We start from the raw sequence: 64740 nt of genomic DNA, 5'->3' as shown, positions 1-64740 counted from the left end.
AAGTCGTAAATTCCCCGGGTATGTATTTTATAAATGATTTACGAATTACACATGCAAATGTTCATGCGCGCTAAAACGATAATTTACAAAAATGTTGATAGTTGAAATATATCGTCGATTACTAAATCCTGATTCTCCGCTTCCTCCTGTCTCCTCTCCTCTCCGCTGCACCCGTTATTTCTCTCTTTTTTTCCTTGCTCGTATACACTATCATCCGCTCTCTATCACCCTCTCACCGGTTGCAGCACCGCGCACACGCAAGTGTGAGACTGCACATGCAATTGCATCTCGATGACCGTACCTGCCGGTGATTTAACGACTTGTCACCCACTTTATCAATTTACCGCCGCTGGAGACCTCGGCTTTACGCACGTAAACTGGCCATCCAGTGTGTACTTATAGTTTCTACCCACCGTGCACAGTATATCGAGTTAAGTAATGATTCTGTCTTCAGCACCGACTGCCGAACGGTTGCCTTACGCATTACTCACCAACAATACGGAATCGAACTTGTCGTATTACGACACTTTGCCTTTGCTTCGTCCGACAATATTTATTCATATATTTGTTAAATTTATGGGGTTAACCTTGTTTACGAACAAAATGGAATATGATATGAATCGTACGTACACCGGTACACCGGTTCTTGGGATATTCCATAGGAATATACATACATGTATATGTACTACGGAGATATCCTTTCGACAGTAACAGAGTTTATATTTTCGAAAGATTACTTTATTTCCAAACTTTATACAAAATTTCTTTTCTTATTTTTACGAGAAATTATGGCCTCGCAGTTTGACGGAATAAAATCTGGGAGACTAGGGAAATTTTGCAGGAGTACGTTAAAGGGAAGAATCAGTATGGTCTCGAAAAATAGTGTTTGGATGAAGAGCGAAGATAAGAACGGGACGATGCTTTCAGAGATCGCGCGGTACATGTGTATGTATGTACATAATTGTCCAGCCATATGCTCGGTCAAAGCTTGGTTAGCGAAACGTTCGGTGCCCACCGACCAAGTTGAAGCTTCGTCTCGATCGTGCATTATCATCCTGTTAATTAGAATATTTAAATTCCGGGCGTCATGTGCTCGCTCGATGTTCTCGCGTTGGTAGATATTTTGGTAGCGACGCGACGCTACGCGACGCGTCTATTTGAACCGGGATGACCGTCGCGCGAGCACGCGCTTTCACCCACGGAAATTGCGAGGGTAGCGCTGAGAAAACTGTTGGCTAAACATTCGGTGGTTATCACGATCGGACGACGATAATTCATTAACTTAATGCGGTCAGATCAGATACAGTGCATAAGTGTTGCCGGTCGTAGAGAAACGACGCGTGTTTCGATAATTCCAGAACTAGCAGAATGAATTATTTTTTTGTTACACGCGATACACGTGACAACGGGCACGCTCGCGTCGTGCAGGAAATCCGAGGTGACTCAAGAGATCGTTACCGACGATAAACATAGGAAAGAGTAATACGTATTTACGCATAATTAAGAACAAGTCTTGTTCTCGTACGATTGCAATACGATTGGCGATACGATTTTTCCGATTTTTCCGATTTTTCCGATTTTTCCGATTTTTCCGCGTCGAACCAAACGAACGCAACTATTATTTCTGTAGGTATGGTGTATGTACATAGGTGTGGTATTAGAATCTCGTATTGGAATCATCGATGAGGCTCGACAATGATTTGTCATCGGATGGGTAACGATGCAAGCGACAAATCTCTCTCGTCTGGCACATCGATGAGCGCCGATAATATACGATACTTGATAATGATGGCCTACCATCGATTATATCGTATATTAGCACGCACAGCTGCATGTGTCGCGTATCGTCCCGAAACGGGTGTGCAATTTAAATATTCGATCAACGATCAAGATCACGACACGCTATGGTTCTCCGTCGCTTCTAAATTTCATAATTTATCGTATCGTGAACGATGCGTTGCGGCAGCTATTACACTATACATATACATACATAGCTGGATTTATTGGTGAAATTTTATTACGCTATCCAATTATGTTGAATGTAATTAAAATTCTGATGGAAAGAAAGAAAAGGAAATGGGTTTACGAGACTCCTCCATCGTATCGTTACTCGAAAGCGCGAACGTATTAAAGAGATCTGTTTCTGAAATAATGCCAATAGCCTGGATACATGTGCTGATAGGTTGAGAGGCTGCGCCGGCGCGGCGGAGCCATCGGTCGAGTTTCGAGGGGCGAGATGATCGGTTGCGAGTAATTTTCAAGACCGTGTTCGACATTACGCTTCATTTTAACGAACATCCTACATATATCGTGGAAATAGGTGGACGAATCTCGTTAATTTTTTCGGCACGCACGCGTTTACGCGAGTAGCTGTTCGCGCCGTAGCGCGATTACGGCTCGTGCTTCCTTAAATTTTTGTTTCTCGTTCCACGTCCTGTCGCGGCGCGGCGCGGTGCGGCGCGGCAGCCCGATGGACTGGTTTCGTCTTAATCTTCTTCGAGGAATCTCCGCAGCGCGGGAAGAGAAAGATCGTTAACGCGATGCCAGGGGAATGCCGCGACCAAACGATATTTCGTACGGCCGATTACGCGCTATGAGTCGCACGTTACGAGCTACCTAATTGTCGCGTCGTTAGTTGCGTGCGCGTGTTGCTCGATCGATCCTCCGAATTAATTATGTACTATGAAAAACTGATGAATTTCTTTTAGTCTTCGAATGTAATTCTGACCGAATTTATTTACTTATAAAGCTGAGAAATCTCGAGCGTAACCAATCGGGTTACGCAACTTTTTCCCCTTGCGATCCTCGATTACCGGTGGTGAGTTTCCGGTAAAGCGGAATTACAAACAAATAATGTCGAGTGCGACGATCAACTACATTGTTTAAGACAGGTTCAACATCCAGTTGGACGAGGGGCGCTTAAAAAGGCACAGGCTTCCGTGCTTGGGTTTGCAAAGTTTAACGGAGGTATAATGCGTGCTGTTAGTACACGCACGCACGCACGCACGCACGCACGCACGCACGCACGCATCGGTCGGTCAACAACTAAAACTCGCGCGAGCGTGCGACAAGGTAAGAGAGAAAAAGAAAGAGGTAGAGGAAGAAGCAGAGTGAGGGAGCAAAAGAACGAGAAGGACGTTGAAAGTGAAACGAAGGCGTACGATCGTGAAAGGGGGGAGGGGAGGGAGAAGAAGGCCGGAAGTGGGAGCAATTAACGATATAAGTGGTTCGCTGGTCTCGGAACAAGATAACATCGGCTAACTTGAGTCTAGCTCCTTTTCTTCCGACCATTCGATGGGAAGATAGTAAGCTCGAAAGAGGCAGGTGCCTTTTGGACACATTATACGCTCTTACTCGCCTCGATTCTCATTTTTTCTTTTTTCCTTCCTTGTAGTCGCACCTTTCGCTTCCCCATTCTTTCGTTCGTCTCGTTTCTTTCGCTTCGTTACGAGCAAAACGATTTTCGGCCTCGCGATCAACGACGTCGAATACAGAATACAGAATAACTTTGTTTCTTGGTACCGATAATAACGGGCAGACGACACGACCGGTTATTTAATATTAATTAGGCGCCGCGGCGAAACAACAGTTCGGTTCTTGGTAAACTCCAGTAGCTACGCAACTATGTAATCGGTCAATGGCACGATAATTGTTGATCTTGTTGTTTACCCAACGATATCGTCGTCGTTCACGGATAAAAATTATACCGAGCGTATATGTACTTATAACTGGGATCGTTTTGAGGAATGGATTCAACATTGGAAGATAGAAAAGAAGGGTCAAAGTTGACTCGCTTGGTGCGACGATGGCTTCGATGATCGTAAGTGGGTACATATGTATAATCAAAAGGTTTAAGTAAATATGTATATTTGACTAATTCGGTTGCGCTGAAGAGCGCGTCGGGTAAGGGAAATTTTCAGCAGGAACGATAAAACAGGATGCGGGGGCAGTATACACGCGTACTTTTGTTCCGGTGGATTCTCCTTTGTCGCCAGTTTCAGGATGCAGAAGCCCGGTAAAAGCACGATTTGACCGTGGGTTAACCACATCCTCCCGGCCCAGTCGCTTCTTCGGTTTCCATCGGGCGTGCACCTTCGGGAAACGAACCTTTCGCGTGGAACCTGAACGCGAAAAAATGAAACTGTGATTTCCTACCGCTTTCAGCTAATAAGCGCATCCGTTCCACGGCCACGAACTGCAATTATGCAAAGCGCGCGGTGGCTCCTTGAACATTTTACGAGCTGTACGTTAAAGAACGCGATATTATTTAACGTGTTGCATTCAGTTCTGTCCCACGGCAACGATGCTCGTCCGCGCGCCGGCAAAACTTCCGTAGAAAGTAAGGAAAGGAAAATTAACGTACGCTTTTTATCGATCGCAAGACTCGAAATAGAACTAAAATTCTCCAAAACAATCCATCAATTCGATTAAAAAATGTATAGGTGTAGTAATTGAAAATTATTCCTCGCGACGGTGTTCCTTTATTTGTTATTTCAAAATAAACTTTCAACGTTCCCTGTTCGAAGGTTCGTTTTTAATGTATGTATGTGTCTACTATACGTCGTGAAATGTCTACTGTTCGTAAGTACACGTGTAACGTAACGAACGATGAAAAGCTTGACGGAGGAACGATCGAGAACGGGTCGCAATCGCGATTCGCGTTCACGTAACCCGATACTATAGTTTTCGTTTGTAAATATGGTGTATATGTTGGAAAAGTAAAATAACGAAGGGAGAGATGAGATCGGTGGGAAAAATCGTTAACACGGTGGTGCCAGTGGTCGACCGCTAATGGGGACCGAAATTAATTTCACGTAATTGGGGATACACGCCGGGAATGCGCCGCGTTGTCCTGGCTACCCGTTTTACCCTAATAGGAATAAAATAAGCCCTTGCGCAGCAGTTAGCGCTCACGCTGGCTCCTACATAATTGCAGACCGTTGGCTGACCAACGCCGGAAATAAGCAAACGCGATTAAGCCCTGAGCACGCCTGTCACGCTTCTCGGGTTTTACCTTCGACGACGCGAACGAGGCCTTTTCAAATTATGTACACCGGTGCGCCGAAATTCAACGGATAATACAGTCCAGACACTCACTCTGCTGTCGTTTCGTAATATGTAATCGTAGAAAAATGTTGGGTTATCCGCTGCTATAGGAATATATCGGTCGAGAGAAATAAATTTACTCCGACACTTTTTCGTCCGAGAGTACAGTCTGGCAATTTCACGTGAGTACGTTATTTACGTTTGCCGGTGATTTTTCGATCGCGTCTATCGTACCAACGAACGGCTAACAAACCTATTGAAAAAAATAAGAGAAAAGAAGAAGGCCACTAAATTTAGTATAATATATTTTCCATATAATAATTCTCGCTATACAGACATTATTTTACAAAGCATGATTTATACTATGTATGTACTTGTTGTTGCATTACCTGACGTACGATACCGTGGGACGCTCGCGCGTCCCAACAGATTTACGTAAACGCGCGCCTCGCTCGTCCGAGCGACTCCTCCCTCTCCTCTTTCCCCTCTTTAATCGCTCCGCAACATTTGTATTTTCCATCGTACAGTCTAATATTTATATATTCATAATACTGGTATTTCTTCGCCGAACGCGCAGCGTCGTGTCCGCACCGTCGAACGAATAACGCGAACGAAAAACAAAGGATATTTCGAAACATCGAGACGATCGAGTCGTTTAAACACGCTCTCCGCGTTCCTCTACGTATATGTATTGGGATCTGGCAAATACTTGAAAATTTCTCCCGTCATCGCGGTTGGCATCGGCTTACGTTTCAGAAACGTTCCGTGTCGTGGCGGCTTCTAACTGCGCGTACGGTTTACGCGCGCGGCTATTTACAAATTTCTCGTTTAAACGCGAATTCGTCGCCGTCTCGTCGCGTCGCGTCGCGTCGCGTCGCGTCGTAGCAAATCGAGCGTATGTATCGAGCCGGAATCGTATATACAACCGGTGTATTTAAATTGTAATTCGTAAAATTGTCGCGTCGATGTTAATTAGCCAATTAGTTTTTTCGTCGTCGAGGTAGCGTACGGCGGCGAGCAAAGTGCCGGTTTCGCCGCGGAACACGAGAACCGCTCGATTATTTGAATACTTTGAGAGACCACGTCCCACCGACCTCCCTCCCTCCTCTTCCGGGACTCGAGAGTCTCCCCTCCTTTCGCTTCTTTTCCAATCTTTTTTCCCCCGTCCGATTGCGTGTAATTTCGTGTCATTTCAGATTTCTTCCCCCGCAGCCAGGTCCCCTCTAATGTCATATTAATTGTAGATTCGCGTTCGTGCGCGATTGGCTCGCTTCCTGGCGCGACTATAACCGTCCTCGATGGTGGGTCTAGCCGGCTCTGTAACCTGTACTTTATCTGCCCCCTTCGTGGACGAGCGAACACTTTTTATTTACACCGTGAAATATAATACTTTAGCCAGTTACTGCTACATTTCGTTCGGCGAATTTTTATTACCGATAGGAAGTCGCTCGTTTTTACGTTTGTGCAGGCACACGATTGGCAGTCGATATCAAATCACGACACATCTGCTCGAGTTCTCTTTTTAGTTATGTAGTTTTTGGTTATGGACGACTCTGCGATAGCGATAGAAACGTCTATTAATCGTGCATAGGATCGATCAAATTCGTTTATTTTTCTTTTACCGATTTATCGAACGATCGCATCGACTAGGCATATTGTTTCGTCGCTTGGTTAAAAAAAAAACGTGCGAATCGTGAATTTTTTTTATTAATCGTACGACGCTTGTTCCGCGCAGCACTCTCGTCTCACACTTTTTGCGTTTAAACTTACAACAAGTTGGGATAATCGAGCAAGCGTTTAGCTCGTGTGGAATTCGAGCGGCGCGGCGCGGCGCGGCGCGGCACAGCGTTGCAGTTGAATCGACCAGAAATGTGTCTGCATACGTCCTCGAGTAAGTGCAGAGTAGCGGGAAACAGGGTAATTGCTCGAGGAAGCATCTGCTGGCTGAAATTACGAGATAACATTATGGTTCGCAAATCGCTAGTTTCGTTCGTTAAACTAGTTAATTCCTGTTCGCATCTCGGTGCCAATAGACATTCGATTATCCGTTTCGTAGCTGCATTATTACGAAATACTCCGCCAAGGTGTTGTTGAACGTTTCGTTGCTCCAAAGTTTCTGCTTGTTGCAGAATTAGTTGGAACGGTCGTTCGAAGAAATCGATCGATCCTCGACGATGTCGATGCTGTTGCGTCTCGCAGATCCCCACCCTCGGTGTATCGAAATTTCCCCGATCTGTTCTGCCCTAGATGTCGTGTATACTCTCCTCGTCGCTGTCCGCCCTTATGCTTTGAGGGCTGTCCTCCCCCCTCCGCATGGGCGATCTGTCGCAACTGTTGCTCCTGTCCCTTTGTCTGGTTGCTCTGCTTAAATTTTCCCTCTCCCTTCCCTCGATCGTATCGGGGCTGTCTCTATAAAAGTTGGCCAAATTGGAAGTTAGCGAGCCGACGGTGTTGCTCGGTCCCGCCTGGATCATCGTCGATGGATAGAGTCTGTCGTCTTTGCGCATAGGCGATCTCTCCCTAAACACGGGACTCTTGCTCCTGTCCCTCTGTCTCGGTGGTCTATTCGCGTTCTCTCTTTCCCGTCCATCCGTCACTTCCGGACTCTCTCTGTAATAGGTGGTCAAATTCGACAAGCTGGGACTGACGGTGAGCGTTCCGAGGTTATTACTCGAACCTGGTTGGACCATCGCCGGCGCGTACAGTCTCTCCTCCTTTCGTAACGGCGACCTGTCTCCCGGCGCGGGACTTTTGCTTCTGTCCCTTTGCCTGCTCGATCTCTCCATACTTTCTCTGTCCCTGCCGTCGGCTATCTGTAGACTATCTCTGTAGTAGTTGCTAAGATTCGACAAGCTGGAACTCGCCGTGAGGGATCCTAGGGGATTGCTGGGTCCTGCAAGAATCATCGTCGGTGGGTATAGTCTGTAAGGAAGCGGCTTCTGCAAGGTCACGGCCGCCGAGGCTTGCTGGTAAAAGAGTCCATTGGTTGGTAAGACGTGCGCACTGGGATACGGCCAATATCGTCCTGCCGCGGCGTGCGCAGGAACCGCTGCCGCCGCCGCCGCCGCCGCGCTGCTTCCGTATAGCTGTTGGAATGCCGCCACCGCGAAATTGTTCTCCGCCATTATCTCTAAGTTCACCACGGTCTGTCTCTTCCACTTTGTTCTGCAAATAGAGTAGAAGGAGACTCGTTAGTCGCGCGATTATTCCTTACGAGACTAAAATGTGATACGGACAGAATTATACATATATTGGAAGCTACACATTTAACGCCTTTTTTTACTTTTTATCAACCATCCCACACTAACCGATTAAATCTTTAATATAACAAGTTACCGTTCGAATCGTACATATATTCAAGATACTTTTGGGCCAACTAAAACACACTCGTAATTTTCCACTCTTTCCTTTAATGCTCCCTTTCGGACGGCTCTCTTTCTCTCCCACTCGCTGATCGTCATAGACCCCACCCCAATCTCTGTTCGCGTATGTAAATCTCGATCTGGGACAATTACGCTAAAACGGGCTGGCGTGCCGGCAAGTGGTTACGTCGGCCACACTGTTGGGGGGCTTATTATACTAACAAATAGCCCGTAGAGTTTCACTGCCTAATCATCGCGTATCATGCCACGCGCGCGAGTTCCTGCGCCGCACCTGCGAACTCGAAGGCACCCTTAGACGCGCTACCGATACATACATATATCGTTTGGGGCTTTGATATCGACCAATGTCAGAGACCACCAAGTCACCAAGGAAGGTGTAAATTCATCGAGGGTGAAAAAACAATCAACGATCACACAACGAATCATTTCTGTGTGTGTGTGTGCGCGCGCGCACGTCCGTCGATCGTAAATCAATGCGAGACCTCGAAGAGGATCAAGATCGTATGGAAAATTTAAGGAATAGATTCGTTTGATCGCGTTTACCAATAAGGAAACGTATTCTACGATCAGTGGAGAAAATGCCAAGGTATGAAAATTTTGGAATCTACAAGTGCGCGCGATTCTTTTTTTATGGAAATAGAAGCTGAACGGAAAGAAAATGAAACGTGTGTGAAAAACTTGTACCAAGATAACGATGCGTATTCCAATTGGATCAATTACGGAACACGTTTTGCATCGTGTGTAATTATTAAAGAGCGGAGAGGATAATTACATACAGTGTTGTGTGTCCGAGGCGACACGCGTTGATTTAGCTTTCTCCGCTCGAGTTACAGTGCATCGCGAGTTTCTTATCATCGTAAACGCCTCCACGGGTAATAAATTGGCCCAAAACACATTGCAGATCCATTTGAAAAGAAACAATTTAATCGATAAAATAATAATATCTTATAATAGTTTACTAGTAATTAGAAAAATTCCATTAAAACAATAAAATTATTACTAACCGAGCCTGTCGTCGAACATCGCGATTACTCTCGACGATAAATCAACTCGTCGTTCCGTTGCCCTCTCGATTAAAAAGTTCACTATTCGACTCGTCGCGGAACTCGAGGCGGTAATTAACGAGCACCGCCAACTACGGGGACATTCGTTACGTTTTTCCATAAAAACCGGCAGTGCGAGATAAAAATTAAAAAGAAAAAAAGGAAACGACTAGCTGTTATACCTGTTCGAAACGAGGCCGTGAATTTTACGGGATGTTGGTGGAGGGACGAGGAACGGGGTGAAAAGAGGGATGTAAAGTTCGTTGTCAGGGTAATTAATAATCAGGAGATCCGCGGCTGGCAACGGACAAAGCGACTCTAACGGATATGCAGCTCGCACGGAAAATTCGACAATTAATATATTTCGTGGGGTGAATATCCCCTTTCCCTCCCCCTCCCCCTACCCCTACCCCTACCCCATCTCCTGTCGTGTGTACTACCCCTATCGAGCTTGATTCTCTTTCTCTACTAGCAGTGTGTATGATCGAATATGTGGGCCATTCTATCTATACATGTATGTATGTATATCTCACTCGCTCTATTTATCTCGACATGCCCCTGATCTCGGGCTTTTGTGATCGTCGACGATAGAGAGGGGAGACAACAGTAAAATCGTTCATGAATTTTAAACAGGGGCCTGTGAATCGAGCTACGATCATTTGTCATTTTTCCACTGCCACGGCGAAGAAAACGAGACGAGCAGTGCACGGTTGCAAGAGAGCGACGAGAGATGGATGGATCGTGTACCGAGAAGAGAAACAACGGTTTGGAAACGAGAAAGAGACGGGACGAAGGAAGAGGAAACCACTCGTACGATTATATGATGAGTAATGTTTTATAATACCCACACCGTTGGCTAGGGGTGGCCGGTCATTTTCGAGTGCAGCCACTCTAAAACACCCTTAATTGCCGTGCCAGCTCTTTGTATCGGCATTGAATAATCCTAAGAGGAAGAGAGAGAGAGAGAGAGAGAGAGAGGGCAGGATCGAGGGTCGGAAGTGGGTACGAAAAGAGCAAGAATCATTGATTTATCGTTCTCGAGAGGTTCCCGGGGGTTACCTCGAGATCTTGCCCGAATACAACAACGAAGGGTAGAAACGGGGATACGTTTGGAGGGGGAAGGAGTGTTAAGAAAGTGTAACGATCCCCCTTCTATCGAGTTTAACGATCGTCAACTTTCCAAGACACGGGAAAAGGGTTATTCAACCGATGGATGACTCTGGGTTTGATCGCGTATCGAAAAAGTCACCAGGACGTTATATTCTTTCTTACATGTAAAGCGAAAATATTAAGTAATACATCTTACTAAAATAAAGTATATATGAGTTTATAAAAGTAACGTTCACGAATGGATTTAGGTAAATTGAACATTTACGTTGTTCTTTGAACGTATCTATGCGCGATCGATTTATTTATTTCACTTTTCTAGTCAGGGAACGAAACGTTCATTTTCTGATAACTTTCGGTCAAGTATGATCAGCATCTATGTAGGTATACATACGTGTACATACATATACATATGTATTTAAAGACGCAAATTAAGGAAAGAATTTATTTAAATTAACGGTAGATAAAAAGTTACGCGACCGATGCGTGGTCGAAAGGTGGAGAACAGGACCGAGGGAGAGAGTTAATGCATTTATAATAGTGGTTGGGGCTGGTCGGTGGTTTTGCGGTTACAAGCCTGCGCGACACTAATGCATCCAAGCTGCCGGCTCGGTTTGCGATAATAATGGCGACGAACAGAGAATGGATCGGAGAATAGGGCGACATATTTTTAAATTATTAGTTGCTTGGCTGACTACTACGGAACACATGTTCCTCGGAATACACGTATACTGTACGCGTATCCGCGTGCGTGTGTGAATACTACCTGTACCTATTCCTGTCTGTATGAATTCTGTTCACCGTGTGTTGTACGTCGTAGGATTAATATTAGAAACGGGTCGAATCCTTCGAAATACAGCTGTACTATAAACAGACCGATGTAACGAAGGAAGAAGAAAAATAGAAAAAAGGGTTTAGCCAGATACTATCGATTGTTCGTACTCGTATGGAGCGTTTACGTAATAATTTTAATTTATTTAAAACGATGGATAATTTTTCATTAAAAATACAAAGGGTTAAATAGCAATGTTTGTTGCACGAGGTGGGGTTTCTCGAACGATACTACCATGTTGTTTAACATTACTGTACGGTAAAGTGAAGCGGAATATTGTTGGGCACGGATAGACCAACAAATGCGCATGCAAATACATCGTTAATCCGCCCTCTCCCTCCGTTATCGCCGGCCAGTCGATTAGCCTCGTTTTTCTAGCTTATTCGCGAAATTCCTCGACCGCGTGTACTTGAAATCATACACGAAATCGCACCGTCCGAGCTACAGAGGTTTCGTGACACAAATTTTTCCTCGATCATGCCGAGGGGAACGCTGCGACGCGCCAAAGAAAAAGACTGTGCTCGAAAGGAGCGCGTTTGACTAGCCGAGAAATCAAGACTATCCGTTATAAAGCGGTTTTAATGGAGGCGTGGGAAGCTCACGTGTTCTTCCGGCTGGCGTCGAGAAGCCTCGAGGAACAACGGAGCTGGGATTCTCACGATTGCGATGTATCACGACGTGTTAGTGATGTCGCCACGGCGTGTTACGGCGCCTGACTGCTACATCAGAAAAAGGAGAAAAAAACACCACTGTTTCTTTTCTGCATTTCTCTCCGTGTTTCTTTACTCGGCACCGCGGCAACATTTGCACCTAATTTACTGTTTCAATGGAAATGTTTTTACCGCGTGCGTCTCTAATTAACAAATCGCCTCGCAGGCGTTTGCTCGCGTTTACGATTCCACGAAACAGACTTCGATTCAGCGCGTCGCGTAATTGCTATATTTACGACTACTTTCTCTTCGAGTGCGACCCGTGTGCGCTCGAAATATGTATTGTTCGCCAATTATTGTACTTTCATAATTAACGGTACAGATATTACAACGACGTGGCAGAAATATCGAGAACAAAGCGAAAAATACCATAAATTGAAAAATAATCGCTTCGATTTCCAACCAATTTCATCGATCTCTTCTTATAAATTAACTCGTTAAAACCACCCCGTGACTGCTACGATATTTTACCTACCCGTTCGTTCCTCGTAACGTATCGTAGTTGGGAATCGTGTAACGTTCCGTGGAATCCCGACGAGCCATTGGACGAAATATAAATTCTACTGTCGCTGGTTCGACGATAACCAGACCTAACCCTCCTAGCATTTGAAAAGTACGCGAAAACTGGACCTCCCCAGTTTCTTCTATCGCGGGTGGAATTTCTTGTATTTTACAATATTAGATACGCATGCCTGGTGGAGCTGCGCAAGGAAACAATATTGGTCCGTTGACTTTAATTTGCTAGAACAAAGGGTCGAGGTCGCGATTCCAACTAATTGCAGAACTATGGCTTCCGCGGGTAGACGGTGGCGATAAATCCAGCACGGAAGCATAAATCCACGGTGCCCGAAGGGGGATAAGCCTCGATGCGCATTGCGAATTACATAAACGAGCAGCGCGGCTCACGCGTCTCGCGCGGCTCGCGCGTCTCGCGCGGCGTTTCATTAGAATACAACTTTTCGAACGAGACGTTCAAGATCGAAAGCGGGAACCGTAAGCGTGCGTGCATATCTAGAATACAGTGTTCGTTGCGAATCCCTCCGACTCACGACCGTGTACTTACGTAATTAGCCGATAAGTAGGGACGAAGACTCGCGTCGCGCTAGTAACTCAACCAGTTCTAATGACTTCTAAACGGCCCTCGCTCGGGGCATCCACCGATTTCGCGGAAAATACGAAAAACGCAACGTCTTAAAGACCGTTTCGAGAACGGTCCGCATACTGGTCGAACCAAGCATTCGTAACGGCCACTCTGCTATCTGTTTGTTTCGTCGATCTTGCTCGGTGGACTTTCGTTGTGTTTCGCAGCTTGTTGCGCGTCAACATCACGGTGTTTCGCATAGCACGGTCGATAGAGAGAAATTTTTAGAAAATCTTGTCGATTTGCTCGATACCCGCGATAAAGTTGCAAACTCGACGTTTAATAGCCGCGAAACACAACGAACCGCCAACGATACGACACGATTCGGATTCGGATTCGATATGATTCGCGTCGAGAAGATCATCGAGGTCCATAATATGTGGCGGTGGCCTCGCCGCGAAGAAAGGACACGAAATCCGTCGTCGTGGCGCCCAAGGTGTGGTCGGCGCCTCCGCGAAAAGGCGCCGAGTCACCGCGGCAACGCGTACGAAGCAACAAAACTTTAAACGGGCACTTAAGAAGTCAGCCGACAGAAGCGTCACTAATTTTCCCATGTTTTTGCAGCCTCTTAGCAGCCTTTCGTTCTTTCATCAAAACCGACGATAATCATGGCACGCGCACCTCTTTGCCGTTGTCCCTCCGTTCCTCTCTAATTAATACATTTCTCAGAGCAAAAATATTATCGGCCCTTTGTAAAACATGAAATACCTATCCAGTGTTCAACTACTGTTATTGATACTAGAACCGGGAGAAGTAACGTTTTTTTCGTAAAAATAAGTTAATCTTAACTACTTAAAAATTCCTCTAACATTGCGCTACGTAACGTGCATGATAATTTTGAAATATTGGTAACGCGGAGGCGAGAAAGTTGTCGGATTAACGCGGAAAACGTAACGAATTGGTTAGCCAAAACGTAAAATAGCAGTCACGTAATTAGATTTTTTTAAATGGAACGACCGCCGAAACGCAGGTAGTTCAGACTACGAATTCAGATTGCGACCGCTGACAGCGTCGACGTCTGTCATTAAGCCGTTGGCTTGCCTCGTAATTGACAGTCTAATGGCACGGTCTTAGAGTCCATGGTCTGCCCTCTCCGTCTCGCTCCATTTCGTTCGCCGCCATACGTGGCGCATCACGAGCCCGTGAGATCCTCGTTAACGATTCGCTTTCTTTGAATCCGAACGACCGCTTGTTCGAGTTAAACTATTTAGACGGCCAAGAAGTCGTGGAGTCACGAATCGTGGTTCTTCCTGCGCTAATCACCCTTCAAAGACTGCCGCGGTGGCGGTGGTGGTGGTGGTGGTGGTGGTGGTGGTGGTGGTGGTGGTGGTGGTGGTGGTGGCGGCGGCTGCGGCAGCGGCGGCGACTCAGAGAATACAATCTCGATACGGAAAATTATTTCATTAGAAAGAAATCGCACTTTGACCAGCGACCGCTTTCGCTCTTGACCATTCGCGTAAGTATAATACTTTCTCCTAGACGCGCAGAACCTGGACCCGCTGCTATGCTTGCTTCCCAACTCTTTAAATATTCTTTTGAACTTTATATTTTCCGTGAGCGTAGAATCCAGTCTTTGAGTACGGGCGAACAACGATACGAGCTTGATAAATTTGTCGTCCAAAGGATATTTCAATGCGTACGGATTAACATGCAAGCAGTTTCCGATTTAATGTAATTCAATCAAGTTTTGATTAGAAATTCTAATTATACCGTTCAAGATGCCGTTGGACGGTATACGGGAGTCGTTAACGCGTTCGAAGCACCTTGGACAAAATAGTTCTCACGAGAAGTAACATTCTTGGAAGCTTCTCGCTTTGCACGATCGAGCGTGGCAAACTGATTTCGAAAGATAACGCAAAGTCAGCGATTCGAATTTTCCACGGTGGAACCAAAACACTGGATCCTCGTGACTAACGAGCACGGTCGTCGAGGGAAAATTCGAGGATCGAGAGGTATCGACAGGCGCCACCAAATGACTCGGTGAAAAGCTCTGAGGGTAGAAAGAACTCCTCCGAGGATTCGAAAATGGATTTTATGCCGCCTTCTCTTGCAGAGCTGATACAATTCACAATGCGTCGCACCGAGGTCACTTGAAGTAACCAAGTACTAAAACCCTATCTAAATAAGTTAAATCGAGGAAGTCCGCGTCGCGTCGTCGCGTCGTCGCGTCGTCGCGTCGTATCGCACGCGGACAATCCGATTTCGTTCGCACGAGAAGCGACAAGTTCGATTTTCGTGAAATAATCGAACGTGGTCGGTGTTTGTATAAAAAAACAAAGGCTCTCCAAGAGGTCTTGAGTTTTTTTAAGGATCGTTCACGCTACCGCGATTATCTTTGGCCGCGCGAAGCCGAGCAAAAGGGGCGCATGACTCTTGAGATGTTTGAACGAAAATCGTAGGGACCGGTGATCCTTGCGTTTAACCACGTAAACAGCGCCTTTGTTGGCCGCCGCGATTTCCATTTACGGATTTTATACGCCTGGTCACGAAAGAAGGTTTGCGACGCGCCGAGACGCGTCGGTACGCCTCTCGTTCGGTAGCACCGCGACGACGAGCATCTTGGATCGACAGGCACAAAGTAACGAAAATGTCGACCCGCCGATCGATCAGCTTCTTCGCCGACTTCTTATCTCGTCTTTCACCCATTTACAAAGTCAATTTACCGTTCTCTATTCAACCTTTTTTTCATCTAGTGCACGTCTGAGCCGGGCGTGCGTCGTATAATCGTGATTCGCACGTTTCTTTGTGCACCGCGACAACCTTCTCCAAGGGATCTCGAAAACGAACGCTTACTAAATGACCAGAACAATGTCTACTTCTTCTACCAATTTCTTCCTTTTTCTGAACTTGAACCCCTCTCCTAACCGCGGCAACGTATACCAATACGGAATATTAATGGAATCACGTACTCTAACGAGACTACATGTACGTACATAATAAGATTGGGACAATGTATTGAATTTAGAAGAGTCGCGCGATCAAGTAAACGTTCGGGATCCAGTCACGAAGCAGCCAAAATTAACTACATATTTCTAACCGATTATTCTAGTCGTAGACGACGCGTATCATGGATGTCGCGTATTTTGATCCTACCTTCTGTTCTGGTACCATGTCTTAACCTGAGTGTCGGTCAGTTGTAGCTTCGCTGCCAGCTCCATCCTGTCTTGCACGCTTAGATACTTCTGTCGCTCGAAACTCTTCTCGAGAGTTTGGAGCTGATGATCCGTGAAAGCTGTGCGCGCCTTTCGTTGTTTCTTACTCTGCGCCGAGCTTAGCGCGTTGGACGAGGAACTTTTCGGGTCGTCCTCTTTGCCCCCTGAAAATCCGTTAACACACTCGCTTAAATCTCGCTGAAAATTAAATGGTTTGTTGCTTAATTACTACGCTGGAAATATTTGGGGAAATCGTGGCTATTTGCTTTTCTGATTCTAGCCGTTTAATGGTCACGGCACCATCCATTCGCGACTACGGTGCGACGTAAAAAAAGTAAATCGGCCGAGTCGTATAGGTGAAGAAATTACATTCGGATACGCGATTCGTGGATGGGATTAAATTCGCAGAACTCGTAGGATTTATTAGCGGACGGGTTGTAGATCGGTCGGAGGTCAATAAATGCTTCGGCGATGGTAAACACAGAGATTGTCCGGCGACGGGAAGCTTCGGGGACGTAGTTGGTCGGAGAGGAGGCTTTATTGCACCCTGCAGGGGAAGTAATCGATTCCGCGCGGTACACTCGGGTTTTTGCTGGTCGCCGCGTGGCAATCGCTGCCGCCTCTCCATCGGCAGAGATCCTTTTGTTCTCTGTCGGGGTCCGCGCAGCCGAGAGCCGATTGGCTGCTATCCGCGGATTCGACCACGCAGCCGCGACGAGACGCCGCGAATTATCTCCCCGGCTCGCCGCCACCTACCAAGAGGGTGGGATTCACTGAGAAACCCGATCGACGCATCGGCACCTTGCGCTTCTTCCCAATTGGTACGCACACACGCATTCGCCCCGGCATTAAATTCGATTCACGCGCGCAAATCACTCTGAAGAGCCCTTGTTCGTCCCTCTGGAAACTCGTTAACGTTGTTCGTTTCTATCTTTGCTGGTTGTCAAAGGTGGCTCGTAGAAACGCAATTTGGCTCTGGATCAGAGTTACGTAACACAGGCTCGCGCTTCTAGCAATTTCGAAATATTTATTTTTTTTTCTCGTTAAAATTACCTCTCTTGTCGTTGTACGACAACAGATGGCTCGAGTGAAAATTTCAAAGAGCCTAGGATGTATGGGGTAAACGATGCGGGAATTCGACTGGAGAAAGTACTTATGTACCTAAGTACATAGGTATCGGTTGGTGAAAAATTCCAAGATCGTTCGACAGGGCCGTACCGACCAAGTATGTATGTAGTTCGTCGAGGGACCGATCAGGCGAACAACTCTCTCGGGACGATGCTCTGCGAGCTTCTAAAAGTATCTAAAGAGCTGTTGTCGCGAGCTCATCGATTGGAACGGTCGTGGATGGCGCGCGGAGGCAAGAGCAAGGTGGCTGGGGAGCAAGATGTAGAAAGACGAGGGAGCGAGAAAGAGGAGTAACGACTGGGGGGGTGGGAATGCACAGAGAGATAGGAGCGGTAGAGAGGGAAAAGCAGGATAGCAGAGAGCCAGTGGATTGAGTTAACTCGAACGAAAGCGCGGCTCTTAGCCTCCGTTTGATCGGCCAGATTCGCTCGAACGGATCCAGGACTCGTCCGCCATGTTGGCAAAGATGGCCGACAATCCCTCAGGAAAGGCACGAGGGGGAATTCCATCGTAGACACCGGCGGCCTCACTCGAGGTCGAGTCACCAATGGGAGAGGGAGGACGAGGGAGTGGGAGTGGAAGAGGGGGCGCGATGGGAACGGAGGTTGGAAAACTAAATTTACTATGTGATACACTTAGAGCTCCGGGTCTCAACCGAAGCAACTTCTCTTTTTTAGACACTTCCAAGACGTTGGACTGAAACTTTTTCACCTCCTCCCTGGCATCTCCACCCGCAGAGAGTTTCAAGTAACTGGAGAACCATCGCGAAACAGAGTCGTCTGCTCTCGTCTTCTTCGTTTTCTTCCTCTTCTTTCCGCGGAAAAGTACCTTTTCTACGTTTCTTCCACCGCTTACTCCCACAGCACGTACCTTCTTCCAAGGTTTATTCGTCTGCTCGCATGTCTTTACGAGTCTATTCCTCGCTTTGTACGTTTCACTTTGCCTCCATGGGTAATGGGACCCGATGCTCTCAAGGCTAGTGGAACAGCTATGTGTGTGTGTGTGTGTGTGTGTGTGTGTGTGCAGGAAAACGTTTTAACTTTGATTAGAATATTTCGCCTCTTTCGAATCGATCATTAGTTTTATTCGATTAGAAACGTTTTCTCTGGTCAAGCATAGTACATACCTAGCTCTGGGAGAATTTCAACTTGTACGCTTATTTAGGTTTCTTCTCATTTCATCCGATAGTAGCTGTAGTATTTTCTTTCTTTCGAGTTTACTACCAGTTTACTCTATACGATGCCTCGAGTTTTATCCACTGTTTCTTCGAATCGTCCAGACTTTTGAACAAACATCGTATATCTTAGCATTGCCTATGCAACATATGCAATGCTTGGGTGAAATTTATCGTACTTGCGAAATAAGTTTCTCGAGAAAATGTACGAATGATTCGTAACACTCGAGGCTCAAAATGAAAACACGACGAAACGTACGTATGTAAGAGAAGGACATACATTCGCACAATTTTCTCACGCTGCTAAGTTGAACCGTAACGTGTAAGTGCTTTGTTTTCTAAATACATACTTGTTCTTCAGAATTTGAACGAATTCGTCCAACGTTTGGTGATTACGCGACATCTTTGTTATTTTAATTACTGTCGTACGAGCAATCGTTACAATAAACATCAGAAATAGGATGCCACACCGGATGCACGACGTGTATTAGCCAATGAAAATTCTCGTGTTTCGAGTACGACGAATAGGGAGAGAGAGGGGGGTGGGGGGAGAGAGAGAGAGAGAGAGAGAGAGAGAGAGAGAGAGAGAGAGAGAGAGAGAGAGAAACGAGGGCCTCGCGTGCTGCAGGCACCGACGCGGTACAATGTGTATGGAACATAAAAGTGAGATTAACAGGATGTTTATCGAGCAATTATTCGCTGCCGCAATTAGTGCCAGCATGGTCGTCCACGTCACCGACAGGTATCATCGTCTTCAGTTGGGTTCACGCAAATCGTTACCTGTTGTACATACAACGAAACGCGACACCTGCATGATGTTGAAACGATTATGACGCAGTAACTATAATTCGTAACACCGATTACTTTGTGACTGAGAAAAACGAAAAATATTTCTAGCGTTTCTCTAAATCCGGTTGAGAACGTTTAAAACTGTCGAGACGCAGATTCGATAGACGATCTAAGCAAACTGTGCGTCTTCGAGCCTGAATAAATGGAACATAAGGTTACGCGTATACATATTTTTGGCTATTTATTTATCGATCGATCGAAACGAGTAGTTTACAGCGAGACAAAGTTTAAAATGGAAACCGAAAGTTGGCAATTGTTCTACCTCGTCCGTATCGACGCATTGGCGTACATGGCCACTCAGCCACGTAAGTAGGTACATACATACAAAGTTAGCTGTGGAAGTAACAGGTAGTACGTAGCGACCATAGGTGGTGGAGGTGCAACGCGTAATGGGGCTTCTTATTGGATCGGTTGGTTGCACGAATCTCGATACTTGCAGAATATGATAGCCACGTATTTACGGTACGGTAATGGAGGCTCTGCTCTAAATTAATTGGAAAAATGAAAGGTTCCGTCTCGAAACCGTTACTCGGCCTAATTATTGATTTCGGAATAGATAAACGTCGAACGGCGAGAAATTAATTAATAAACGGGAAGTCCGACTAGACGCATCGTGCCCGTTCCGATCGAAAGCGACGATCGCAGCCTCATGCGTCGCCCTTTTTATTGCAGATTGTTACGTGCGGTTTTACATTTACATTCCGTGAATGGTAACGGCATTGCGCCAGCTTTGCGGGTAAAATCGCACACCTGCGCGTACTAGTTTGCCGCGACACACTCGCGGCGAAATATAACCAACGAGCAAATAATAAAATCGGACAACAGGCGTACAACGGAGGTACCGGCACGGACTATCCACCCTATTCCTACCACCTTCCTCCGACCGCCCTTTTCTTTCGCCTTCATTTTTCTGCTCCTTTCCATCTATCTATCTCCGTTGCAACTCGTAAAATAACGCTAGCCAACTGAACGCCAACTTTTATTATCTAGAATTTAACGAGCTGTTCGGTTAACTCTACACTACACCGACTACTAGCGCAATTTCGTCCGGATACGATCGCATTTTCACCGAGTCTTGTTGTATTCTGTAGTTCTGTTGGTAGTAACAGAACCGGGCACAAGGTGGAACGTAATTTCCGATATGATACAAAATAAATACCGTTTGCTTCGATTTCTTTACCCAACTTGATCTTTGTTCGCCAATTGTACAAGATTGAATTTAATCGTGATCAAATTGAGCCTTGCATCGGAACATGTGTAGGTGGTTGTGCTCGTATGTACGATAGAAACAATTATTGCACGGGTAACGTTGATATTTAAGTACGCCCCGGTGAAATGGTTCCATAGGGTTGAATATTGAGACGAAGAAATCGTTTGGGAATATGTAATTTTGTTCGAACAGTGTTTAGATTTAGTGAACAGTTTGCGATAAATGTTACAATACGCGTATCGTTGTTAACAAAGACCTTGACCACGTAGTGGTTTTCGTAGGAAAAGAGCAGCAGCGACATCAGAGTGTACGTTGCGGAATTCAGCTTTTCCAATTCCAGTCACACTTCCTCGCTTGCCCCTGCCCCCCGTGGCGTACGCTATCCTTTCATAGTTTGCCGTGTACGCACCCTCCATGTATTGTGTGCAAGGGCGATGACGGGAGTAGAATCTGACCCCTCTTCTGTATTGTGTTACCGTGTCGCCACCTTTAGGGTGGAGAACACCGGGGATAATGTTATAGGGGTAACGCTTTATTGCCTGCCCACTCTATTTGCAGTCGACCCGGGGGAGACAAACTGCCAGCGAGAATTTCAAAAACAAACTACAGTGACGGTGGTGTCAAATTAGTGTCTGGTACACGTTCTGTACAGGGGCAGTTTCCGTTTCTTAACTTGAATCGTAGGTGTCGTTTATTTCAACGAATTTCAACAATTCTTAAAGGTTATACGTATCTATATACATATTGTTAATCCTTGTGAAAATGTAGATGATAAAATATCTCGGCGTTGATTGCGTTTTCGTCGGAAATAATTTGATCGGCGATAAAGCCTACTTTGAAAGGATCTCGTCGACGGAATAAGGACAGGGAGGTGTCGAGTGTCGGCCTGTACAATGATCTGTTGCAGCATGGAAACATTATAGGGAAAAACGCAATCGGGAGTTACTGTCAGATCGAATTATGCGAACCTAAGGTTTCGCGGGGTGCATAACGAGCGCGTTTCTCGAATTTCATGGGTACATTCCGCGTGGCCGGTGAATAGGAATACAACTACTGCGCCCTGCGATCGTTCCGTGGTAATTAGTCGGGACACAAGACAAGTTTTACGACGGTTTCGTCGACCGCGAATATTTTCATTTTACGAAATCGAGCAAGAATCGCATCGTTTCGCATCGTTTCGCATCGTTTCGCATCGTTTCGCATCGTTTCGCATCGTTTCGCATCGAATATCGAGTATGGTGATTCGTGTGTCGGAAATTTCAAGCTGTCTGTCGGCGAGGGTGTTGAGAGTGAAAAGGTTGGAAGAAAGATCGAGAGTGAAACGGGGACACCGGGCGTTAGAGGATGGGTGGGGGAACGAAATCCACGACGAGTAGCTTACCCTAATTGCGAATAGCCAACTCGGGAAGTGGGTAGAGACTTGCTCCAACCTCAAATCGGATTTACTCGTATACATATGTATCGAGAAAACGAATGCTCCGCGCGCGGTCACTGAAAACAAACAAAAAGCAAAAACCAATAAAGCCAAAGCATCGGTCTCGTTGTTATCTCGATCGATTGGTTAAGCGTTCCGACCAACGAACGAATTTCGCGTAGCGACAAAGCTCCAGGTATCGACGTACCTAACGACGTAAGAATTTTTTCAAGAATCACGGATATCTGTCCTAAAAGGAATACGGGTGTTTTATTCGATGGAATGTTTAGCCGTTCTCCGTAACGCGCACGACCAACCGATTTCTCGTTGTAAGATAGATAGCCCGTTATAAGCGATCGCCACGCCTCTGGATCTATCGTCCTCGGACAATGTTGGTTTCAGCGATCGAGACTTTGTCGTCGCGATGCGCCAGCACATAGATACTCTGACGGCAGGCAGCTGTTCTAGCAACACCGGAACTTGATCCTTCTGGCATCAAGGCCGCCCCGGTCACGCGAAACTCGTGTTAGCAACTCGCCAAGTGGCCTTCCAGCAATCGTCAACGTTGCTCCAGGGGGTTTGCGTACACGTGTCCACACTCCCCGTTACGTGGCCAGAGTCGTAGACACGGGTAACCGTGTCGTGTGGACGGCTTGCGTTCGTGACCCTACTCGCGTGTTAATTGCGACTGCATTGATCGTTATTATGCGAAATAACATTTTGGTAAATAAAGCTGCTAGGAGAAAAATACACGTTGGCTGAACGCGTGGGACGGCTCTTCCTACATACATATGTATGTACATGTATATTTACACGATACAAGATTCCAGGTAAAAACTAGAATCGGAATAATAAGACGTTCTCTACATCATCGAGGTAATGCCATTAGGTAAGCCATCGATGACAATTTTCTAACAACTAAAAATCTTTATTCCCTCGCGATTATCCGACAAGAAACGAAGAAACATTACAAAGAACACAATCAGAGTATGTATACATATTATCGCACGTTTAACTTCCACCGCGTATAAACCGTCCGGTGTTTACAAAGCGGCCGATTTTAGATTAAGCTTGCACGATTAATTATTCCAGCGTTCGTAGAGAACAACCTGATACACCCTGACCCGATTAAATTTGCGAAACGTTTCTCTAGACCGAACAAAACCGAATCTTTGTTACGCTTAGAAAAATACGGACGCTCGTGACATGTTGCGAATCCTTCATTTCGACGTTTAACATTGTTTTACCGTGGACACTCGATTTTCCTCCATTCCGAACTTTTATCCTTGATTCGAACGGTAGATTGTATCGTTCGGACGACCACTTTACGATTCCCTCGTACAGTCTCCAACGCGATAAACAACCTAGAAGTTGCCGTTTTAAGGGTAGCGCAAAGCGAGGTCAGCACTGTCAACGCTGAAACGGAGCAGTTAAGAGGATTTACCATCGCGAATCTTGTTAAGAGAACGTTGAAAACCAACCGCGCGAATCCCAACGACGTCGGCACACGTCGCTGTCGTAGAATGCTCGACGAAGAAATGTTTAGGAAATACTTGCCTCTTTAAAAATACTAGGATTGACGGTGTTGTTTGTTACGTGACGGCTCAGACCGGCTGAACAAGCAGCTAGCGCTTCTTAAAGTAACATGCAACACTTTCAACGCGTCAGTCGAATCAATTTTAGTCCATCTTCGAAAGTTACATGGTAACTTTGATATTTTTTCTCAATCCGTTCGACTGGTTGAAAGCAACCGACGCGAACGCGCAACCCATTGGTCTGCCGTCGCTTTTCCGTCTTGTGGTTACGTTCGTGTCTAACTAATCGTACACAACAGGTCATAACCAATGTCGGTACATTTCAATTCTCGTCCGTCCGTTCAATTATATGCCAAGTACCGCAAGCGTCTATATTAGGACCACTTCTATTTAACTCTCGAGTTTCTATGTATGCCAAAGACAACCTAATATTCTAGCTTATTTACATCCCTATGATTTCAACGGATCGTGTAGAAAATTTCGGAAGGATCCTTGACCCGATCAATCGGCTCCCACTGCTTACGCATGTCCTACATGTGTTCTATGTACACGCACTTATCATATCTCTCGCAACGTGCAACAAAAATATCTGTTGAGGTGTCCCATGACGAGGAGAAAATAGAAAATTGTCGATGAATTGGTATTCGTAAATTCAGTGGCGAAGCGATGTCAATGTCACTTCTGTTTCGACTCTGTTGTAAATAGCAGCTTGGTGAGTTCGAAACACGTTCGTTCAGAGCCGCGATACCCTTTCACGTTGCCACGACGACGCGTCTCGGGTCTCGATTATACGGTGCACGGATTAATTCTTGGCAGATAGTCTCGTCAAAAAGGTGACAGCCGGTACCCGTTTGTCAAGGTACTTGTACCGAGCGATCGTGCAGAGAAAAAAGGGGAGCTCCGAGTCAAAGTCCCATTCGTCTCACCGCGGCGAATACGAGGCTCTCATAGAATTCCTAATCCGCGCTCAGATCTAAACGGTTGCCAATCATTTCCGGTTCTTGGATTAGACGCGCGCGAAAAGTCGGATCGGCTCTTTAAGAGCATGAAACTAACTGGGCCCCCAAACCTTCCGGGGCCGAGCCGACCCGAAGCGACGCGACGCGACGCGACGCAAAACGCCAACAATGCGTCCCGGCACGAATCTTGCCTTCCTAAGCGGATTACAAACGATTTTCTACACGCGTCCGAAAAAGTCTCTATTTGCCGCGCATCAAGATCGGCTGTTCCAACCATTGCCCGCTCGTGAAAAGCTTTTTTCGATCTAGACATCGACGACCCTCCAATACGTTTTACATCGAGCATTCTAAGCGTTCGACGGAATACATTGAATGTTTCTGAAAGTTGACGCGCACGAAATACACATATGCTCGCTTATCGAACGATTTTCTCCGATCGCTGGAATATCATCGATAGAAACACAAAGAGATACGCATAAAAATCTGCGGTTGATCGTGGATAATTGACCGATCAAGTGCCGTGCCGTGCCGTGCCGTGCCGTGCCGTGCAATTTTGTCGGCGTTACACTCTTCCTAATTGGCTTTCATTAATTCTTTATCGAGTCGAAGAAGCATGGAGGACGACAGGTGCGCGCGCGGCCCACCAATTACTCTCGAGAGATTAGATGTACCTACTCTTAAACCAACTAAAAGATAATACCGAGCCAATAATAACGCTTTTTCTGATATGTATTCAAAAAATTCCTTTGTACAGGATGTTCGGCCGGGCCTGAGAAAAATTTTCACGGGAGATTCTAGAGGCCCAAATAAGACGAAAATCAAGAATATCAATTTCTAGATTGAGGTTTCGTTAAAAAGTTATTAAAAAATTTCAAATTATTATGAAAAAGTTATTTACGTTTCCGGGGGTCAATTACAATCATTTTTGTTTATTAGACATACCCCTGAAATCCTATCCAGTTTCGAGAAAAAAATTCAGGAAGGTGGACAAATTTTTCGACGAAATTAAAAAATTTCAAATCGATCTGGAAAAATTATTTTTACTTGCAGGGGTCAATTACAATCATTTTTGGTGAATAAACATACCCCCGAATTCCTACGCGTTTTCGAGAAAAAAAATTCTATAATGACTCAAAATGCTAGTGTGCTCGTATAGCTCGTTTGTGGTGAGAACTACTATCGATTGCACGCAGTTGTTCGCAAATTGCCGTTCCACGGACGGAAGTTTAAACGTTAATAACTTTTTAACGTAGCCGCAATCAACAAATTGATATGCTTGATGTTCCTTTTATTTTAGCCTCTAGAACCTCCCATTGAAATTTCTCCCAAGGGTGGCCGAACACCTTGTACAGTTACTAGCCATCGTATCGAAAGGTGTTCCGTCGAGAAAAAAGACAGACGCGATAAATAAATATGTCGTCGAGAGTAAACCGTGCGAAATAATTAAGAGAAGCATCATTTAGTAATTCGAGCGCGTTATCTCGGAGAGAAAAAAGGTTGATCCGTCGCGTCGGGAGAAGATATTCGAAGAAACGATGTTCGCGTCGAAAGCGTTGATAGATCGAAAGAACGGATCGTGTATAATCACCGGTTCAATCATCCGGAAAGCGTGTTCGCCGGCAATTACAACAGCGTTACTCCTTCTAATTGGCTTTCATTAATTCTTTAGAGGACGTCACACCGCGCCTCGCCGCGCCTCGCCGCGCCTCGCCGCGACCGGAGCGACCGGAGCGACCGGAGCGACGATTAGCCGCTTGAGGTTAACCGCGACTGATAACGGTGTCGAGCACAGGTTGTCTAGTCGAGGGAAAAGCATCGGGACACCGTGTTGATATCGTTTCGCTGTCGCGACATACTCCATTTCTCCAGGGACATTCCAAGTGTTTCGTATCGTTGTGTTACACCAACGCGCGATATCACCAACGAATCGAGTGTTTTTCTTCTTGCCGAAATCATTCCGACCAAGACAACGATTATCGACCGTGATTTAACCGCGATTTTTCGACGATAAACAAAAGTGCATAGCTATAGTACATACCTAGGTACCTACATAGATATAAGTAACTTTAAGTCCGACGGGGTCATCGATTTCGCGCTAACACATAGAAGAAAAAAAAGTAGGTATCTAGATATAAAGAAGAAGGAGTGAGAAATAATCGACGGATGTGTCGAAACGGGTAATCGCGTAATCGTTCCTTGGGATCCATTGAGCCGAAAAAAACCGCGGAGGTCTCTAATCAGGGGACGCACCGAAAAGACCGCGGCGTGGCGCGGCGCAGTGTTATATGGAATTTCGAAAGCAGAATCGATCGCGGGATCGATTAAGCCTGTTGGTGGTCAGCATCGTTTAGGGTGAATTATAAAGGAAAGGCGGAAGGTATTGTATATTTTCGTCGAATTCCGGTAAAAGGTCAGATACGATGAACGAAAGAAACATAAGAATTTATTAATTCTTGTAATATTTTTGTCAAACATTTCCTCCGTTCGCAAAGAAAGGAGTTTGTGGTAACGTTTGTACGCGTTAAGTTGGTCGCACAAGGTACAAATTGGACGAAACGACGCGGTTTCCTATATTTATCGCTAAAGTGCGATCAAATACGGTAAATTCAGTTGGCAGCAGGTGTTCTCGGAGGCGAAACAGCAGAGGACAGCTGACACGTAGGAGAACCGAATGGAACGGACGAGGGTAAGGTAGATAATTAAAGCGTCGAATCTTATCGAAAGGATGTCGTAACGGAGACAGCCTCTTTCTTTCGAAGAATAAATCTTACAAAGTTTGTGTACCCTGTGCCTTTCGGGACTACGTTTTACGTCCAGGCCATTAACGTCCTTGACACCTTCGCGAAAGTCCGCGCGAGAGCGGCCGGGTGAAGAAATCGTGCGACGAAATTGATTTCGCGGCTCTCTCCTCCCACACGGTAGCTCCCCGCTCGTTGATTGCCGTTGCTCGGGCAATTAACCAGCGTCGAGAAATGTCGCGCATTACTTATTGTTAGTTAGAAGGGGTACCGCATACCTTTACGGGGTGAATCTGAAATCGCGATCGTCGCTAACTAAGCGTCGCGTACAGTCGGTGAGCTGATCTCGCGTTATTTATCGGCAATAATTATCGAGAGGAGGAAACGGAGATAAGATACGGGATAGAATCGACTGCTTACCATTAGAAGTAACGGAAGCGCCGTCGTGATGACTAGCGTCGCTATCTTCGTCGAGGTTGCTGTTGTTCAACGATGTCCTGGACTGGTGTCTGACGCTGAGGTCTCTGGGCGTCGACGGTGGGCTACCGGGCGATTCTTGTGTCTGCAGACCAGCCTGGTGCACTTTGCTCGACGCGCCACCGAGAATATCGGTGATCATGAACCGGGATCTTTGCGGTGCCGAGGACGAGGCATCGCCGCGTTCCAAGCCGTTGTTGCCGCTATGATTGTTATTCCAGGCATCCAAGCCATTCGATTGCCGCTCGACTCTGATTCCGTTTCTCTCGACGATGTTTTCCAACCTATGCGCCTCAAGACCGGACATCCTTGTCAGATTGAGACCGTTGTTAGCCACGGTGACACCGCTCAGAGCGGCCACGTGCCGGTTCTGATGATGATGGACCGTCATCACGGTGCACGTAGGTGGTTCCTTTGGGCTACGGGCACCCGCGGGTGCCTCAGTCGCCACCCCAGGACTCGCCCTGTACCTGGGAGACAGAATCTTGCCGAGAGTAACGACCTCGTCTTCGTCAAGGAGCTCGTTTCACCGAATCGTACCAAGCTAACTACACTTCACTGTATCCGAATTATCCTTTCGGCCACTGTAGCGTCTTCCTGGACCGTTTGTTCGGATCTGTGACGATCATTACAATCGATCGAACGATCGATCGATCGTTTATCGAGAATTTCTTATCGACGTACACTCGACCGCATCGCGTTACCCGACACCGAATAAATATGAAAATCTTGTCCTTTGCTCTCGATGTCGATTGCACCGTTGCCGATTGCAACGAGGATTTGTCTCTAAATATCCGTAAGACAAATCGATAGGCTAATCTGACGATCGATTTCGAACTGAGAATCAGGAGGAAATGGCGCGTAAGATGGTTGCGATGCACCTTGCGTTTTCTCCCGTTTGTTCGGCCGCTTCACCGCCACCGCCACCGCCACCGCCACCGCCACCCCCGCACCCGCACCAGCACCCGCACCGGCACCGGCACCCGCACCCGCACCCGCACCCGCACCCTCGCCCTCGCCCTCGCCCGGTCTTGCTCTTGCTCCCGCCCCTGACTTGTTCGTCTTCTTCTTCTTCTTCTTCTTCTTCTCAGCTGCAATTAAGGGGCCGCTCCGCTGGTCTCCGTGGTTAATCGCTAATTGGCCACTTAACATAATTACCGTTCGTAACAGCTCAGTCCGCCGGCCATTTCCGCTTTCCTTTTCCTCTCTTTTCTCGCCCGTTTAATTAATAATTATCTTTCGATGAAATTTTTGCCAAATCCGCCTTACGTCGCCACCTTTTTACTCGGTCGTGCGGTTTTAGTGCGGTCGGGGTTACAGTTGTCGGGTCGCGCATCAATCCCACCTATTACGTTCGACGAGAATCATTAATAGAATCGAGCTGTTTGTAACATTTCGGGGTACCATCGACGAGATAGTCGACGATCCGTCGAAACCGGCTACGATCGCTGCGATCGTGTTGCGATTAACCAACAGTGACCGAACCGGTTTGTCAAACTTTCTGTTCCAAGCCTCTTCCGACGCTCACCTAATAACGTCTTCCATATTTCGTTCGGATGCACTGCCACGAGAACGCTCGAAACTCGGTTGTTCACTTGCTCGAACTCCGTGATTGATCGCGCAAACACGCGACAACCCTCGTTAACTGTTCACCGAAACTGACAGCTGGTCCTCTTCGAAGGTGTCCTCGGGCACGGTCGTACGATCGACCATCCACCTTCCGGGAACTGGTTTCCGATTCGCTCTAGGAGCGATAATGGTCGTTTCACGGTGAGCCGGCGCGCCGCGAACCTCCGAAATCGCGGTAAATAAAAAAATTCGATCGGATGAGAGGAGAGATAGAGTAGTATGTAGTCAGTCGTCGAGGAGCGTACTGAGTGGCGAGGCGTGCGTACGCATCGGATTGCCGCGACTGATCTGTCCGCACTGACCGGACGTCAGGCGCCTCCGCTCGTTCCTGGGGCGGCCATATCGCCGTTCTGGCACGCCCTGATCATTCCCCTCCGTTTCTTCGCCTCGACCAATCTACGATCCCAGTGTTAACCAGCCGGCCAATGGGATGCACGACGACCTCGGCGCCTCCGCTTCGTGGCGCGGCTACGCCCAACTAATTTGAAATGTGTTTCAGCGGTAATTCGATATAAAATTGTAGTTAATATCTTTCATTATAGCGCGGGGAGTGGGCCACCGGCTGAAAGTGGTGGGGCTCGTTTCAACGAACGGGGCGCGGCGAGGGAAATCCAACGGAGGGCAGGGGAGAGATTGATACGAGCTCCCCCACTCGGACCGATTCTGGTTGCTCTCCTTCGCTCCTCCGCTCGTTTTCGAGATCGGTTTACGAAGCAGTCGACCGGCTGGAGCTGGAGAGGTCCTGCTCGACCACCTGGAAGGGGTTGAAGAACCGTCGAGGCCGAAGAAGGTTGGTCCTGGCTCGAGCCTTGCTCGCGCATTCAAAAAACCTTTCTCGACCAACATACATATGTACATACAACCTATTATGTACAATCCCGTAAACGCGTATATGTATTCGCCTAAAACGTTGATAATTTATTTTAGAAAATCTGTATCGCTCCGCAATCGTTGGTATTGCATATTTAGAGCGTGGTTTTCGCCCCGTTATCGTTTCCCTTTTATTGTTCGTTGATCCGATCGGTCGATCGGAGAACGAGACCGACAACAATGTTCACTCGGCGGAACAGAATGCGCGTACGAAATCGGTGGCGTTTTCAAAAGGAAACGTAACTTTTCATGAAAAAATTCACCACCAACGACTCGTTGAATCGAATCTAACGACCATCTGGTTAAATGTGTTTCCCTCTTGCTCTCCGAATTCATCGAGTCGGCGCGGTGAGGCGCGGTGAGGCACGGCGAGGCACGGCGAGGCACGGCGCGTCGCGGCGGCCGGTTGCTCTTCCGGAAACTATTCGATCTTTTCGGAGAGTCGTAGCTGGAAGGTGAAGGCCGATGGTTCGAAAGCAACGTAGGCGTTGTCGGCGCGCGACCGTACGCTTATAAAGGAATAATTATTCCGCTATCAGAGTCGGTACCGCTTCGCGAAATCGAATCGATCACGCCGCAGTGCGCCGAAATGGAGGAATTATAGAAATTAGGGGTGGCGGCGTCATTTAATTAGGGGATCCCGTGGATAGGTGAACTCGTATTTACACGAGCGGCCCATATGGCGCACCGTGCTACGCAAGACAATCCTTTTTGTGCGAGATCGCGATAATGTATACGCGACACGCCGAATCTGCGCTTCGAAACCGGTCATTATGGTACAGTTCGTTACGTGGCATTTACACGCCGTGAATATGGATCACGAGAGATTGCTATCTCGGAGTATTTCAGATATTCCAAGGACCAAACGCGCTCCTTTCGTCGCGTCGCGTCGCGTCGCGTCGCGTCGGTTCTATCTGTTAGCTGAAACGCAGCTGTTTAACTCTTTGCAGCAACGAGTTGGAGAAATTCCAAGGGTCGAGTTATGTCTCAGAGGCACGCCTACTTCCATTGTCACGCGTTCAATTATTCCCGCTAACTACGCCGCAGGACGCGCCGTGCCGTTAAACAATCACTGTCTCGGCGAAAGAAACAAAACGGTACCTACGTCAAACTTTGACTTTTCCCCTTTTCTACGAACAACGCGCAAACAGAGCGTCGTTCCCTAAATGAACAAAAATAACGTAAACAGCTGAACGAACACTAGTAAATTGTAACAGGATTCGAACATCGTCCAGTCACGAGTAAACATCCCGCCGCGTCGCTCGTGTTTCCTTTCTTTGTTTGCTCGTACGACGCTCCTTCTGCTTTATTCCGGATGTGCATACGATCAAGTGTAATTTCTGCCGCGAGCGCGCGCCAATCGCACCTGGAAACCTGCGATCATCGTTCGTAGGTGGTTCGGCGGACGATCGTTCGAATCAAGTACTTATTGTTAGTTACCGGCGTTGTTGGCATCTTCGAAGAAACCGATGCGTGTGCTCCGCGTTTTTCTTTTTTCGTTTCAACTACGTTTTATGTAGTAGTAAAGAAAAACTATTTTTAAAAAAAATGTTAAAAAATTAGTGGTAAACGCGGCTTTACGAGGAAATAAATTTTGTAAAGCTCGCAGCGTTTGCCGGCGAATCGTCGTCACGAAAGGTCGCGTTCCGTTGCGAACGTATACATACAGATGTACGTTTTCTCGGTGCATCGAGGATAAACGGTTCGAAGGATCGTTGCTCGAAATTCCATTAAAACGCGTAGAAAGGAAAGCAAAATTTCCGAGTGCGGCATGGACGAGGACGCGGGCAACGCGGCGGGCAGGCGATAAACGTTTGAAAATTAACGATCTTTAAAGACGCTCGTAAAATTCGACCAGATAAGAATCCACCTTCTACTTGCTTCCTCCAAGAGCCGTATCGGCCGGCACGCACGAAACGCACTTGCGAGCTCACAAATTACTCCCACGCGTGCTAACAGTGTTTCGTTCGCGCGTGCGACCTGCGCGGGCAACTTGCGCGTCCGCCGAACGTTCTGCCTACGCGCAAACGTCTTTCGCGCAAAACCACCGAACGAGCTAGATCGCGCGATTAAATCGCTAAATTGAAATCCTGCTTACATCAAGTTGGCAGAGGATGCACTCGTACTTACGTAGGTACGTGCATCTACAAACATCGAATCCACTTCCACCCTTCTTCGAGCTAAAATTAAAGAGTGAGTATGTCCTGTTCCTAGCACTTGTAAGTACCTACTTGTCTCTGTTGATATCAAAGTTACTCAAAAAAACGAAACGGAACGGTACGGAAAGTTGTCGTACGGTTTCGATCGAACGGTACTGTGGGATCGGGAAGATAATGACTCCGCTCTGTTCCGTTCCGCACAATTTTATTGTTGCTGTCGTACAACGACGTGACTCGTGGTGCGGGTTACGCTCGACTCTCTGGTACGATCATCGCCACCGTACCAAGAGGCCTTCAAAAACAAAAGACGGTCAGAGACGACGACAACGGCTTTTCGGCTCACGCGGCTCTGGTCGTCTCGTGTGCAACCATCGTCTCGTGTGCAACCATCGTCTCGTGTGCAACCATACATTGTAGCGGCTTCGAACGGCTAAGGCGTATGTGGTGCCTTGGCCGCCACACTACCCCCCTGCCAGTAATTGGCACAATTACGAAAAATTGACCGACTACATTACCACTACCATTTACTCTATTATATAAAATACGTTATCCTAACTAAGATTTACATTACAGTATTTGAACAGAGTTGAAAAAAAAAGGAATTTACATGGAGTTTAATATATAATACGTAATACCTAAAAATACATGAAAGTACATAAAAGTGATGGAAAAAAATAAATGGTATATGATACTTATTATAATAATGCGCAAGCCTTAAGTACTACCGCGTAATTTGAAATCGCTCGGGAAAACGTACGCGTCTACCTGAACGCGTGACACGTTGCTGTATAACCGGCGCATTGTCAGGTACGTTTGTTTGTGTGACCGGCTGATTTTCTATGCTCACGGGATCCGGTCTGTTTTCTGCTAGCATATAAGCAGGCTTTAGCCTTTCAATTGATATATTTATTTCCTTACCTCTAATGTTTATTGTAAATGTTTTTTCGCCTCGGCGCACTACGGCGTATGGACCTTCATAAGCGGGTTGTAAAATAGTTTTGGCTGAATCTGTTCGGATGAAAACATGTGTTGAACTGCTAAGATCTTTGAAAACGAATGTACGATTAACGGAATGGCGTGATGCATTAGAGGGACTCAATTTAGAAAAATGGTTGCGTAGTCTATTAGTAAAATCGGAAGCATTTTCTGTGCCTTCCGCTGAATGCGAAGACAAGAACTCTCCCGGTAATCTTAATGGCTCGCCATAAACTAATTCCGCTGAGGTAGCGCCGAGGTCTTCTTTCCAGGCGGAACGAATACCGAGTAGAACCGTCGGAAGTATTTCTGTCCACTTGTCGGATCCGTGGCACCTTATAGCCGACTTGAGCTGTCGGTGAAAACGCTCTACCATCCCATTGGCCGCTGGGTGATACGCCGTTGTGCGAAGGCGTGTGGATCCAATTAAATTGTTCAGCGCAAAAAATAATTTGGATTCGAACTGCCTACCCTGATCGGTGGTAATCCGTACGGGAGCACCAAACCGCGCTACCCAACCGTCATAAAAGGTTCGAGCTACGGTTTGGGCCTCCTGATCGACCATGGGGAAGGCTTCCGGCCACCGCGTATATCTGTCTACACAGGTCAGACAATACCTGAAACCTTCGGACACCGGTAAAATTACTATGTCTAAATGAATGTGTTCGAATCGCGCAGAAGGTTTAACAAATGTAGCCAATGGTGCAGTCACATGACGGGAAATTTTTGATCTTTGGCACGGTATACAGCAACGTGTCCACGTGCGAACATCTCTTTTAATCGACGGCCAAACATAACGTTGCGTTATGAGCTTGATCGTCGCGTTAATACCTGGATGTGATAATACATGTAACATATTAAAAACTGCACGTCGGAAAGGAGGGGTGACATAAGGTCTTACATTCTTAGTCGAAATATCGCAAAAAATTTCGGAAGACGTGCCAGGCAACGAGACTTTGCGTAATTGCAGGCTAGATTCGCTATTCAACAACCGCTGCAACTCCTCATCCTGGGCTTGCGATTTTGCCAATTCTTCGAAATTAATCGAGTGGTTAACCGTTTCCACTCTGGACAGTGCATCGGCAACGACGTTGTCTTTACCGGAAATATGTTGAATATCTGTAGAGAATTGCGCAATGTAATCTAGGTATCGGAATTGTCGAGGAGAGCATTTATCTAATTTCTGTTTGAAAGCGAAAGTTATGGGTTTATGGTCTGTAAAAATCGTGAAATGTCTGCCTTCGAGCATATGTTTGAAATGTTTTATTGCTAAATAGATAGAAAGTAGTTCCCGGTCGTAAGCTGAATACTTCTTTTCGGCAGATCCTAATTTCTTAGAAAAGAATGCTAATGGTTGTCGTTCGTTGCCGACGCACTGATGTAAAACAGCTCCTACGGTGTAATCAGAAGCATCGCAGGTAACCGACAATGGAGCGTTGACCGCAGGATGAGAAAGCAGGGTTGCGTTTGCTAAACTATTTTTGGTATTTTCGAAAGCCTGACGCGCTTCCGAAGTCCAGGCTATCGGGGTCTTGCCCTTTAAATTGCCGGCTAGAAGGTCGTTCAAGGGTGCTTGAAAGCGAGCGGCATCTGGGATAAAACGGCGGTAAAAATTAAGCATTCCCAAGTACTGCCTCAAATCCTTCGCGTTTTTCGGAAGGGGAAATGACTTTATGGCTTGTACCTTGCCGGGCAAAGGTTGAGTGCCGCTTTCATTTACCCGATAGCCTAGAAATTTAACTTCTTCCTGTCCGAACGTGCATTTATTCGGATTAACAACAATGCCATAATCTTTTAATCGTTTAAATAATAATTCTAAATGGCGCAGGTGATCGGCTTGGGATTCTGAGGCGACCAAAATGTCGTCTATATACGCGTAACAAAAATCGAAACCGCGTAAAATTTCGTCGATAAAGCGCTGAAATGTTTGCGCGGCATTTCGTAACCCGAACGACATGTACGGGAATTCAAAAAGCCCAAACGGCGTTGTAATGGCCGTTTTTCCGACGTCTTCCGACGCAACCGGAATCTGATTATAAGCTCGGACGAGATCTATTGTGGAAAATACCTTTTTGCCACTCAGTTGTTGCGCAAAATCCTCAATGTGACGCACGGGGTATCGGTCGGGAATTGTCCGTGCGTTTAACGCTCTATAGTCACCGCAAGGCCTCCAAGCTTCTTCGCCCTTCTTCGGAACCATATGAAGGGGTGCTGACCACGCGCTCTTCGAAGGACAAGCGATGCCCATCTTCACCATCGCGTCGAACTCCTTCTGGGCAGCCCTGAGCCGGTCCGGTGCAAGCCGCCGCGGCTTGCTGGAAACGGGTGGTCCAGGGGTTGTCTCGATGTAATGCACCGTTTGGTGCGTAGTCCTCATCGGGGTGCCGCTAGGCCGTGTAAGTTCCGGCATCTGCATCAGGAGCTGGTGGTAAACGGTAGTCCCTGCTACTGTCTTCACCGACGGCGTTTCATCCTCGGCTCGTGTTCCGCGGACCGTTAACGACGTGGTCCGATCGACGAGGCGACGATTGCGGATGTCCACCATAAGATCGAAGTGATCGAGAAAGTCTACCCCGATTATGGGTTTTGTAACATCCGCAACCACGAATCGCCACACGAAATCCCGTCGTAGGCCGAGGTGCAGGTTTAACGACACTGTCCCGTAGGTGTTAATTACACTCCCATTCGCCGCCGCCAGCTGGTACTCCGATCTTTCTCGCAATCCGCCTAGCAGGCGGCGCGGAAAAACGCACAAATCGGCCCCGGTATCCACTAAAAATTCCGTCTTCGAGCTGTTGTCTAAGATGAAGAGGCGGCGTGATGCTGGATTTGTGTCGCTGGCCGCCATCAACGACTCCCCAGGTCGTTTCCCTGATCCGTGGCGTTCCAATTGCACGGTGCAACGCACCTCTGCGCGGCCGGACCGAACCGCCAATGGTACCAGCATTTCCCTTGATGGTCCATTTGTCCTCCCGCGGGCCGCTCTCGCGATCGCGATAGAGATCGTCTGCGGTAGCGCGAGTTTGGATGATTTCGGTGGGTCCACCTGCGACGGGAAGATTGCCCCTGGTCCACCAAGGATTCACGGATGGCAGAAATTTCCTGCCTCAAGGAAAGAGCCAATTGTGACATCTTAATGTTTAACATGGCCTCGATGCTCGGGCCCGGCGGGGGTATTTGGCAGGATGCAGATACGCCCGTAATCGCGGCCTCCGTGACGTGTACCCGCGGTGTCATCGTATCCGCAACAGCGTCTGCCAACTCTGCCACCTTATCCAGCGGGGTGTCCCGCTGCGTGGATAAAATCACCTGCATATTAGCAGGTAGTCGGCCCATCCAAAGCGTCCGCAATACACCGTCCGAAAAAGCCGTACCGGCCAATCCGCGCAGGTGACGAAGAAATTGGGACGGTTTTCTGTCCCCGATTTCCTCGTGTTCCAATAACCGTCGCGTTTTCTGTTCCTGCGAAGCACTAAGCCGGCGAATAAACTCATTTTTGAGCGTCGTGTACGGATCCGTGGCCGGAGGATTCATGATAATGTCTCTTACTTCCGCGGCGTGTCGCGCACTTAACGCGCCGAGAATGTACCCGAATTTCGTGGTCTCCGACGTTACATTGGATACCTCAAAACTTCTCTCTACCATTGAAAACCACATCTCCGGGTCTCCAGGACAAAACTCGGGTATTCGTACAGCGACGCGATCAACCGCCAACGGCACACTCCCGGATGTCCCTGCGTTAACGTTAGGGTCAGTCATTTTACCAGTCTTGGTCACAAAAAAAAATAGTTTCACCGCACACACACACCGCGCTTACTATTTGTCAGACCGTGTCCTTTTCTTATGTCCTTAACGCTATACACTTATTTATCTACACTAACTAATATTGTCCGTACACAAAAAATGTCCAAATTTTCTTAAAAAAACTTTACTTGCGCGGCGAGATCACGTCGGGGTCACCAATGTGGGATCGGGAAGATAATGACTCCGCTCTGTTCCGTTCCGCACAATTTTATTGTTGCTGTCGTACAACGACGTGACTCGTGGTGCGGGTTACGCTCGACTCTCTGGTACGATCATCGCCACCGTACCAAGAGGCCTTCAAAAACAAAAGACGGTCAGAGACGACGACAACGGCTTTTCGGCTCACGCGGCTCTGGTCGTCTCGTGTGCAACCATCGTCTCGTGTGCAACCATCGTCTCGTGTGCAACCATACATTGTAGCGGCTTCGAACGGCTAAGGCGTATGTGGTGCCTTGGCCGCCACAGTACTATAGCCGATATCGAGATGAATTGTGACGGTTTAATTTTAACGCGAGTAAACATGAAAAATTGAACGTGTACGATTGTATAGGAAGTATAAGAGGTTAACGAGTAAAGAGTGTTTGGCCACAGAGCCGAATGAACGAATGAACGAACGAACGAACGAACGAAGGAACGAACGAAGGTTGCATAGGTGGGTAATAGTAAACGTAGCGTCGCAGCTACGTGGCACACGTATGCGCGTTTACGTCGATGGTAGACCTCATACCGTGTCCAATGCATATTCATACGGCCATACATTATACCGTGCAGTGCACGCGGCAGGCCACTGCTGATCTTAGATTAAGGTAAACGCCGGTTAAGTTAACGGCTAAACTTCCATAAGTCGAAGCCGCTCGCATGCGCATCGCGGCGAAAACCAAAGGCTCCCTTCCTTCGAGGGAGTATCTCCTTCTTTCTTCCACCATCGTTTACCCCGCAATTTCCTCTTCGTTTCCTCTACCCTACTCTTACCAACCCTTTGCTTTTATCTCATTTTCTTTTTCCTCGTTCTTTCCTAGTGCTTTTATCGCACCCGACGCGACGCGACGCGTCGCGAGGCGAGGCGAGGCGAGGCGAGGCGAGGCGAGGCGAGGCGAGGCGAGGCGAGGCGAGGCGAGGCGAGGCGAGGCGAGGCGAGGCGAGGCGACGCAACGTTCACAGTGACGCGCGAGCACGCACGCGTATGTAAGTAAGTACTTCGGCTCGCGGTTTGGCAACCTGATCCGATCTTACGTTTGCTATGCCAAGTGCTCGGTAAGATCGTAATGCGTTCTCGTGGCCGCGACGTCGGAAATTTGGAGGCTAGAGAGAGAAGGATAATCCGGATGAAACGTTATCCACGAAATTAATCCAAGGTGTAACTGCACTGTGCAAATTGCACCGCTTGTTAAATTAATCTAACGCACGATACTTCGAAACGTGAATATTATCGCAAAGTGCAAATTACGATTCTGTGGCCAAACGATTATCCAACGTTCAGCTTAAGACGAACTAGGAAAAATTTAGTCAACGATGAAAATTAGTTGACTAGAAGGTTTAGTAAGCATTACGTCGTCGTTGCTGCATCGTTACGTTATCGAGTATCGTGGAGCGAAACTATAGATTTTTTATCGGTAATGGCAGTCGGTGATCGCTGGAACGAGCCAGCGGAGAAGAAAGAAAGTTGACGAGCAAATAATAGTTGCCTCCGATTTCTTAACCTCCTTCGCGTCGACTCATTATGCATGGATTCGCGCAAGCTATCCGAGTTTCCACGGGCCGGTATGCATGAGAAATTAATTAAAAGCAACGGGGAGAAACGAGCCGACGATATTGACAGGATACATCGTAGAGCGGAAATTGCCGAAAGACCGTTACCAAATTGACGATTCCTCGTCGCAGGCTGTCGAAAGAAATTCTCCCCAGCCGTTCCAATTGCCAAACTTAATAGTCTCGACTCGTCGTTTCGTCGATGCATACTACTTTTAAGACGAGGCAAAGATAAATATTTCTTCTTTGTTTAGAAATAAGCCGAAATAACGAGACGAGAAACGAAAAATTAGTAATTTACGCGTGTCAGAAAAAGGATTCTCGATAACCGACATATGTACATAAGTACGTAAAGTATCGTTGTCAGGTTCGCGATTCTTCCGATGCGTCGCCGGCGAATTTATTAACGCAGGTTCTTTTTACCGAGTCATCGTTTCGAGAATTGTGCAACGCGTGGGCGGTTTCGTGCGAGGCCGTTATCCACCCCCGATCGGCATCTCGATCGCGCGCTGCGCTCGTTAGTGCGAAGCACGGCCACAAAGCCGAAAGAAAAAACCGTTTCCAGGTAATGGTGGCACTTTTCTATAGCAATTAAGATAATATTTGCATTTGGGGGTTGTGATTTCCTGCAGGTGTTTCGAGCAGCGAGGGTTGAGGGTTTCGAGGCTCTCGTTAGTTATACCGTGTGTTCCGCCTGTTACCCATACATGTTCGCCTCTCTGGTGTTCTTTCGTGTGTTGCATGCAGCTGCATAGGCGTCGCGGGCGCGTCTTTCTCGGCAAAAAGATGTCGCGAAGAGAACATTTACTAGACATTATACGATACCGAAAATATCCTCAGCAATTTTCCTTTCAAAATGTACTAGGTTCGGTCACGCCCAAATCGCGTTATCAAATTCATAGCTATGGAAAATGGTAATCGTCCATCGATCGGACAGTTTCACGCAACCAGCGGTAAAAGGATTTCTAAACCGTGACACGCACGACCACGTTCAAACGCAACGATAAAGATCGTGCTAAGAAAGTTACAAAGAGCAATCGTATAAAACAGCGATTAGGTACGCGATTTTTCCAAGGACAAGACAACACTATCGTGCTGATTGGGTCGCGTTGAGACGACAAACTCGAGGATTCTACACCTATGCTGGTTCGATAGGCTAGCTTCGTTGCACGTCCATCGTTCAACGTTCGATAGACGAAGAGAGAGACGCGAGTACAAGCGGCAAGTATGACACATCGAGGGGGTTCGTTTGCACGTAGACTAGCAGAAGAGAAAGCGGCGAGGGGGCGAGAATTAGTGGAGCCAGAGTCCCGAATGTGGGGGGGAGGTACATACGCAGCTATTAGATCTTTCTCATGCTGATAAAACTGTATAATGGACTTAATCGCTTTGCGCCCGGCCCTTGGCTAAATTTTCGTTATTTTTCATGGGTCTCCGACCACCGTCACCGTCACCAACACAGACCACTACCTATCGCCACGACAGATCTACTCCTGTTTTTCGGTCTCTCTTGTCGCCCTTTTCGTCTCATTCCCTCCACTTGTCTTTCTATGAAACTCTTCTCTTTCTCTTTCTCTTTCCCTTTCTCTCCCCGTGTGTGTGTGTGTGTGTGTCTATCTCTATCTTTCTTCAATGCTCCCTTGCTCCTCTTTTTCCTTCGTAACCCCTTTGTTTCTCAACCGCGAATCCATTGATCCCGCGGGACATGAAACTCGGAACACGCACGTCCGGCGGAGCTCGCCGATGAAACACTTTTACGGGCATCCATCGTTCGGGAAATTTCGAAACAAAGGAACAACCAGGGATACAGACCGACGAAGATTATTTGTTACTTGTCGCGTCTCGCAATTTTTCCCCATCCTACCCCGTCCTAGTTTATTCAACGCGCTATCCGCATCGCATCGGGGGAGCTTTTCCATTTCCCTTTTGGATTTCGTTGGCTCTCGAGACAAGAAACAAACTACATATACGACATTCCGATAGACAAACGAAAAAAAAAAGGTTAAAATTTAAAGACTCGACGCGTATAGAGGTAATCGATCGATAAATTTGAGATATGGCTGCTTGAAACTTGTTAGGAGGTCGACGGCAAGTTTATCGGTTTAATATCTTCATCTGCGAAAAATAAACGCGATTTCCGAGCTCATCGAACCTGGATAATCTCGAGTGTGTAACAGCGGGGACCCCCGTGATTGTACGAAACGTGGTCTATCGCTTCGTAGTACACGATCGTACAATTTTCTACGGTTTCACGGATCGCTCGTCCAACTATTTTTCCATTTCCTCGGGCCTGTTTCGTGCGAGCAAACTACATAGATCGTACGGAACCGGCCAATCGACGGCGGAACCCGGGATTCTCTGTCGGACCAAGCAACCAGCAATTTGCATTCTATGCCAGCCGATGGCGCCCGAGACCGCTTTTTAAAGCGGTTACGACTATTACTGTAATGCTCGAGGTCGTGCGAGTCAATGCCACGAATCGACCTACGAATCAACTCTGCGACTCCTCCTTACTGATCCTAGGCAGTCGATCGGGAAAGTCGATGCTAGAAAGTGCCGGAATGAACATGCTTGCTTCCCAGGAACGAGTATCTACGTATACATATACATACGGTTAGGAGCTAGCAACACGGCGACAAATGTCAATGGTTGTGCATATATTATTCTAGTAATTAAAGTTGGTCCCGTGCACCTACGAGAATGTGCGTGCCTTATAGGTATGCGAGCAGGTGCCCGTAAGGGCGAACCAGGCAATCTCGAACAACTAAACTAATATAGAAACTTGCGCGTACTTATCCGCTGTAACTCGTGACAAAACGAGTAGTGATTTTGCTCTGTGTACATATCTGCCGACTAGGCGTCCAATAACAAGGAAATAGGAATTTACGCGATTAACCTTCTTGGATACGTATGTACAATTATTTCTGATAGTTTCTTATCGGTTTCCTATTCCATACATATACAATAATGGACGGAAACGTAAGACTGTTTCCGATCCCGCTGTATCGTTTAAACCTGCGTAGAAATGATTGCGCCGCGAACACGGAGATGCGCGCGTTACTTGGAAACTTGGAACGAGTGTAAGTTTGTCGATACGATAAAATCATAAAGTCGATCGGAGCGCAAGCAAGTACTTACATACCTATGGGGATGTAGATCCCCAAGAGAGTCTGTTATTAAATTCCGTGTTTAACCGAATTCGCGTCAGACGACGGGAAAACGAGCCAGGCGCGCAACACAAAGTTATGCGCACACATTTCCCGGACTACGTAGGTACATTACCCGTGGCTGAAGTTAGGTCTGGGAGTTTCTGTATTAACTCGAACTGTTTGAGAAACTCCCAAGACTCATCCTCGCGCCACTCCGGCCTGACCGCGTGGTTCCAGCTTCGTTCTTCGTTCGTCTTGGAGCGGCTGATTAGCATAGAAACAGCGGTAAACTCGTGGCTAGCTTACCGACCTAACAGCGTGTAAAATAACCGCTAAGTTGTCAAGACAATGCTCCTACGCGCTTACCACGCTAGCGAACAGCCCCCCAGTCTGAACATCACCGTGAACCAAGTCCTCCGCGAATTACTTCCTTCGTCGCGGCATTGTCCGACGAGCGAGAGAAACGTCGCCAAACTTCCGTTACCTCGTTTCGCGGTCTACCCGTCTTGTCCTAGCCAGACCAACCAGATGAAAAAACGACCACGAACAAATACATATAATCAAGTATAATCGAGGAAAATTCCAAAGTACATGAACGCGTCGTTCCAAGTAAAAACTAATATGCTAATATCCTAAAATACCTAGAACCTGTAGGGATTTAATATCACTGACAGATTTCATCAAAGGATATACATACGTACATACAGTCTGTTCCTACCTACTTTCTTACTTTCGAAAACAGTCTTGAATCGAATGGTTTTGTTCAAATATAACAAGTAAACGATCAAACTTGTCCAGTCTGATGATTTAAAATGAAAAATAATTGTGCCGCGTAAACGAAACGAGGCGTAAACGAAAGGAGCGCGACAATGCGACGAAAATAGGCACGATCGCGTTCCAAGGAGAAACGTAAGCAATCGGAAATCGTTCCCTTAATGACGTTTGTAAAATTGCAATTTTGTTGTGGTCTTCTTTAGATTCGTAGAGCCCAACGTCGTTATCGAACGTTCGTGCGTTCATGGTTTGTTGAACGCGTGATAGCGAATTGAATCGCGGCGCAAGAGCCCCGGCCGAGCAATTTCATATAATATAAATCACCGTAATGGCGGCGAATTAGCGTGATGTCAGGAAGTAACTATGCTTCATTATGTGCTACGGCGGTCGTGAAAAACATTTCGCATTGCTGCGATTTTGTTGCTAAATACGTGCGATCTTATCGAACCAGTATATTTATACACGTTCTGCTGTTGCTAATTCGTTGTTTCATTTTCTTGTTCATTCTGCCTTCTTCCTCGAGCCCTATGAATATGGATCGTGCACGAGTTGAAGAAAAAAAAAGTTAAAAATGATGATACAATGTACTCATATGTATGTGTGTAGGTGTGCGCGGGCTAGCGTCTTTTCTGTTTGATCGGGCCAAAGAATTTCTATATTGCGAATCGTTGTCGATTACAATCAATTTTCATGCAAGTTTCTTCCTTAAGGAAAACAAATTCTTCGGTCAATTAGGATCGTTGAAACTTTCCAACGCGATTGAGAGTGAGTAACGGTAATAAACAGTCGTTGAAATAATTCGCGTTGAAGGTGCAATCGACCTACGTCGTGTTCGTAAAAAAAAAAAGTAGCAATTTGTATAATGTCTCTTCCTGAATCCAAGTATCAATTGTGCTTTCACATTCCGTCGACCATGACAATTGAAATATTTCGTCGCCTCGTAAGAGCTACGCGAGAATTCCTGGAAGCAATTAAGTTTCTGGCGGTTATAGCTCGTCACCGAGGCTCGATTGGAACGATTACCGGCATCGCATTCACAAAGACAGAAAATTCCTTCAAGGACTGGCGTAATGATAACCTAAAGCTCGTCGCGATAGCATCTCGCAGGAAGTCGTGAATGCGTTTCGCCGTTCACCGAAAGGAGAAAAAAAATACTGAAACGCAACAAAGTTTTATACGCGGCGTAGAAATCGCGTGATACGCCACACCGGGAGGAAGGAGGTCGACGAATCACGATCAAACGCGGCGTTCTTAATTGCCATCAGGGGTATTGTATGTATACTCGTTCGTATTATTCGTTTCTGTGGTGTTGTCGGGAACGCGAGCATCCTTCGAAGGAAAATTTTCCTCGGAGAACAACATTTCCTACCCAACCCCTTTCAGACAACAGACACTCTCTCTCTCTCTAAATACACCTATCTAGCCAAGTATCTAGTGCCGAATGTATTATAACAAAATGATGGAGAATATTTTTAGTTAACCTCGAACGGCGTCAAGTCGTCAAGTTACCTTTGAATATCATTGACCAAGCTAGCTATCGATCGTTGAAATAGTTTCAAGGTTTTTTCAATTGAAAATAAATGTTAAGCCGAATGAAGGGTGGCGGTGGGATGGTTCGAAGGTGTGAAATTGGTTGGTCGGAAGAAAAGTAATATGTAGATAGAACGTTGAATCGCGTATCGCCGAATCTGGCGAGAATCGGGTTCACGGTCTCCTAGCCAGGTAACGAGATCCACTGCTTTCTTAGGCGAAATAAACTCGCATCCGCGTAAACTTTTTTCCCTCGTCCCCAGGATGGAAGCGTGTGTCTACAGACACCTAACAATAAAAGTCCCTTGTTGTTAGTACACGCGTTGTTCCGCCAGCTCTTTCTAATCTCTGGCTGGTTTCCTTTTTTCTCGTTTGCGAAACGCAATTAAACCAATTACCGCGACCAGAGCGGAGAAATGAACGCGCGAGAGTTACGTAAAGTAATTGGACGGCTCCGGCGATGGTGAGCGCGCCACGGATTTCCTAAAACGATAATTAACGAGTTATTAAGCGCCGACTATCCTGCCTTCGACGTTGCTCGTCATTATCCGCGTTTCACACGAGCATCGGAGTGAAATCGTCGATGATGATTCGAAGATAGGGGAAGAGGAGCGAGCAAACGAGCAGTTACTGTGCACGCGCAAACACGCGTCGACCAATTCGAACCGCGGGCGTGAGATCTTGCAGACGACCGACCGACCGACCGACCGACCGACCGACCAACACTTGCCACTCGTGCGTATGTGGACAGACCTTAAGCGCACAGGATGCAATTATACACAGCCTTAAGTGTTATCGTTAAGAGAAAAATGCGCGCTCATAAATTGCCGGTTCTCAGTCGACGGGCGTCGCGCACCGCGGCGATGTATCATGCAAATATGCGAGTTTCATGCTTGTACCTTTGGAATTCATTATACTTAATTGTTCCTGATTGAGACGCTGCCGCGTTTTCATCGGCTCGAATTTCATTTGACCGCTCGTGCGCGCGCGCGCGCGCGCGCCCGCGCCCGCGTGCTAACCTCACCCCTGATCGACCGTCAACAATCTGTTGTCTTTGCTTCGTATAAGAATGCATCGCATCAACGAGCAAACACCATGTCACAAATCTAAATCGTTAAGAGAAACGTACTTACTCGATACGCAATAGATGAAGAAGTAAATCGTTTTTCGATACGATTCGAGCGGGGCCAATTCCCAACTGTTCCAATTTCAAACGTGTATGCTATAAGCTAATAAGAGCGGGTCGCAACGTCGAACGGGTTCCGTTGAATATCATTGCTCGGTAAGGACTCGGAAAGACGAGTTGAGAACCATGAAAATAATTAACGTTATAGGGCTCACTGCTCATCAACGATGACTATCGGATAAGGCGTACTTGTTAAATTACATACGTTCGTCGAAGCACCGTGCGAGGCTACGGTACGTGAAAGCGGCCATTATCTAGTTTTACTTTTGCGCAACCGCGTTACACCTCACCAAAACGTAGTCTAGTCTTTCGAAGCCCTTCTATTCTTGCAAGGTGCGTTACGATATATCCTATTATGTACATACGTCTCCAGATCGAGGTCCCACAGTTTCCCGCGTATCTTCGTAATTTCATATTAATCCCAATAGGAGATAAAACACTCTGTATACATATACATGTATGTATGTATATGGAAGAAAGAAGGTGGCCAAAGTTCAAAAGCGAGAAAACTGCATTGAAACGAAAATAGCTGTCGTAGTCGGACAATACGTATGCATCGATTGTATGTTTAGCGATTGGTATGCTCTAGCAAAATAGGTATAGAACGCACGCAATTTCGCAGATTGAATTTCGTATGCATTTCGTTGGGGTGGTTGGTTCTTTTTGCAGAAATAACTAGCAAAGGTTAAGATTTTGTTGCGTAGGTATTATCCTCGGCATATACATACACAGATATTCCGAGTTTAATAGCGATTCGCTAGCTAGGAAGATCGTAGGAGGTTCACGCGTGCCTGCAGGAGACAAAACCATCCTGCGCTGGGGAGAAAGATGCTGGAGAACCGCATGATTGCACGTCTTCCCCGGACCATGATGGCCGCTCTGGGCACAGCTATTGGTCGATGGGTAATCACACGGTCTCCCTTCTTCTTCGTCCGTATGCTCAAAGATACCCTGAGCCACCGGTGAGGACCCCGGTGCTGTCATTACACGATCATTTTTTGTTTCAACGGCATTTAATTTGAATCGTTCTCCCTGCTCTCGCTCCTCCACTCTCCTCGACGCATCTTCTCATCCTCTCAATCTCTGCCTTCCACCACGCGCGCAGAAAGCTCGGTTACTCGTTATCTCTCCTTCCGAACCTTGGTCCGTATCGTTCTCCTTCGTCTCGATCCACTCTCTTCTTATTCTTCTGCTCCGCGAGACCGAACCCGAAAGCCAGCCGCGTTGGCTTTATCCGACTGGCCACGATCCATCCTCCGGACGACATGTTATTACGGAGACCCTGGTAATGGATGTTTCGTCGATGTACGGACGCGTGGATAATAATCTGTCCGTTTTATGATCAACTAATTAGAAACAACCAGCGTAGGAATTATCTTTCCCTTGCAAGAGATATCGAAGCATACACCACGTGTGTATATCCTATTCTCTTATGCCACGCAAAGAAAAAGACGTTTCCGAGTTTTACGATCGATAAACAGGACAATTTTCGAGCCTCGTACCATATTCTGGAATTCGATACATACTCTGTTCTGTTTGTCCGTGTCGCATCGCCTGGACCAAGGGACCAGTGAAATTGCTTGGCGCCAGGGAAACATTCTGGAAACGTTCTACGCAAGATACGCTGGACCGTCTGGATGCCGAAACAGGTACCTACACGGACGAACAAGCTAATTTTATGGTGCAACGGTCACCACCACCACGTTTCCTTCTTCTATATTTCTACCTCGGACCTCCGTACCCCGCTCGTAACCACGCCTCGGCAGCATGTTTCATCACCGGACGAGTGAATGAAGAGACTCCCTGGGGGCACGAGCGATGCTTCGATCGTCGTCGCGCCGAGGACGGACGGAAACGAATCCATCCGAGAAACCACGATTTCAGGTCCATTGACTGAACAAGGACAAAAAAAGAAACTTCCAACGACTGAAAAGACTGGCCGAAATCTCTGAATGAGCCTGAATGAATCTCATGGCCCGAGGCGAGAGGGAAGAGGAAAAACGAGGCCTCCTAGAACCAGCGTTTCTCAAACATTTTCAGATTAGACATTATGTCGTAGACGGAGGATGTCAACTACATCGTTAAACGATTACATTTGTTCCAGTTGTTTGTTAAAAATTGGCGATTAACGAGCTTTTGCTTTTTAACGAGCCAGCTGGAACATGGCTCAGCCATGGTATGTATGTATATGTACTTTGTATACCCTGGGACGGGTACGCGGTACGCTTTACCCATGGATAACATTCGAACGGCCGACTATCTAAACACAGGAATAATGACCGTTGCTTATCGCAACCACGAAGAAGGTACAACTTCTAATTATGTTTCTAGTCCATCTACCTTTTTCGCCGGGTCTCCTCCCTTCTCGCAGTCTTCTCTCCGATTTATCCCTCGGTAATCACGCAGCGTGTTGTTCGCAACAATCCGAATTTTCCTATTCTATTACGTATTAGTAGTTATTAACGTCCAATTTGACATAATTATCCCGATTATACGTTCTGTTTATTCAGCCGCGATCACCGTCGCGAATCGCCTCGAGGAACGTTTTACTTTTGAAATCGCATACATACATATAGAAAACGCGGCATAGAATGCCAGCCCACGTTCTGGATCTAATATCGCGCGCGATCTATACGAAATGGCAATTATCTTCATTAAGGGTACTCGCGTCTTATAAAATTCTGCTAGTTGCCAAAGGGGGAGCTTATCTGTCGACGGTGCGTTACACAGTTGCTTGATAATTGCCATACACATTATGGTCCACGGAGTGAACTAATTCGAGCCGCGCGGCTAACGAAGGAACGAACGGTGCGCCGCACCGCGAAAAACGGCCATTTCTCGCGGGCCCGGTTGCTCGAGCATCGTGAAATTTACGTTTTGCACGGCGTGGTTGTACCGCGATTGCTCACCGCGTCACACCTACCTACCTACCTCCGATTCTTTTCTTGTCAAAGAAACGATGAAGAGGGCGATGGTAGAAATCGGGAGGTTTGGGTGTGGAGGTTAGGTAGAAGAAAAAGAAAAAGAAAAAGAAAGAGGAAAGAGAAAAATACGTTGCCGCGGCTCGACGCGACGCGGTATTTACGTATGTACTTACGTGCCGCACGAAACGCCTCTGCGTGTTTTGTGAGCGCGTGAACGTGTTGGACATTCACATACGCTTAGCGAAACAATTAGACGATTTTATCGCGGCGCGCCACCGGCGTATTCTGTCCCCTTCGCGGTAAGCCCCCAAGCAGACCGGAAGCTGCGAACCACCGGCAGGAGGAGCCCTCTTCCCCAACCTCACCCCCTTTCCGTGTACGCGCACGTTTCCGGTGACGCTCATTAACGCCCGCCACGGATTTGTTATTCGTAATACTGTACGGTCAATTCGATTTTCATACATTTATTCTACTCGATTCGTATTTTACTTAAAAGTAGCGTATCATAAACCTAGTCTATGAAAATAACAATTTATTTTCTAATTTTGAGGTATTTGAGGCTTTGATTGGCCGGAGATTTCCAGGAGATGCAAGCCAAGTAACGTCGAAGCAATTTCCTCCAACGATACTGCTTACATTCACAAGCCTGAACCGATATCAACTATTTGTAACTTGTTCACATTTCCAGCTCATCGTCGAACGAGGAAATACACATTTCAACCTGTTGCATGGCGATAGGTACATCGCTATATATTTTCCAGTTATCGTTTAAATATTTGCACTATAACGATACAATATCGTATACAGAAAGTTGAATCTACGAATATTTTAAATCACGTAGTACATACATACTATTTAAGCGTTTTAGAGGTACAATGTACTGCGCGCTGTCTTTCAATATTAGTTTCTTGTAGGATAAGCTATTAAATGAATCTTGTTTCGTAGATTCACCCACCGTAAGGCGTAATGAAATATTTAAAGTCGACTACTTGTCGGTAGAGCGCACCTGTCCGAAACGATCGATGGGCTGGCGTAACTTCCTCGCGGTGTTCGTAGGTTCTCGTAGGTGCTCGTAGGTGTTTCGTCATCAAAATTACAGTCGTTTCGAAAATGTTTAGGGTCGAAGCGAGGAAAATGAAGGGCAACCGATTCGGTTAATTTAGCAGGGGTTTCGAAGCGAGAGCCGAATCTTCCGATTAGTCCAGAGGGCGACCTCTTAACAGGCTTTTCATGCCGGTAATCGAGAAAATTGGTAAAGTACAACGCGCATCGAAGTCTGCGATAATCACAGCTGAGCCTGGCAGCGGCCCATTAATTTATCGACTAAAATTACAGAGTCGCCGGACCGCAAATCGTTTTTTAAACGCGCTGTTTCGCCACCGAGAGTTTTCCATTCGATACGTGCGTTCTGGTCAATAATCGGTTGCTAATGGGTCTTCTTGTCCATTCCTTCCTTCCCCCGCTCGACCCCAGCCATCGTTCTTCCTACTTTCTAATGAGACAAAATTCATAAAAATAAATCAGTTGCAAAGTAGACGATTCGCGTAGTATATTTTCTAGCGAAAATGTTATTAAAATCGTTTTCATCGACGATCGTGACATAGTATGTATCGATGTTTAATGTAAAAGAACGAACGAACGAACGAACGAACGAACGAACGAACGAACGAACAGGATAGTTGTGTCGTTCGTTAAGAAACTTGGCGCGTCGTACCTCTTAATTTCCTCGTAAATCGTACCGGATGTGTCGCAGCCAACGACTCGAGAAACAAGGAACACGGAATCGAGGCGCTCGACGTTCGGACATTAAACATAGATTTTGGTAGACGGCTCGGCGGGACGTGCCCACAGGGCAAACCGAAACATCCACGCGTAATTGGACCCTGAACAGGGCAGCTTCTATATAACTACATGGATTTTCACTAATTTCGTCCAATTTACAGAGACATTGTTTTTTTTCATCTTCGTCATTCTCCCTCGTCCTACCGCCCAAGGCTTCAGATTTTAAAAGTATACCCATTGACACACCCACACGCGAGCATCGTTTTGATCGCGCATCGCGCCGCGCCGCACCGCGCCGCACCGCACCGCACCGCACCGCACCGCACCGCACCGTTCGAAAGAAAGAAACGGTTTTCGGTAGCGGCAATTTGTTCACGATCCGTATTCGAGCCGAGCATAAGCAGCAGGTAAAAGGAATCGACCCCCGCCCCGTCACGGCCCGCCCGATGGAGTTGGAGAGGCGCGTAAACCAAGTCGGTGAATGGCTCGAGAAATTCCACGACGCGAAGGTGATTCGGAAAAGCGCACGAGCCAATTATGTACATGGCAGATGGTGCATCGACGCTAGTAGAAACGATTTATCGTTACCGTGGAACACGGTACAATTAATGTTCTTCGACCGAATGCGTTCGTCGATCGACTTAAAAATGGTTTTTTGCGGTTAAAGAAAAGTACTTTTATTTTCTCCCTTAAAGATCTTTCGGTGGCATAAAGAAAAATATGTAATCTATAGGACCGATAGTTGTATTTTTTCCGTCGGCGGAATTCCGTTGAGCGGGCAGCGTTAACCGATGCCCAGAAAATTAGATTAACGCATTCAAGCACCATGGCGCGCATACCGGCGCGGAATATAACACTGACTAACGACTTTCGCCAGTGCGTTAAGCGCTCCCATTGTTCTGCCGCGGAAGTTTGCCGGTCAGCCGGAAACACTCCACTCGACCTCAGTCATTTTCGCTATCGTAAATGACAAAGCGTGTTCGTTAACACCAATTACCATACACCCAGCCGTGTACCTGGACGGTTTCGAATTATTGGAAAACTGAATCGTAAATGAATGTGGAAAATTTCATCGACGCGTTACACGATTCGACCGCGTGTCTTTTTGCCTTGGCTGACAAATTCATTTTCACCGGTGTAAAGTGGTTGCGTGCAGCTTGTATCGAATCTTGAACGTTACTGTTTTCAAGAATCTGTTTAACTTTGACCGTCGTTAAGTGCGCGGCGATCACGCATCGTTGGAACATCAATGAGAGGCATTAGACCGATGGAAAGGCAGGATCGAGGAAGTTGCGGTTACGGGCTGTGGTGCCGTGTTTTCGCGGCCGAACGACCACGCGGGCAACGAATAATGGAAAAAATATGTGGGGGAGACTCGCTAGCTGACAGCGATGACAGAGAACGGAGCAAGAGAAAGGCACCAGCCGGATAGAAGGAGAGAGTGGAGTGGAGCACGGTCGGCATGACAGAAGTCAAGCATCCCGAATGAATCGTCAATTTTGAACGAGGCTTTTCGGTCTCGCAGCCACGCAACACGAACCGTGCCGCTGCAAATAGGAAGCATAAAGAAAGACACCATATGCTGCTGGCTGTTCACGGTTTTATCGTCTTTCCTGACCTCCGCGTTCGTCCACCTGAAGCCTAATTGTTAGTTAATTATCCGTCCGTCCGTCCGTCCGTCCGTCCGTCCGTCCGTCCGCCATGTTGCGGTTTATACGCATTGCCGAGTAAATTATTACCAAGCAAGCGAGCGTGGCCATCCGCGCAGCTTTTTGATTCGAGAGTCAGCTTAGTAGCGTATGCCTAAACGTCCATTAGCGGTCAGCTTTTTATATCCTCGATTACGATTATTTTCGCCCCGTTTACTCCATTACTCGTTCGTTGTTGGCATTCGGTCGTGAAACGACGCGATTCTTATTGGGCTTGTCGAAACAATGATCACGAAACTTGATGGCGGATCTGTTAGGGGTTGCAGCCGATAGTTATCGTTAAAAGTTTGTTTTCCGACGTTACTCGATTCGAGGCGAGGTCAGCATCGAAATACGTGTGCCTGTAAGTAAGTACGTATGGTTCCGAATGGCACACGTATTGGTGAATCTTGAACGACACTCTTGGGGCGTCTCTCAGCGTTCTCTTGATTTCGCAACGGCCAGCCTTCCTTGGAGGTAAATGTTGTGACCGGCGCGATCGAACACGACTAATATTTCATCGAACGTTTCACCGCGAGAGGGACCTTATCGCCGGGGCCAGGCGAAAACGTACGAGCGGTGTTTAATAAAAATGATGATAATATGAGCATCTCGTGTCGCGGTAATGAGACCCGCGGATCGGCTATCTTCTTCGGTCCGTGTCCCCGATAACCAGGCTGCATCAATCATTCCCCACTCTCCCGCCTCGACTGTTCGCCTCCCTCTCTTCCCTCCCACTTTGCTGACCGTTCGCCCTCGCCATCACCCCGGTAATAAAGACGAAACTTTACGGCGCGGCGCGGCGCGGCGCGGCGCGGCGCGGCGTCCCGGCGCAGAGTTCTCCTGCCTGTTCTCGCTGGCCCGGAAACAAGTTCGGACGAACCGAATCGGCCGAATGACTGATCGTTCTCGACAGAATTCTACGGATGCAAATGCGAACACGACCCGTGGCGGATCGGTAGCGACGCGTCAGGTCGAAGAAACTTTCTTTTATTTGCGACACTGGAAGGGTTCAATGGCGTATTCGTGAGTTCCATTCGATCGAAGAAATTTTTCATCCAAGTCTTCACGAGCGAAACCCGTTTACGCTAGTTTCCGGTTAGTTGCGAATCATCGAATCGTTCGCTACTCGTATCTCTGGTAGCGATACACTACGTAACACTACTTTTTTTCTTTACGCAAAGTTTCGAAATTTCCCAAAGTTGCGAAACATGTATACGTATGTATGTATACTTTGTTTAACGAACATAGAACCATCGATGACCCGTTTCATTCGACGAACAAACGATTCGTGTTTCAATTCCAGATCAGACATCCGATCGGTCGTGTATTTCTCAGAGTGTTTCACGTTCGAATAGAATCGATGGAACGAAACGGCCAGGTAGACGAAAGGTTACCACCAGAGCTAACTATTTTATTAAGTATCTCGTATTCTCGAGCAGATGGAATTTACTCTCGTCCTCGAGCCGATCGACACGAATCTTCGAGGCTTCGATAAAAATTAGTGAAACCGAACGAAGGTAATCGCAGTGATTACGTTGTTGATGATACACGCGGCCACTCGATGACACATAATAACGGTAACGAGAGAAAAAGACGGGACAGTTAGATACGATTACCGGAGGTTCCGAGGCGAGAAGACGGCTTTTCTCGCAGTCCGTTCATTTACGTAATCTGTTGGATCCGCGACGGATGCCTCGATGAATCGCGCGAGTCGTTGGAGCTGCTCTGCTAAAACTATGTACGTAATACCTTTCGAGGCGAAACGTGACGTCGCCGCGTTGCGTCGTTCCGCGCGACTCATTTTACTAGCGTTACAAAATGTGTATGTACCTAGGTACATGCTAGCTAGCTAGCTAGCTAGCTGCTGCTGTTTTAAAATCTCGACGCAATCTATTTCTACATTCTTTTCACGTTTAACGACGGTGAGCCCATCATTTGATCGATAAACGTGTCCTAACGTTTTCATTCATGATCCTGTTGCACGTTTACTCGGAACGACGAAATCTACCGGCATTTGCTATTTGTACGGTGCCCTGCAAGACGCTCTAATAAATCGTCGCAGAGGTCTCCAAGAGCAATCTCTTATATAAATGGGAACGATTTAGCCTAGCGGTCTCGCTGGCGGATATCTTAATTTCGTGTACATTTACCTGTTCGAAGAGAGGACAATCTAAAAAGGAAAGCACGTATACTGCTTTATCTTACTGCGTGGTCTTGTAGCTAATTTATAAGGCGAGTTAACTTGCCGATAGGAGGACCTGTTCACAAATTAAACGACTCCATCCACCAGTATACCTGTAAGTCTCTAGAGAAGGAGAACTTTTTAAACGAACTTTACTTTTGCTTTCTTCTTCCTTTGTTCGATTTGTCGCAGACGAAAGAAAATCGAAATTGTGTAACGTGTGTGTGTGTGTGTGTGTGTGTTTTTTAAAAAAAAACAAAAGTTTTGACAAAAATGACACGTTCTCTATTTTTTCGGATACATACCGACCGTTTCGTATTTTCGCTGTTATTCGTTATTAATGCCACATACGAATACTTATTATTAGCCATTAATTGTGAAGAAAAGGACTCGGTTTCGCGTCCAGGAGACAGAATGCACCATACGTAGGAATCTGATAAGTTTCTGTAGTTTGGAGCTATCTGCACGCGGACACTCCCCTTTCATTCGCGTGCGTGTCGCACGAAGCGCATTATCACCGCGACAGACTTTCGTAATCTTCACGGGCAGCATTTATACTTTATAACGGGCACGTTCATCGCATCGTTTACTGGCATGACAAATGGTAATCGCGGTTTCTCCGTTCCTTGTTGTTTTATCCGAGCCCCGTTCCCTTTCTCCACGGTTGGACTTATCGGCCGGCCCGTCCCTGTGTAATGTTATTTCTCCGCCTCCTACGATTGTCTTTTCTTCAAACCACAAACACGTATTTTTCCCGTCTGTAAAATTGTTGTTTCAAACACGGCAAATCTTGTATCTTCGAGTGTAATGTCGAACGTTAGCCGACTAGAATTTCGAAGAAAACGGGTTTCTAGAGGGTTTCGGGGTTATTAGGAGGATTCGGAGGAGAATTTCGCGAGCTTTCCCCGAGAGCCGACCACGGACACGGCACGAGGAATCGAATAATTTACGCGTGGCTTATCATCGCGGCATATCTCCCACGTCGCGTTCTAAGAGCGTTGTTATTGCAAAATCTTGTCGCACGGGAGCGTACGGGAATGGCCTTTTGGATCAGAAAATCGCGTAACCAACGACTTGGTTCGTTTTTCAATGGAATCTGCGGGTAATTCGTGTCAACGGGGCCATAAGTCGACAAATAAGTAGATAACACCGACTGTTCGTAAATCAGTAGATGAAACGGATTTAGGAACGGAACCACCGAGTCGAAGACGGTGTAATATAACAAGTTGGGCACAGATTGCTCGAAGAACAAATAATGATTTCGAAACTTTGAAAGGTCGGCAACGTTTAAAAGGCTATAGTGTAAATCGATCCTTTCGCACTTGGAACGATCGTCCTTTTATTTCTCACTGTTTTGTTTTAACGAGGGGTCGCGCGAGACCACGAGGCCTGAACCTAAAACGCTCTATCTTCGGAAAGAAGGGACACGATTAGTACATAAAGCGCTCGTCTTATCTTAACAGGGAACGGGTATTCGCTCGCGCCCGGACCCTTGCCCGAATCTCGTCTAATCATGGCTCTATTTAGATCCATGGGGAACCAGAGGACTCCTTTAAGAGGATATCCGTGTTTAACTCGACCGCGCTCGGTTTACGACTCTTTAATCGCCCAAAATTTCTTGCCAACCACTAAAAACGTCTTCTTGTGTCACCTTTCTTGGACGCTTCCTCGATGCTCTGTTCACGGTTACACACGGTGGTTACCTGGAATTCCCGCGAACAAAATGTTTATCGAATGTCAATCGATACACTAAAATCCCCTTGTTGCTTCGAGATTATTCGTTCGCGAATAGTTGTCATCTTGGCTAGGAACAACTTCCATCGTAGAAGGATTTTATTTATTATTTTGCAGTTCCGTACCGAGAAACGCATACATTACACTTGTCCAAGTCTTTGCGTTCGAGTAGGTAGGTACTTTGAACGTTTCGTTCATTCAAATATTCGCACCAATATACATATTGCGTATACTCGATATCTTTATTTTCCAAGCTTTCCGAGTCGTTTAATCGTCGGCCAGCTATTTTTCCAACGTTCGTCTTCTATGGTTGAAGAGAATTTTAGGTAAATTTCAGTTGTATTAATAATTTCATATTCGAAAGGTCTCGTATTTGTTTGTAAACGTTGGATCGATGAATGTGATATTTTCGTGGTAATTGGCAGGTTTACGGAAACTTGCGTTAAATTCGATTCTAATTGCTGCCGTAATTCGATCGTTTATGCGTTCATTGCGAATCCAATTACACGGCGTTCTCTGCCGCTATTCTAAAACGCTCGCAATGAAATTTTGTCAATTTTCATCGGACGATCGACCCTATAAAATTAATGGTATATCCGCGAGCGCGAGTTTCCGATGGCAGTTTCACCCTCGTTGGCTCGCGGCCTGATCGCCTCGTCATTTCGTCCGATCCGTCGATCGGAATCCACCGAACGTTATCCCCCGGATCCATTCAACGACTGATTACGATCGTTTCGCAGTTACCGTTGCTAATAAAAATCATGCTCTTCTTGACTATCAATTCAAACAGAAATTGCTACGCTCCTGCCGCCGCCACCACCGCCGCCGCCGCTCTGTCCAGCGGATAATGTACTTCCATCATTAACGTCACTACCGATACTTCATGATCGTTACGAACGGGCCAATTACTCATTCCATTCGCCGACGATCCTCGCGTACCTCTTCCAGTATATACTTGACAATCAGCCTGGTCGGTGCGGTGGGGCCCGGTTCACGGCCTCCGTTTCTCTTCGATAGAATTCTATTTCTCGTGATTCGGCTATTCTTAATTGTCCATCGAACGTTCTATGGAAACTTACTTAGGATGTACCATAGAATAGATTCGCGAATTGGATCGACTCGTCTTACATATATCTCGACAAGATTACATAGTTCGATCTCGTCTCCATCGTTTACAACTTACTAGTTTCTCAAGGATCTTTCTTTAGTTCTCCTAAAAAACTACCTGTAAAAACTAACTCAACTGGCAAGTTTTGACGCGAAAGAGTATCGATAACTCGATCGCACGAGCATCGAAAGGGGCAATGTTTCTGCTAAGCGACCAGCAACAGTGAGAAAATGAAACGATCCCGATGGGACCTCCCAATTCACCGTTATTTACCAGCGCTGATTCTTGAGCGCAGATATCGTACGATATCATCCAACCCTTAACCGCAACTACTGATCGTTCTATCATTTCGATCGCGATGAGCACGGTAGAGAAGTTGGCTCGCAGTCGGTATAGAAAAATCGTAATTGCACCGATTGCATTGCGGCTGGCCGTCGTCATTAGCGCGGCCGCCAAAGGGACCTAAGACCTAAGAACTGATAGAGCGATACCGACGGAAGACGAAGGAACGAACGAACGAAGAAAATAATAATATTGGAAAAGAAAACGTGCCAGAGAACAGAGGATGAGTACGAATTTAAATTATAAAATATCGACGATATAAAGACACACGTGACTATAAACAAATAAAGAAGGAGATGGATGACAACTACTTACGAAATGTGATTCGAAATCGTTACAATATCGCACAAGTCGTAGTAATGGGGGGGGGGAAAGAAATCGACAAGAAAATCGACAGGAGAATATGGTGGAAGAAAAAAGTAGAAATCGAGATCGAGAATCGTTTTGCGAGACGAGCCTATACGGCCGATCCGAGACGATTCGTTCAGGTATAACATTAAAATTAATAACATTTCGGCCGTGCGTTATCGTTGTTATTATCGGGCAGATGGCGTGGTGTGGCGTGGTCCGGTAGTATACCATGTGCTTTCGTAGTAACGCTGGTTTGATTTTCGCGTGACTGGCCGATATTGAACTGGATGGACACTCGTAGAAAGCGGGGCGAAGCGGAGCGGCGTTCGCCAGCCGGTCGTGGTTTCTATGCATAGTCTAAAGCCAAGATTGTCTGGATATCCGAATACTAATTTGATTCGGCGCTCGCCGATCCCGGTTGTCCGGAGATTGCTCTCGACGGATATTGGAATCCGCGCGCATCTACGTTATCGCAATCGCGAACGTTGCGGAATACGAATACTCGTCACGCGGTGAAATATTGTTCTGCTTCGAAAAATCCTAAAACGTTCGATCACAGTTCTTTCGATCCTGCGTCGTACGCAATATCGCATTCAATCCTGACTGGCTTCCCATTACATATTCCACTAAAACTTATCAAGTTTATTTCTCTAATATTCGTCGTATAAAGGAAATTTCTTATACGTCTGGGTTAGATCTGGGTTTCTTTAGAAAACGAGAATTGTCCGAGACTTTAATGCGTTACAACGTCGTCAAATCGCCTGACCAACAAAGTGAACAACGTCTGCAGAAACATCGCAAGAATCGTAAGTAGTTTTCAGATAATATCGTCGATTGCTTTGGCTATTAGACGATAAGATCGATCAGCGTTGACCTTCGAGACTCGAATCGTGAAATGACTGGTTTACAGTTGGAGTAAACGCGATGAATCAGGAATACGGTTCGCTAGACTTTAGAAGAATATCGTTTCGCGATACGACGTGCAGAAATAACGAACGAATTTGCTGGATAAATCCATTGGGAATGGAAATTTCGAATGGTCGTTGATTCGACACGGTGATAGTCAGAAATTTGCATAGACGAACGAGCGGTTTCACCCTCGTCTCGATACGGATATTCGCTTCCTGATCGAACACACTGCCGCCACATTGTTGAAAAGTGTGTTGTGTGTTGGTGGTAATAATTTGATCGTGAACGGTATAACAGTAAACGAAAAGACACCCAAGGTGAACCATGATCGGTGTAAAATTCTCGAGACAGCCCGTGTGTAATTTGTTTCCTCGAAGCAACGCGGAATTATTTCTTACGATGGCTATTGCTGGACATAAAGAGATATCACGTAGGTATATTTTTTCAAACTTTATAGTTGAAACTGCATTTAAGAAATTGTACGAGTGGGTAACGGGTTAGGAAGTAGCGAAGAATCGCTACCGGGGATAAACTCGGACCAATCAGGAATATTTCGCGACGCTAGAATATCAACTAGAGTTGCCCACGGAAAAGCTGAATTGCTCGTCGCGAAATGCGCGACGCTTTGAATCATAATTTTCCGTCTGAAGCTTCGACGGCATTAAAATCGCGACTACGAACAATCAACGCGCTTCGCTGCCTTTGAAGGAAACATAGCAGCTGATATTGAGCCGCTTTGAGCGCGGTCCGCCTCATCGTATGAATTTTAAGTACAACCACGATATTCAAAGCCATCACCCACCAAACATTCCATGTTAGATCGCGTTACATTTTACATCATGGTTTTCATTCAACATTAAACTTTAATAACCGAAAACGACCGACCGTACTATATTATCAAGATTAAACAACATTCGAGAACATAACATTTTTATCATAGTACATATTTTCTACTTGTTGAAACGAATTTCTTACGATCACGCTTACGATTAAGCGGCCAGCTACATATTGGAACCGACATCCTCGCTGGCACTTGGATTCGTAGCCACAGCTTTGCGTGTTCGTTGTGTATAATCGACTCATTAGGGGAAGAAAATAACGTATCGCCAGTTGCGAAGCCTAGCCGTCGTTCAACGGGAGATCATTTTGAGGAGTAACAATGGACCTAGCGTGACGCCGAGCGCCGAGCGCCGAGCGCCGAGCGCCGCGTCGATCCCTTCAAACGACAGATACAGTCCGCAGAAAACTAACAAGAACCAAGACCTATCATAATTGTCTTTCATCGGGGCATCGCGTTTCTTCGTGACCGTGAAATTTAGAATCAACTATATTCCCCGAGTGTGAAACTATTTTTGCTTTCGAGAAGAAAAGAGGACGTGGCACGGTAAGAAATTTGCCGTTCGATATCGCGTGACGTTTTAAGAGAGGACGCGGACGCGAACAATTGCCGTACAAAATTGCTGATATTTCTAGGAGAAATTCGACCGGTAAAACGCGGACAAATACGCGACGCCCCTTGAAAGCGTTGTTATTTTTTAAAGACGGGGTGGTAAACCACGTTCGATATACATATGTACGTATAGAGCAAGTCGTCGACATAAACGATTATTGTAATTCGTTTCGAAGTTTCTCGTAGAGGTGTAACGCTCGATGTCTGATCCAGTACGCTGCCACGATCGGTCTTTCTTTCTTTCTTTCTTTCTTTCTTCTTACGGTACATTTCCTAAGAAATGTTGGTTAAAAAAATAAGATGTAATGATTGTTTGTAATCTGTTATTGATCTCTCAATTGTCGGTAACGATGTTGAATCCGGCAAGTTCCGAGAACCCTTGTAAAGGCGATAACATGGTCTCGATTGCGTGAGGCTGACAAACAGTTGGTAAGAGAATTGCGTTGCGGTTCGTCCGTCATGTGTCTCGGAAATCCGCCGCGCATTTGTGTCTCGTTTCTTTTGGTCCCCCGTGTGTTCCTTTTTCAATCGTCCTAGCGAGGAAATCACAGGATTACCGGTCGCCGATAATGCCCGAAGCGGTAGGAGTATCGTCGAGGCACCGCACCAGCTGCTCGACCCGACCAACATCACGAAATCCTACGGCGAATGGCGAGCCGAGTGCTCGCGCGTGCAGCTCCCGGTGCATAATGCGCCTAATGTGTGTTGCAACATATGGAGAAGCGGACCGAACGCGGTTTCCTTTGTACGCCGTGCAACACGAGTTCTTCGTGGTTTCTCGATTTTACGTAGAGATTAGTGGCGGTCATCCTTCCGCTTGCAGACCACTTTTAAGCAATATCTTCGCCGGCCAAACGGTATATTTGAACGTTATTAATTGTAACCGTAACCGCAGAGATGCTCGCGATCTCTACTCGTTGTCTACGTCTGTCGATCGTGGCTGGTGATCGTTGCCACGATTAACGAAAATGTTCCTATCTTTAAACGAAACATCGGAGAATTTGTTTGATAAATGAACTTTTTCAAAGTTACCGTTCGATTCTCGCGGTAGCTGTAACCAGACGAATATTTGAAAAATATCGGTCGTTCCCTAGCGGCGCGATGGTTCCGTATTTCAAGAGTTTGCACCTCGATAAACCTTTTGAAGCGGGATCCGGCAAGGAGCCGTCCAGCCACGCGCGCGACCAGTATCTTCGACCAGAGGCGGCCCCCCCCCCCAGTCGTCTTCGGCAAACGGAAATAAAATATACATGAACCTCTTTTTTCGAAATATTCAAATCTGCCGTCCTCGGATCAAATAACTGGCAGAGTATCGGGTCGCCGTGTTGGCCCCGAGGTGGTCTCAGGCCATGAATATCATGACTGACCAAACTCGGTTCCCATACTAGTCACGTTCTGACGATTCCCGTAAGGTGTGGTCCGTAGAGTCGGTTTCCGGAAATCAGGCTATCGGGTTTCGCGCCTGCGATCGCGCGCGTACTTGGACTAGGTAGCTGTGCTAGCCTGGTTTCCGTTTGGAAACCGCACGCCGTAATACATTCGAAACAGGAGCGGAATGTCCAGCAAATCGCATCGGTTACGAATCCTAACTTACGATTTACCTCTTCCTACGGTATCGTAAGTACTTTGTGTCGTTTCTTCAAAATTAGTGAAATGTACACATCCAACGATCACGATGCTTCAAACGGTTCTCTCGAATATGTACACCTTGTTCGCAACGTGTCAGATTTTCGCCGACTCTCTTCATTCCTCCATTCATTCTGACCGACGCGACGTTTTCACGCAAAACGTCGCAGTTAAGTACTTATTTTGTTAATGGTCCCTCGTTGTCAACGCGTTCCCGTCCATTTCATTTTCCGACAGTTTATCGTCGACAGGTAGTATGTACATAGAAGCGACAATCGACTAAAAGCTCATTTTTTAAGCTCTTTCCAGTTAGCAACGTTCCATACTTGTTCCTTTTACATTTGCATTCGCGATGAACGAGGTCCGATCGTGAAACGCCTTTCGTCGGTATCGTTCCGACCATAGTCGAATGATTGATTTACTTGAGCCTCGCGCGACACCCGATAACGCGGCTTATGCAAAACACTCGCAACTGCGTGATCAGGCTCGACGGAAGTCGTTTAGGTCGTACCGTCATTATCGTCGTCACTGGTTTTTCGTCTCGCTGCCGACAGAGAGAGACGATTAGTCACAAGCTTAAACGCGTTTTAAGCGACCGTCGCATGGAAATTTTCGACAAACAGACGAAAAGGATCGTTAAACATGCTTTTCGTTGCAACGTTTCATTTTTCTCGAGTTATCGAGAGCCCACGCAACTTGCCAAAGCAAAACGAGGAGACGTTTATTTGCGAGTGAATGATACTTTTGCGTACATTCGGGCTCGATCTTTCGTTTTCTGTCTGTACCAGCAGGGATTTAGAGCTTAGCGGGTTTTAAAGCGTTTTAAAATTAACGCCCTGAATCGCGTCCTATACGCGTGTTCTACACCTCTTGTCACTGCGGCTGATGATTCCTAGCCTGCGCACGGTTTTCTCCTTCTGTCATCGTGTTCGCACTTAACGGATAAGAGCTTGAAATCGCCTCGTAAACCGTACAACAGTTAACACTCGACGTTCAAATGGTAACTCGTCGCTACCACCTACTTGACTACCCTACACCCTTTCGTCAGTCGTCTCTTGCGGTCTCTTTATGTTCCTCCCGCGTCTATCCGCCTAGTTCATCATCACTGGTATACGATACTTGGCAACTTATGCGCCATCCATATCCATTCTTTTCCAAACGGAGAATTCATTTCCAGAGGGTCGGTTCTTTAACGCATTAAATTCTTTACCTCTCGGAGAACAAATTCAAGGGTTATATTATTCTTTGGAGATACACGACACGATATTATGCGGATTCGCCTCGTATTCTCGTATTTCGAGAAACAACGGGAAAAAATTACCGAGCTTTATCACGTGAAAATCCATCGTGTGTACGTAAGTAGTTATGTACTTGGTTTAACGGTTCTATCCATTCCGAATAATGAAACACCGGTTCGTCGGAAACTAAAAAATTGTAAAAATACTTGAACCCCGAAAGTTTGAATAATGCTTCGATCTGTATTTTCCGATATAACAAGTCGAGGACGCTAGATTGTTGATAGGAACGCGATCCGTGATCGGGAACAACCCTATTCAACGCGTATCCAATATTCGAGAGGAACTGGCGAGGTGTTACGGTAATACACGATCGTAGAATGCCATTTGCCGGTTCTTGATTTATGCATTACAGAATATAGAGACACCGTAGCCCGTAGGGACTCGATGTCGAGCCGTGGAGCGCGCAACGTGAGTATTATTCAAAGTGTTGCTCATTTGGACACGTGAACAGGGCGTAGTAAATCGGGATTTGACCATACTCAACGACACGTGACGACACGTGCCTTCGCGTTGCACATTTCGTGGGCCGTGTCGCGCGTTTCACGCTCGTTCGTCGTTAACAGTTTGCGCTACAATGTTACAATTTGCTGATGGAAATGGCTATGGAACATGCCGAGAAATGTTTTTCGTGCAAAGAATTTCAGTTTTCTAACGTTCAATTAACCACTTACTCGATGTATCGTTTGTCCGCGATTTATACCATCGATATAATCAGACTATGTACTTACATACATCGGAAACAAACTCGCTCGTTACTCTTTGCAAAAAAAAAAAAAAAAAACTGGTACGATCCGTCGATATCGGTAACCGTGCGGCGTTTAATCGAATTTTATCTGGCCACGTTCTCATAGCCACAATGCGGCTCGGCGTTTGCGTTCCGAGCCCCGAAGAGTTTCCAAACGGCAGTCTCATTCAGTCGTTTCGCTACTTGTCGCTGCCCCGCGAACTGTTCTTCCCCCTCCGACAAAAGACGTACTCGAGTTGTGCCACCAAATCGCTCACTACCAGTTGCATGTTCAAGGGTCGTCGAGCGAGCAAGCCACTCGAGATCCGTCGAACGAAAATCTTTCTCGATAGTGTATTTAACGGTAGAGTACAAGCTGCGTAACGCGAGTCTGATGCGTGCTCGCGTACCGGGTGGCTAAAAAATATCCACGAACGAAAGGAAAAGAAAGCAAACCGCATCGTTATGGGTTGAGTCGATGTTCGCTGTTCTCTACGGAGGAGTTGCGTGTTTGCATTACGCAAGTTTCTTCAAAGCGAAGAAAACGAGAAAAGAGAAGAAGACGCGCGAAATAGAGGAACAGTACATGGAAAATATAAGGAATACGTATATACATGATGAAATACCGCGGGGTCACGTCGATTCTATTTCCTCGGGTGACGACGTCTCTTCTTCGACTGTATCGTTATTCGGAACAATATATGTACAATCTACATGTACCGCTTATTTCGCGTATAAAGTCCTCTCTCTCTCTCTCTCTCTCTCTCTGTTTCACGGTCCCCTCATGTTTCTTCCACTTGAGCCATTTATACGCGATCTATCACTTGACAGGACGCACGGCATCACGTCGCGGCGTCACAGGGTAATCAAAGTGCCATTATCCATGGGAAATTGTA

The 64740-nt window shown here is 46.6% G+C and overlaps 1 protein-coding gene across 1 annotated transcript; it reads right to left on the bottom strand.

Annotated features, from left to right (window-relative positions):
• Nucleotides 1–5427: 5427 nt before the first annotated feature.
• On the bottom strand, nucleotides 5428–28612 carry LOC122398162 (homeobox protein B-H2-like). Its single transcript, XM_043397825.1, has 3 exons — nucleotides 27842–28612; nucleotides 16356–16578; nucleotides 5428–8211 (listed from the first exon to the last, which is right to left on the bottom strand). Exons 1-3 carry the CDS (start codon nucleotides 28287–28289, stop codon nucleotides 7290–7292), a joined length of 1593 nt encoding a protein of 530 aa, XP_043253760.1. The 5' UTR covers nucleotides 28290–28612; the 3' UTR covers nucleotides 5428–7289.
• Between the last annotated feature and the right edge of the window lie 36128 nt (nucleotides 28613–64740).

This window comes from Colletes gigas, unplaced genomic scaffold, assembly GCF_013123115.1.
Source record: "Colletes gigas isolate AHSC1104 unplaced genomic scaffold, ASM1312311v1 Colletes_gigas_Sc00011, whole genome shotgun sequence".
NCBI classification, from domain to species: Eukaryota; Metazoa; Arthropoda; class Insecta; order Hymenoptera; family Colletidae; genus Colletes; species Colletes gigas.
This window is presented reverse-complemented; position numbering and strand designations above follow the sequence as displayed.

What these genes read in the sequence shown, in the direction of transcription:
- LOC122398162 (XM_043397825.1), bottom strand. Translation starts at nt 28,289, where the DNA reads ATGACGGTCCATCATCATCAGAACCGGCACGTGGCCGCTCTGAGCGGT. An exon ending in CGCTTCCGTTACTTCTAATG is followed by an intron (nt 16,579 to 27,841) that starts GTAAGCAGTCGA and finishes ACGGATTTTCAG; the next exon opens with GGGGCAAAGAGGACGACCCG. An exon ending in ACATGGTACCAGAACAGAAG is followed by an intron (nt 8,212 to 16,355) that starts GTAGGATCAAAA and finishes CTCTATTTGCAG; the next exon opens with AACAAAGTGGAAGAGACAGA.